The sequence below is a fragment of the Anolis carolinensis genome, chromosome 2, assembly GCF_035594765.1.
Source record: "Anolis carolinensis isolate JA03-04 chromosome 2, rAnoCar3.1.pri, whole genome shotgun sequence".
In the NCBI taxonomy this organism is placed as follows: domain Eukaryota; kingdom Metazoa; phylum Chordata; class Lepidosauria; order Squamata; family Dactyloidae; genus Anolis; species Anolis carolinensis.
In genome coordinates this window covers 185,733,167-185,786,380 of record NC_085842.1, presented here as the reverse complement: position 1 = coordinate 185,786,380, position 53,214 = coordinate 185,733,167, and the positions used below count along the sequence as shown (strand labels likewise).

At 40.3% G+C, this 53,214-nt stretch overlaps 1 protein-coding gene across 6 annotated transcripts; it reads right to left on the bottom strand.

Moving 5' to 3' along the window:
* Nucleotides 1-13,334: 13,334 nt before the first annotated feature.
* Nucleotides 13,335-52,450, bottom strand: spice1 (spindle and centriole associated protein 1). 6 transcript variants are annotated; one of them, XM_008120466.3, is made up of 18 exons: nucleotides 52,194-52,449; nucleotides 50,637-50,684; nucleotides 48,610-48,756; nucleotides 47,267-47,369; nucleotides 45,483-45,604; nucleotides 44,001-44,095; nucleotides 42,749-42,891; nucleotides 41,714-41,848; nucleotides 34,857-35,113; nucleotides 33,627-33,758; nucleotides 32,195-32,330; nucleotides 31,069-31,263; nucleotides 30,066-30,460; nucleotides 27,889-28,081; nucleotides 27,234-27,336; nucleotides 22,745-22,812; nucleotides 18,565-18,638; nucleotides 13,335-13,935 (listed from the first exon to the last, which is right to left on the bottom strand). In XM_008120466.3, exons 1-18 carry the CDS (start codon nucleotides 52,287-52,289, stop codon nucleotides 13,870-13,872), a joined length of 2,508 nt encoding a protein of 835 aa, XP_008118673.1. In that variant the 5' UTR covers nucleotides 52,290-52,449; the 3' UTR covers nucleotides 13,335-13,869. The 6 variants fall into 6 exon arrangements, 5 of the variants coding, with proteins under 5 accessions (XP_008118673.1, XP_008118674.1, XP_062827386.1 ...); XM_008120467.3 differs by having other exon boundaries at nucleotides 31,069-31,260; XM_062971316.1 differs by lacking the exon at nucleotides 22,745-22,812 and having other exon boundaries at nucleotides 52,194-52,450.
* Nucleotides 52,451-53,214: the final 764 nt, after the last annotated feature.

Below are 53,214 nucleotides of genomic sequence, written 5' to 3'. Positions count from 1 at the left end.
CATGACAAGGGAGAGGGTTCAACCTCCCCTAACATATTTGTTTTCCTTGTAGTGAATTAATAAGGAGGAGTTCTTCATCCATTCTACTGTGGTGCATCTTAGGTAGAAATTTTCCATTTCATTTGGCAAATAAAAACATAAGTTATATAGATATTGTAAGGATGTTATGAGTTAAAGGGAATTATTGATATTATTTTATTTGTTTATTAAAAGGAAAAAAGGGGGGTTATGTATTGATGAAGACAGGTCTCACATAGAAGCCTGTGGAAGCAGTTGCCATAGCAACGTAGCCTCTCCTTGGAGAAGAAGGGGGCGTGGCTTAGTTGGCAGTTGAAGCCTGTGCCTTTTGAAAAAAAACAGTTGCTGTTAGACTTCTGAGGAAGTTAGGAGCTGTGGGGAATCAGCAAAAGAAACGCTGCTCTTGGACAGTTTTAGGTAGTTAGGAAATAGAGGCTTGGTCACAAGCAGACAGCAGCTTATTGTCGCTCAGGGGAAAGGCTGAGAATATAAGTTGACCGGGAGTTTAGTCTACTGTTTTGAAGAGAAGTTATTTAAGAAATATCCATTCAAACAAGACGGCATTGTAACCTAAGATCCTGAAACGTTTACGTATTGCAACCACACGCTTACGTACAAATAAACTTTGAATTTTGTTGTTAATAAAGATCAGTCTCCTTGTGAGCCTGAGGGAAAGCCATTACCATTTGTCAAATACGTTAAAAAGACATTACCTCACGTTGGTGGCAGTTACCATACCTATCTATATAAGTTACCGTACTTCCTTATATAAGTTACCATATTTACTCATTTAAACCCATCAGTTCTGTTATCCTTCCTTATCCACCAAATCCTCCTGATATATATATATACTCCCAACATATCTTCCCTCCATATTTGAAAGGTTGTTCACAACTAGTGGCAAGAGGTGGGATAGAAAAGGATTCCTCCCTGTCACACATCCGTCTTCGCAATGTTGATTTCCATCTACACTAATTTTGGAATTCAACAGATGTAAGTTCAAATAAAAGCTTTCAGGGTTGTAACAGCAATGCTGCTGGAGATACAGCGGAAAGAAACCTTTAAAACATTTCTACTGTTTTTGACAAAACTATCTTTGTACTCATAGAAATTCAAAAAGCAACATCAGCATGGATTTTTATATGGGATGTGTCTTAGAATTCCAGCTGTATGTTATTCATTCTTTCTAGTGGTAGTGGTGGTACTTAAATTAGGGTGCATCTTACAATCAATGGTGTCTTACAATTGAAGAAATCAAGTATTCTGTTGTTAATATTCTGCAAGCACATGTACAAGCTCAAATGATGCAAAAAAAAAAAAACCCATGTGATTTCCATTCTAGTGTTATGTACTCATTACATGTCCTCCTGGAATTAAAGATGCTGCACCAGAGTATAGGGACAAAGAATCGTCAGCGATGCAGTTATTAGACTAATTCACTGGGAAGTCAAGTCTTTGGTGAGAGAAGCAGTTATTCGCTGGTTTAGTACTTTGGACCTTGATCCAAGGATCTTTCTCTTTTACTCTTTTTAAGGATGGTTTCCCTCATGATCCGTATTTATGGTTTATTATGTATATTACTTCTGTATCATGTAGGTAAGTAGATGAACACATTATTTTATTTTCTTGACTTCTGTAGCCAAAATTAGAGGATTTTTAAAGGACACTAGTCAAAACTGCATCTTTTATACTTTTTAAGTATTTCCCATTTTATTATTACGTATATTGCAGGTTTTGTAATCAAAGTTAGTTGGAACTCTCAATAGTTTAATAGTATGAAAGATGAGAAGGTCCAATTCAGTTCAAAATAATTTTGATTTCCACATAATTAAAGTTATGGTGGGGCAGGTTGTGCGCACCATCACCCGCCCCACCCACATTCCTTACTTTTCCTTTTTGGGGAGGGTAAACTCAGCCTGAGGATCACTGTATGTGAGGAAAGCCACGCACTTAAGATGGGAAACAAGCAGGCCCAGCAGATGTTTCTCAAAAGAAGCAAACTTTGTTAGGACAATATACAGCAATAATAAAATGGGATGTACTTAACATATGTTGTTTAATTCTTATTATTAGTAAAATGGATCAGTACCTATTCCACTTCTTCAGAAGGGTGCTGAGGAATTGGCGTAGGAAATGATTTTGTTTTAGCTCATGTTTTAGGAGAATATTCAGAATGAAAATAATTTGAGTTGGGATAGAACAAAACTGACAGGTTAGTCCACACAGGCTTTTTGTGAGTTGCTTCAAATCTGTGCATTCAGCCATGTTAAGTGCTGAATTAGTGTCATCACAATTTTTTTTTTTTGTGAGAGACTCCTTTGGGGTTGTTGTATGTTTGGCCATGTTCCAGACTCCTTTGGTTTTATCATATATTTTGCAGGTGGTACATGTCCTCTCCCATTGGGAATAGATGTAGGCATTGAATTTGGCCAGTCCAGATAGGCAAGATTATGTAACTTGAAAATTACAGAAAATTCATGATGGTTTTAAAAAGTGGGGGGGGAAAAGAATCAATAACTTCCTCGTTCCTAGTAATGAATGAAGAGTAGGGGTTGAGAGAACATGGCCAGTTGCTGAACTCATGGCAAAGTTCGGAGTCGAATGGGAGCTTGCTTGCTTCCTTCCTTCCACTACTGCACTGATAACTAACTCTCAATTTGCTGTTTCAATGTATAGGTGCGATGGATGAATTCAGGGTACGTCCATTCGACAATATTTCTCTGCCCTGCTATTTTTCCTTTGTGGACAGCATGGAAGGCTTGACCTTCACCTGGGAGAGGGAGGATATCAAGGAAGAACACGAAGTAGAAGATAAAGAGTTTTATAAATTTTTTGTTGGACTCCAGGATTTTTACCAGTTTTACCCAAAGTTGATATATAGCTTTAGCAACAACAAGGAAGAGCTAGGGGAACGTAATTCTCTATATGAGGGAAGGGTCTGGGTAGATGAGGAGGATATTCCTGAAGGCAGCCTGACACTTATATTGGAGCAAGTACAGTTTTCTGATGAGGCCATGTATATATGCAAGGCTGTAAATGCAAAGGGCAGGGGACAAAGGAAAATGAAACTCATTGTGGAAGGTAAGGAAATTTTCTTACTCACCAATTTTGTGCACCTGTGTTTATTTCTAGTATCTTTGTTCTCTTACCAATAAACACAGCATGGTAGCTCTTTTTTCCTTTACACATTGCTGAGAACTCCTTACGTCTTGCCGGTCACTGTAACAATTTATTCTGTAGTCATTTCTGCCTTTCTGCAGAGACTTCTGTAAAAACCTAATGATATTATGTACTTATTACAGAACTGGTGTAATACACACAGAGAGATACACTGGGCAATTAATATGACAAAGGATTTTGAAGCACCATAGAAACTGAAAAACAAGTTGCGTAATGTACATACATGATATGTGTGCACAACACATATTATAACATTAGTTAACACCTCGGCCTTGTGGCCTGTCTTAACCAGTACATCATACGGCTGTTCTGGTTCCCAACTAGCATCTCACTACTCATATGTATATCTACTCCTTCTGACTTTAGGCAACATCTTTCCTCATGCTTTTGTCCATCAACACTCAGCATTAAAACTTACGATGATATCACCTTATCAAGTTGTCATCATACCCACAAGTTTTGCACTTCTATGGCTATTTACACAGCTTGTCGATAAAGGTTTGTTCCCAGGCACTTTACTCTGTGTATCTGAGGAAATAGGCTATGAAAAATTATGCTACCAAACTTTCTCTCAAGACTTGATATTCCTATGAGATCACCTGCTTACTGATATTCTAAAATTATGTTTTTGAACACTTGACAATGTTGTTCTCTGGAACAATAATTAAGTCAAAGAAATGAACAGAAGAGAAGGAAGTGCAATGTGTCAATTTGTCTGTTGACTTATGAAGAATTCATTCATTTAATAGGGTTTCTTAGGCAAGGAATACTCAAAGATGATTTGTGAGTTTCTTCCTTTGAAATACTTGATATTCATAGTGATTTCCAACTCAAGTAAATCCATTTCGTCAATGGAATCTTCATAATCTTTTTCTTAGCATGTTCCCACAAGTCTAGTCTAGTTGGGATGCAAGGATTTAGGCCACTGTGTTTTTTGTAATACAGATGGAAATACTATAATAAAATTCTAGAGTGTATTTTTACCTATATCTCATTGGTATTGATAACTAAAATAGACTTGTGAAATAAATTGCTGAATGCGCAATCTACCCTTAGCAAAATTTCACTGTTTCAATGGTTCTGCATTAAGACTACTAATTGGATATAGGCTGTTCATGAGAAGTAAAGGTTTGGAAAAATGAAATTTTTTTAAAAAAAGGATAGAATCATAGCTGGAAAAGATCACAAATGCCATCCAGTCCAACCTCTTGTCATGCATGAATACACAATCCAAACAATCAAATCTCTATGTTACTATGTAAAATGTCACCATAGCAAATACATTTTTAAGTTCTACTTCTTCCTTAAGAGACTCCAGTGCAATTATTATCCCAGCTGTAATTAGTTCCTCTTTAATTGTCTTGTTTTTTCTTTCATCATCTCTAGATGCTGAAGAGCCTCAGGTGCAGTTCAGCACAGTCAACGATACACTTGTGGCCAAATGCATTTCAGTAGGTTGGTACCACATGCCAAAAGTAACCTGGCACAATCGCAAGCAAGAAGATTTGTCCAACTATTCCACAACAGAAATCCTTGAGGAGAAGCAAGATGGGTCCCATAGGGTAGTATCCATTTTGAAATTCCCTGTATTGCTCCATGAGATCTATACATGTCACATTGAAGAAGAAGATGTACTTAACAGACCTGTTAGATCCATCCACAAAATCCCAAGTAAGTGATGTGCTGTTTTAGATCCCAACTGGTTCAAAGTCAAGTCTGGTGGGACAAGCCCTCTGTTATCAAGGGAAGATGTGTTGCTTTCTCACACACATTTTAAAAACAAATTAAGACCTCTTTGCCTAATAGGAAAAAGGAAAAGGCTGCTTTCCATGTAACTAACTTGCTGGAAAGACGGATTGCTAACCTAAAAGTGCAATTCTTGGCATGGTCATCTGTGAAATCACATATATTGGATTACAGTATCCTACACCTGTGCAGAGTATAACTCAGACCTTCTAGACAGTGGTTCTTAACCTTTTGTCCTCTGTTTTGGACCTCAGTTCCCACAATTCCTAACAGCTGGCAAGATGGCTGGGATTTCTGGGAGTTGAAGCTGAAAACTGCTGGAGGACCACAGCTTGAAAATCACTGTTCTAGAGTTTCATAGAAGGCTGTTTGGCAGTAGCCTTGCTCACTCCCCTTCCCTATATATGTGCACTTATCACCTAAACCCTGAGTTCCCTGGCGCCAAGAAGCAGCAGATACAGGAGCCAAAGAAAGGCAAAACTCAAAGAGGGGAGGAAGGGCAGTCTTCTGTGATCACTAAGATGACCACCTGAAGAACTACAATTACAGATAAGCAATTTGTCCTTCTTCTTTATGGTTTCTGTGAATCATACAAATGGAAGACTAGCTAGCCCCCATAAAGAGTTATCATGCCACAAAGGAGAACAGCTCTGCCAAATGCAACCTCCCTTTCAGACCTGTAGTCCTACCAATAATGTGAAATAAAAGTCTAGGACTTAGACCAGTGGTTCTCAACCTGGGGTCCAGGGACCCCTGGGGGTCTGCAATGTTATGCAAAGGATTACATTATTAACTATTATTAGTGTTGATAGTATTATTTTAAATACTTATGAAATCATTATAATGAAATTATAATTAACGTATTATAATAGGAGTGTGTGAATTAACAGCTTAACTTATTTCAATAACAAACCAGGATGAGCTTGCAGTACTGCTTAGTTTGGATGACATCAGCAAAGCCATCAATCAACTAAAAAACTAACAAAGCCACTGGACCTGATAGGATCCCTGCTGAAATCTTTAAAGAAGGTGGGCTCGTGCTGAAACCATAACTCCACAAACTTATTGAAAAGATATGGGTGACTGAGAAAATCCCCGCAGACTTCAGGGATGCCATTATCATTAACCTTTTCAAAAAGGGAGAAAGACAGACAGTTGAAGCTAGCGAGGTATCCCCCTTTTAACCACTGCCAGAAATATCCTTACAAGAATAGCTTTCTACATATTTTCTGAAATATCCTCCCTGAATCCCAGAATGGCTTACACCCATCCAGAGGAGCTATGGATATGGTTTTCATTGCACTACAGCTCTAAGAAAAATGCAAGGAATAGAATAAACCTTTGTACATGGCATTCATCAATCTTACAAAGGCCTTTGACACCGTGAACCATAATGCTCTCTTGAAAATTGGATTTCCTGATAAATTTGTGAACATTATGACAACAGCCTTGGACAGCAAGGCTCCCAAAGTGACACATTTAAGGTAGGATCAAGTGTCAAACAGGGCTACGTTATTACTCCAACCTTATTTTCCATCTTTATAGCTATGATTTTACATCCCTTGTTGACTGGAAGCTTTCCACCTATGTGGAAATCACATATCAAACAGATGGCAACCTCAGCAAGCTGAAAGCCAAAACTAAGATCACAACTTCTGTTATAGAACTCCAATACAATGATGATAATGTAAGCTGTTCTCATTCAGAGGAAAACTTACAAGCCACTTTAAACACCTTTGTAGAAGCATATGAAAAGCTTGGCCTTTCACAGAACATCAAGAAAACCAACATGCCTTACAAGCAGGCACCAAGCTTAATGGTGTAACATTATATAATGTTGACCATTTCTGTTACATAGGCAGCCACCTCTCCACAAAAGTTTGAAGATCAGGACATCCATAAGGAAAGCCAAGATACTATTGTCCTCCCAACTCTGTTGTATGCCTGTGAAACATGGACTGTCTACAAACATCACTCTCAACTTCTGGAATGATTCTATCAGCATTGCATCCAAAAATGCTGCAAATCTCTTGAGAAAACATCAGACAAACATCAGCATTCTGGAAGAAGCAATGACAACCAGCACTGAAATGATGATCCTCCACCATCAACTTCACTGGACTAGCCACGTTGTCCGAATGCTCAATAACCATCTCCCAAAGCAGTTCCTCTACCGTCTGCTCAGTAACAGACCAGAATGTTGGTGGACAACATAAGAGATTTGCAAATGAGCTTAAAGCTAGCCTAAAATATGGAATAAACAGAGAACTGGGAAGCCCTGGCCCTCAAGTTTTCTAACTGGAAATCTGCTTCTACCAACAGTTCTATGGACTTTCAAGAGATACAAATAGAGGGCAAAAGGGATAAACATGCCATGAAGAAAGAGCATTAAAAACCTTTGTCAGAACCGCTTTTCATCTGGAAATCTATGTCCTTATTGTAACAGACTATGCAAATCCAGAATAGGTCTCTATGGTCACTTATGGATCCACTGTCAAGACACTACCCTTGGAAGACAATCATATGCTGCCATGAGTGATTGCCTGTGATGATATCCCCTTATTGAAATTATGGAAACATGTCTGCTCATAAATTCATTGATTTAAACTCAATGGCCACAAAAGGTAATGTACATTCCACTTCTCTTCTTTTTTTTTTCCAGAGAGGAAATATCATAATATGTACAATCACTATTAGGAAGACAAGCTACCTGCAAAGATCAGCTCATACTGATTTCATTGCCTGATCTCTTCAGCCTTTCATGTTATCTCATTGCAGCAGAAAGAGGATGAAAAAGACTAGATCAGTTTCTTAAACTTTTTCCACCCAAGGAATTTTTACACGACCCAGGGTATAAAATACAATAGGTATGCAAATCAAACATTTACTGATAAAGAAATGTATTTTAAAGCAATTATCTGGCATACATATAATTTTACTGTTTATTAAAGATGAAAGCAAATCTGCATACTAATGAGATGAATGTGTTTATTTTTAAAAGAACAAATCTTGGCTGAATATTTGATACTGCAGGATGTAGAGCATCCTCAAAATTTTTCATGCCATGCTGCCATACTTGGTTTGCAGCATGAAGTGGCAGAATGTATTCTGTTGGCTCTCCCTTTTTCTCCCAAATTGGGAAACCACAATGGGGGGTTTCTGGGGTCTGTACCTTCAATTTAAAGGTTCCAGGTTGCAGAGTGGGCCATGTGCTTGAAATGGACCCACACCCACCTTCTTCTTCTTCCCATTATGGTCTGTTCACATACATGCACACAATCCATATCCTTTCCTCCTTCCCCAAACAAATGGTATTAATCCTGGGTTGTTGTATGTCTTTGGGGCTGTGTGGCCATGTTCCAGAAGTATTCTCTCCTGACGTTTCGCCCACATCTATGGCAGGCATCCTCAGAGGCTGTGAGGCATGGTATTAATCCTTCCTTTCCTGCAGAGGTTGTAGGTAAATTCTTACAGAATTTTTAACGGCAGATGACTGACATTTTTTAATTTCAATTGAGTATGGTTTATGAACCCAACTTCAATTTTTAGAATGCAAATTTGAAGCATTTCTGAAAGTGGAAAGATCAAACAAAATCATCACTTGCTGAGAAAGCATGAGAACCTGCAAACCCTCTGAACAATAAATAAATCAAAACAAGGCCAAGAAAGCAGACTTCTAAATTTTCACATTAACATGGCCTACTGTGATCATATCAGAAATAAGCTGTCTTGTACTAGCTGAACACGAGCAAAACAACTCCTAGTCATAGTAGATACCAGAAGACTGGGTCCAAAAGAATATCCCAGCAATAAACCTGATATTTTGAAGGGAGAAGTCACAAGCTGATCAGTGACCTCCAACACTGTACTACTGATAGTTCTTCTGTTTTATTTGGATTTAAGTTTATTTACTCACTTGATTTTAATACAAGATATATTAACAAATTCATGTTTATCATATATTCTCTTCCCCAAATAAGAATGCTAAATACATCTTCTATAGCCACAAATGTATCAGACAAGCAGCGTTGATAGTAAAATCTATTCTACAATGAAAAATACTAGGTTTTGTCCAAACTCAATACCTAGGTCTGTATTTGGGGTGCTTTTGCCTTTTCAATTGTTATTTTTTAGCTTTTGATACTGCTGTTTCAACATGATTGTGATGTGTGGATGGATAAATGAAACATGATTATGCTGTGTGGATGGAATGAAAATAGTATGATTGGGTCTGGCAAAGACTGAATACACATTTTGGAATGAAGTCTGGAAAACTGCAAAAGGAAGTGAAGAATTAATGAACTGTGATAAAAAGAAAACATGGCCATACAGCCCAGAAAACTCACAGCAACCCAGTAATTCCGGCCATGAAAGCCTTTGACAACACATTCAAACACAATGGTTTATTATTATTATTACATATTATTTTATTGTATGACACAGCAAACAAGATAGATATGCTGGATTTCATATCACAAAATCACAAGTCGAACACTTCCCAAGTGTCTAGGATTGTGTGATGTATTTTCGGATGATGCGCGCAGATCCCAGTAGGGTGGCCTTTTGCAGTTGGCAGATCGTAATTTTGTCAATGTTTATTGTTTCCAAATGCAAACTGAGATCTTTTGGCACGGCACCCAATGTGCCGATCACCACTGGGACCACCTGCACTGGTTTCTGCCAGTCTTTGAAGTTCAATCTTGAGGTCCTGATAGCGGCTGAGTTTTTCCTGTTGTTTTTTGTCAATGCGACTGTCACCTGGGATGGCGACATCAATTATCCAAACCTTTTTATTTTCCACAACTGTGTTGTGTTCCAGAACTTTGTCAGTCTGGATTCGGAAGTCCCACAGTATCTTTGCGTGCTCATTTTCCAATACTTTTGCAGGTTTGTGATCCCACCAGTTCTTTTCTGCTGGGAGGTGGTACTTAAGGCATAAGTTCCAATGAATCATTTGGGCCACATAGTTGTGCCTCTGTTTGTAGTCTGTCTGTGCGATTTTCTTACAGCAGCTGAGGATATGATCAATGGTTTCGTCGGTTTCCTTGCACAGTCTGCATTTTGGGTCATCAGCTGATTTTTTGATCTTGGCCTTAATTCCATTTGTTCTGATGGCTTGCTCCTGGGCTGCAAGGATCAGGCCTTCTGTCTCCTTCTTCAGTGTCCCATTCGTGAGCCATAGTCAGGTCTTCTCCTTATTAGCTTTTCCTTCAATTTTGCCAAGGAACATTCCATGCAATGTTTTGTTGTGCCAGCTGTCAGCTCTAGATTGTAGTGCGGTTTTCTTGTACTGGTTTTTTGTCTGCTGTGCTTTGAGGAGTTTCTGATTTTTAACTTCAATCAAAGCAGGTTCTTCACTTTGCTTTACATATTCTGCCAGGGCATGTTTGTTGGCTCACCACAGCCACTCCTAAATGACAACACGAGACTCACTGTGTTATCACAAGAAACCTTACTGTAGGACACATCGACATGAAAAAGCCAAGAATGGGAAGCACCGGCCAACATTCCTTTATATACTGTCAGGTCCCTGGCTGCAGAGCACCAATAACCTTCACAGAGGCCAGTCTCTATCTAATATCTTTATTAAAGAAATATATAAAATCAATAAAAACAAGTGAAGAATATAGTTCAGAAGCAGACCTTTCAGATGAGATCAAATATAGTCCAGAAATGTATTGTCCAATATAAGATATTAGAGTTCAAAGTTTTAATCCACTTGACCGAAACACACACTTTGCCAAGCAATAGTGTGGGGAAATAACAGAGTCTTAGAGTCCAATGAAGCTTGACAACAAGGCTGGAAATAAACTTGATTCTTGACTAGATCCGTGACTGGAGACAAGACAAACATGAAGCATGAACAGAGTCCGTGGTAAAACCGTGAGACAGGGCAAGGCTTGAAGCTTGATCCGGGAAGCAAGGAACTGGGATTACGAAGTCCACACACGATCTCTCTCCTCAAGCTGATCAATTGACTCCGCAAAGAATCCCTCGCGCCAAACACCTATATTGGGTCTCGTTTTCCCGCCAACAGAACTCTTTCCCTAGAGAACGAGAAGCGAAACCCAACTCTGTCCAGATGCATGACTCCTTAGAATTTCCCAAGGGAAGCAGACCTAATCATCCATTTGTTTGGCAGCGATTCTCAGGCTTCTCCGATTAGCCTCCCTGACTCCCCTGTCTTTAGAATAATTTTCCCTCCTGGGAAACGGAGGGGAGTTCTGCCCAAGGCCTGTTTGGCTGAATTCTTGAGGGCAAACATCAACATCCTGCAGGTGAAGAGACTCCGGCTCTTGCTGAACCCCATGTTTTCCTCTTCGTCTGCCACAATAGTACTAGGAACAGGACTACAAGGCCCATGAGTCATCACATATACCCTTCCCCCTCATTCAAAGATACATTTCCCACCCAACAAAACCCCGCAAAGTTTCCCCGCCAAGTCCAGCAGCCGTTTCTTCTCAGGATCACAGGATGCAGGTGTCTTATCAGTTCATAATGTCAGTGACCCAGATTCTCAGTGCCATAATCCAGAACACATGTTCTTCTTCTTTGACTGCTTGTTTGACTTGTAAGAGTTCTCTGCCACCTGATCTTCTAGGCCACCTGATCTTCTGGTTCCATCTGCTACTGTTAAAAGCCTTGGTGTTGTGTTGGACTCATCTGTGACAATGGAGGCCCAGATCACTGCCATAAGTAAGCAGGCCTTTTTTCATCTTCGTCAGGCAAGGAAATTGGCATCCTACCTTCGTCAGGCAAGGAAATTGGCATCCTACATACCATATAGCTTCAGGTCATCCATGAACATCAGATGCGAAATTTTGTGAGATTTTTTAGATGATTGATAGCCGAGGTTTGTTTTTTGTAAGATTGTTGACAGAGGGATCATGGCAATAATGAAAAGCAGAGGGGACAATAAGTCTCTTTGGAAAATTCCTCTTCTGATGTTGACAAGTCCATAGCTTTCATTTTCAACAAACAGTTCAGTTTTCCAGTGCTCCGTCATGTTTTCAATAAAGGTGCCAATGTTTTTACAAATCCCGATAGCGTCCAGGCACTTGATGATCCAGCTGTGTGGGAGTGAGTCAAAGGCCTTTTTGTAGTCAATCCACGTCATGTGAAGATTAGCTTTATTATTATTATTATTATTATTATTATTATTATTATTTATACCCCGCTTTCTCTCTCTCAAAGGGTACTCAAAGAGGCTTAACATAAAAGCATTAGAACACAATTTAAAATATACAAATACACAAACATTAAAACAGCATTAAATATAATCAATATTTTAAAATCCACAGTTAAAAACCATTCAAATATATTCAATGCATGTTCAAAATTAAAACCACAGCACACCCTGAACTGGATCTTAAACACTTTAAAAGCCTGCCTGAATAAAAAGGTTTTAGCCTGCTGCAGGAAGAAAAAAGTTTTTCTTAAGGAAAAAACCAACATCTGTTTGAAACTGATGGAGTGTCGGCATGTTTTAGTTGGATAACAAGTTAATCAATTTAGAACAACAGCAAAAATGTTATATAAGAGAACTTATTTTCCAAAAGTGTGACAGACTGCAGGAACACAGGGTCTGCACACCTGCCTTTTTCTTCAAGAGACAGAGAACAGTGGTGTATCAGCAGAATGGCAGATTTGCAGGTAACGCGATCTGGCCCACGTGCAGGTCTCTTCTCCAGGTGCAGGAAGAAGGGATGGTAATGTATGTCTGTAATGAACGTGCATGTGTGAATGCTGAATAAAATGTAATATCCCCTTTGTGTAACCAATGTAGCTAGTCTGTGTGTCTACCTTCTTCCTCAGTACAGTGCCTGATATATTGTAATTGAAAACAGATTAAAGTAACATTTTAAATGTTGATAGCACATAGCCCAAAGCCTATGTCCAAAGCCATTAGGAACCACGGGACTGTATGCATCAGTCTCAGGTAGCAAGAAGGTAGTATACATATGGCTGTTATACACTGTCCTTCTTCCACATGCCAAATAGGTATGTTTAGACATCTTTATAGCAATTCATGTGTGATTATGTACTTTTATACAGATTACATTATACAACTGAGAAGTGGTGTGAGAAGTAGTGTGTGGCTGAAATTCTATCCTTCAAGTGTACTTTTACACATCTTCCTATTGCACAAATAAGCAAAAAGAGAAACAATACTTTTCTGATTAAACATTTCCCCCTCTAGAGCAGGGGATACTACTTGTGTGAATTCTTGAGATGAACAAATGTTTTAAGCCAGGATACATTTTTCAGACAAACTGAGAAAGTCACAATCCATGAGTTTACTAGATCCCCCACTCACCAAATTGTATGTCCAAGTCCAGGAATATGCTTTATGTGAGATAATATCTCTTCCATGATTGAATCACTACTACCACGGGGGAAAAATGGCTTTATTTCTCAAAAATATAGGGGCTAAAACATTGTCAGGTTTTTGTTAAACCAACATTTCAATGGCATACAAGATAATTTTACAACACAGTGCTAAACATTACAAAGAAGAGATATCCAGTAAATGCTAATTCAGATGGATGGCTAGCAATGTGAGCACTATTTAAACATGCAACAATGAACATGAAGCTGCACAGAGCAAGCTGCTTGTACCAGTGAGTCTCCTGTTCCTTTAATAATTGTGTAATTAAAGCTAAGGGAGCAGGAGATGCTGCACACAAGCCTGTTATGCACAATTCTTTTCACAGCTCTGTGGTTGTAAGGGAGCAAGAATCCTGGAGACATCATGCCTGAAAGTGGGTCCCAGCTGTGCTCCTTTGAGATGCACAACCACAGACATGAGAGGATACAGCATAATTAGCACAGCTGGAATTTCAAAGTTCTGGCACAAGGGGATCCAGAACTTTATATGAACAGCATAAACTCCATTTAAAACAAAATTAAATTATATCTACGTGGCTAGACTTGGTACTGCCTGAAGTGGGTTGACAAGGCAAACCAGCCTTCTTCTTTTTGATTTTCAGTCTACAAATGGAGAGAAAAAGATATAGTGAGTTACATTTCTTGAATGTGCGTTTTTCTTTTTTTTGCCATCCCCTCTTTATTGACCCATTCCAATTAATTTCTTGATGTAGAGAGATATCTGTGGAAACAGATGGAATGCTTTGGGACCCTAGTCATGATACAATTATTTGAATGTTGGACTAAGATTCCAGGATTAAACCCAGCCTGCTTAGTGAAAATCCACTGAAAGACCTGGGGAATGTCATGCTCATCCTTAGAGCAGCAGTTCCCAAACTTTTCCAGTCATGGAACCCTTCAGAATTCATTTATTTTCCATGGAACCCTAACTCTATTCCTGATTTGTTTAATCAAAAATATATTCTGGACAATTTAACACTAATTCAAACAGGTTTCCCAATTTTCTGTATAACATCTAATTTTTGAGTAAATTTAACTCTGATATTGTATGAATACTATTTCAATTCTCAACGCGTGCGTCTTTTATATCAAAAGCTGTACAAGAAATAAAAAAAATAAAAAAGAAACGTGGAATCAACCTGAAAAATTAATTAGTTATGAATCACTCTTGTAAAATGTTGAAATCTGCAGCCACTAACTACATATATTGAGCAGGAGTGTGGTGTTTTATGTAGTGTAACAGGATTTTAAATGGTTCAACTGGATTTAACTATTTATTTTTAATCAGTCCTGTGTTTAATTCATTTTTAATGTTTGTATGCTTTGGATTTTAATTTACATATTATATGTTTTTAGTGTTAGCTGCTTTCAACCTCCTTTGGAAGAGAAGTGGGATATGAATACATATAGTTACATACATACCAGCCCTGAGTCCTTGGGATGTCTAGTTTACCTGGGCCAGGTCACCACTTACTGAAGTCTCCTTTTTTTCTCTCTGGTGCCTGCCAGAGCACTAACCCAATGAAAGGCAAAGAGCACTCCTTAAGATGCCTTGCCATAGTCTTCCGCTGAATGTGATGTGCTATGATGTGCCATGACAACCAGGGGTAGATTACCCCTGGCCATGACTTACCGGGGTGCCTGGCTTGTTAAAGGTACTTTGGAAAACTATGTCTCTCATGTATATAATTTGCCCTAAACACTCCATGTTTTTTCCTATGTGTTCCTATTTGGCCTACAGTGGGGGAAAAGTATTTAGTCTGATACCAATTGTACAAGTTCTCCCACTTAAAAAGATGAGAGAGGCCTGTAATTGACATCATAGATAGACCTCAACTTCGAGAAAACACATTCAACATGAGAAAACACATTCAAACAATCACAATGTCTGATTTTTCATGAATTTATTTGCAAATTATGGTGGAAAATAAGTATTTGGTCAATAACAAATGTTCATCTCAATACTCTGTTATATATCCTTTATTGGCAATGACAGAGGTCAAACGTTTTCTGTAAGTCCTCACAAGGTTGGAACACACTGTTGCCTATTCCTCCATGCAGATCTCCTCAAGAGCAGTGATGTTTTGGGGTTGTCACTGGGCAACACGGACTTTCAACTTCCTCCAAAGGTTTTTTATAGGGTTGAGATCTGGAGACTGGCTAGGCCACTCCTTCGTTGCCCTGGCAGTGTGCTTGGGATCTTTGTCATGCTGAAAGACCCAGCCACGTTTCATCTTCAGTGCCCTTGCTGATGGAAGGTTTGCACTCCAAATCTCACGATACATGGCTCCATTCATTCTTTCATGCATACGGATCAGTAACCCTGGTCCCTTTGCAGAGAAAAAGCCCCAAAGCATGATGTTGCCACCACCATGCTTCACAGTAGGAATGGTGTTCTTTGGATGCAACTCAGCATTCTTTCTCCTCCAAACACGACTAGTTGTGTATCTGCCAAACAATTCTACTTTGTCTTCATCTGACCATATGACATTCTCCCAATACGCTTCTGGATCATCCAAATGCTCTCTAGCAAACTTCAGTCGGGCCCGAACATGTACTGGCTTAAGCAGGGGGACACGTCTGGCACTGCAGGATCTAAGTCCCTGGCAGCGTAGTGTGTTACTGATGGGAGCCTTTGCGACGTTGGTCCCAGCTCTCTGCAGGTCACTCACTAGGTTCCCCCGTGCTCAGTTCTTGTGATCATTTTGACCCCACGGGGTGAGATCTTGTGTGGAGCCCCAGATCAAGGGAGATTATCAGTGGTCTTGTATCTTCCATTTTCTAATTATTGCTCCCACCGTTGATTTCTTCACACCAAGCTGCTTGCCTATTGCAGATTCAGTCTTCCCAGTCTGGTGCAGGGCTACAATTTTGTTTCTGGTGTCCTACAACAACTCTTTGGTCTTCACCATAGTGGAGTTTGGAGTGTGACTGCTTGAGGTTGTGGACAGGTGTCTTTTAGACTGATAACAAGTTCAAATAGGTGCCATTACTACAGGTAAAAAAAAAAGGAAGAGAGGACGACCAAGGGCGAGATGGACGGTATCCTTGAAGTGACTGGCTTGACCTTGAAGGAACTGGGGGTGGCAACAGCCGACAGGGAGCTCTGGCATGGACTGGTCCATGAGGTCACAAAGAGTCGAAAACGACTGAACGAGTGAGACAGGTAATGAATGGAGGACAGAGGAGCCTCTTCAAGAAGAAGTTACAGGTCTGTGAGACCCAGAAATCTTGCTTGTTTTGTTGGTGACTGAATACTTATTTTCCACCATAATTTGCAAATAAATTCGTGAAAAATCAGACAATGTGATTTTCTGGATATGTTTTCTCATGTTGTCTCTCATAGTTGAGGTCTATCTATGATGTCAATTACAGGCCTCTCATCTTTTTAAGTGGGAGAACTTGTACAATTGGCATCTGACTAAATACTTTCCTCCCCCCACTGTATATGTTGTGTTAATTTAATGTTTTATGCTCCTGAGATCCCCATCCCTTCCCTTTGGGGGAAACAGTGTTCCTGAACCCAAAGAACCCCTGGGGGAGAAGAGAGGTATATAAATTCAATAAATAAAATGAATAAATAAAGATGTCTTGCATCCCACGCAATTGTACAGCCTGGGGAAAAGAAACTAAGCTGGGAACTTCCTCATCAAGTTCCTAGTTTCACCTATTTTTTTGGACTTTTTTTGGACATTGCAACACAATACTTCTATTCAGGCAGGGGAAATCATCTCCCTTGCCCCTTGCGGAAAGAGCAATTCACCACCCTGCACCTTTGATGAACAGGACCACTCGCATCGGAAGGAATCTGAATGTCTACAGCCAAACCCCAACCTCTGTCATTTTGCATGATTATGTCAGAATGTTTTTCTCTGGGATCTAGGACTGCCAGATCAGCCCCCTCAATGGGCCAGAATGATCATGTCCATCCCATAGAACAATAGCCTTCCTTCACTTTGTTATTTTTCCTGTTCAATAAAAGGAACTTCATTTATCAACGCTTAATCATCCCTTGTCCCAGCCCACGCCAGCCAGTGAGCCAAACCCCTCTCTGTAATTGTCAGAATTAGAGGCTTGGCTGCAGACTATGCCAGCTTGTGTATAAAAAGGGCTGTGAAACTGTATTCTGTATGCTATCTACTTTATGAATGAATCAATCACTAGCTAGCATCTTATCTGCAGAAAATAAAATCTTCCTTGGCTGAAAATCACCTCCTCTCCTTGCTTGCTAGCTGATTTTAATTGGGGCTAATCTGTATGCTCGCCACAGCAGAGACTCACAATGGGCAGCTCAGGCTGGTCTCACTTCCAGGGGTTGCCTCCTAAAATGCGGCCAACAATAGTTGACACGATAGTTGTAGCACAAAACAGCTATTACAGAGACTATAAATCAAGTAGTTGACTTCATGTGGGTTTTTTAATACTCCATTTTAAATTAGGTTTTAAAGAATTTTTTGCCTTATGTTGCCTAGTGTTCTGTGGAACATAGTCTGGAAACCACTGCCTTTGAGGAAGGCTATGGAAAACCTCCTGAAAATATATCTTGTCAAGAGACCTCTAAGTCAGGGCTGCCATAAATCTGAATCAAAGTACACAACAAGAACTTCTTGATTTCAGTCTGACAGGAGTTTTGAGGCATTCTAAGACTCTAGGAACCATGGAGGTATCAATGAAAAATGCCATACATTTCAAGTAGTGTCAGTTTATGTAGCTGTGCTATTGTGATCCCTTGTGACAATGATTTTATTCAGGAAGTATGGAGGTATTATTGAGTTTTACAGAACCGCTAGAAATACAATCGTCCACCTTCTCCGAGATGCTGAACTTCCATTTGTAGATTTTGATATCCCACAATCCTCTCCTTTCCCCTTGAATTCTGCTGTCTCAGGGATTGCCGTAACTATAATCAAACTCTTTTTTACTCAACCACAATTATGCCTGGAATCCTTTTTCAATCATTTACCACTTACAATCTTAAAACATTCCTTAAGATTTTGACTTTTATCATTTTCACTCATTTTTAGGCATGTTTGTACCAGTTCTTTGTACATGGTAAATTACATTCATTTGCATTCATTCCAATGAATGATTGCAGTCAATAGTTTATTCTGGTACTATTTATTTATTTAGCATTTGTGATGGTTTCCCCAAGCATACTGTGTGAATGGTGTTAATTTAACTTTATAAGGATTAGCATTTGCTCAACAGCACTGATAAACAAGTAATACAAACCTTTGTCCTGTGATTGTTGTTTCTCAAGTGTACATTTCCCAGTGATATACTCTGCGGTAGACAAGTATTTAGATCTGGAGGAATAAAAGAAGAGTGGGAGGGATCCTTAAGCAATTCTTCTGTAAATTCCCATTCAGTCTGAAAGTGGATTGTAAGAGTCAAGACTTTGGGGGTAGAATTTCAGGAGTTTGATGTGAAGGAGATGCAATTCCCAGAGAAAAGCTAATGTTGAGGCTTCCTGACTGGCAGAAAATTCCCTCTAGGTATAGAGAAATCAAGGATTATTCACAGGAGCCAGTATTTGTCAGTCTTTTGTAAATCCATAAGAGTGATCACAGAAAAGATAATGGCTCAAGGTAAGCCATTTTAGCCTCTCTGTGGAATTGCCTCAGCTATCAAGCTGGATGAACACCAAGAAAAGCGCTTTTTCATTGGAATAATAAATTGAGAAGATTGGGAATCTCCTCAATTTAAAGGCAAGTCTTTGTATCTCTCAAATTACTGTATATACTCGAATATAAGCCAAGTTTTTCAGCCCTTTTTTAAGGCTGAAAAACGCCTCCTTGGCTTATACTCGGGTGAGGGTGGTGGTGGAAGATGTGGAGCTGAAAGAAGGGCTTCCTTCAGTCCCACACCTTCTGTCCAGGACTCTCACCTCCCTGCTCAGCAACCTAGCTCTCCTTTCTTCTCCCCCGCCCCACGTGTGCCATTTTCTCCCTCTCCCTGCTGCTGCTGCCCGGGATCTGAAGTCTGGAGGCAGATCCCATCCTTGCCTGCTCTTTCCTTCCTTCCTGCCCGGGAGATCTGCTCCATTGCTTCCCTGCCTGGTCTGGCTTTCCCAGTCCTTGCTGGAAGATCTGCTCCATTGCTTCCCCTCTCTGGTCTAGCTTCCTCTAGCTCTCTCTCTCTCTTTCTCCCTCCCTCCTTGATTCCTGGCTTCTGTCCTGGCTGGGAGATATGCTCCGTTGCTTCTCTGTCTGGTCTGGCTCTCTCTCTCTCTCTCTATCTCTCCCCTTGATTCTTGGCTTTATTCTTGCTGGGAGATATGCTCCATTGCTTCTCTGTCTGGTCTGGCTTTTCCTCTCTCTCAATCTCTCCCTCCTTGATTCCTGGCTTCAGTTCTGACTGGGAGTTCTGCTTCCTTGTTTCCCTCTATGGTTTGGCGCTCTCTCTCCCTCCCCTCTCCTTCCTTATTTATTATTTATTTATTTCCATCATTTCTATCCCGCCCTTCTCACCCGAAGGGACTCAGGGCGGCTCACAATCTGGCAAAATTCAATGCCAATATACAATACAAAAAGATAAAACATAAGCAATTAAAACAATTTGATAATTTAACAAAATACAATAAATAGATTTAAAACCATCTATATATATAAAAGGGTAATGAAATTTCGGCCTAGGACAAAACAACAAAACTACACATCCCAGAAACACTAAACTTGGCAGCACAACCCCTCATCCATGCTTCTACGTTCATACAACAAATAGAAAAGAAAAATAAAGTCCTAATTAGAGGGAGATGAATAATTGTTTTCATCCATTTGCTGCCAGTTAAAAGGCTAAGCTCCGCCCACTTGGTCTCCTAGCAACCCACTCAGCCCAGGGGACAGGCAGAGTTAGGCCTCACTTAGGCCTATTCCCCACTGCCTATAAAATACAGATTATCAGATTTGAACAGGATTATATGGCAGGGTAGACTCAAGGCCCTTCCACACAGCTATATAACCCATTTATAATCTTATATTATCTGCTTTGAACTGGATTACCTTGACTCCACAATGCCATATAATCCACTTCAGTGTGCAGTCAGACACAACTGGACTTAATGTCAGGAGAAAACCGTTACCCTTTACCTTAACTACCATCAATTCCTCAATATTTTATTTCCCATACCACCATACTTCGCCACAGCAACGCGTGGCCGGGCACAGCTAGTACATTATAAAATACTTGAGCCACTGCTAAGTGGCTTCCCTCTTTGGTCTGGTCCCCCCCCCCTTCCTTCCTTTCTACCTTATTTTACTCTTATTATTATTATTATTATTATTATTATTATTATTATTATTATTAAAAAGGTAAAGTTTTCCCTGACGTTAAGTCCAGTCGTGACTGACTCTGGGGGTTGGTGCTCATCTCCATTTCTAAGCTAAAGAGCCGGCATTGTCCATAGACACCTCCAAGGTCATGTGGCCGACATGACTGCATGGAGCACCGTTACCTTCCTGCATGTTTTTGAACTGCTAGGTTGGCAGGAGCTGGGGCTAACAGCGAGCGCTCATTCCACTCCCGGGATTTGAACCTGGCACCTTTAGTCCGCAAGTTCAGCAGCTCAGCGCTTTAACACACTGTGCCACCAGAGGCCCCTATTATTATTATTATTACATTTATTATTTTATCATTATTATTACATGTATTATTTTACTCTATTATTTTATTACATTTATTATTTTACTCTATTATTACATTTATTATTTTACTCTATCATTATTATTATTACATTTATCATTTTACTCCATTATTGTTATTCTCACATTTATTATTTTACTCTATTATTATTGGAAGGATACGTAAGCACATTTACATTGAAGAAGGTTAGAATAATGATTTAATCAGAGTTGGACAGTTTTATCTTAAATTACAGTTTTATGTAAATATTTTAAAAAATTAACCTACTGATGCCTCAATTAATGTAATTTTATTGGTATCTATTTTTATTTTTGAAATTTACCAGTAGCTGCTGCATTTCCCACCCTTGTCTTATAACTCGAGTCAATAAGTTTTCCCAGTTTCTTGAGGTAAAATTAGGCGCATTGGCTTATATTCGGGTCGGCTTATACTCAAGTATATACGGTAACGCTGTGTAAATTTGACTAAAAGACTTATGAGCGTGTGAGGTGTGTGGGTTCCGGGCTGTGTGGTCGTGTTCTAGCAGAATTTTCTCCTGACCTTTTCCTGCATCTGTGGCTGACATCTTCAGAGGAGCCACAGATGCAGGCCAAATGTCAAGAGAAAATGCTACAAGAACACGGCCATACAGCCCAGAAACCACACAACGCCCCAGTGATTCTGGCCATGAAAGCCTACAATACATTATGAGCATATGTTTTAGCTAACAAAAACTCCCTCCTTTTTATGGATTTCATAAACCAGACTGCTTTTTGTTTGGCTGTTGGAGGAGGGGAAAGGTGAATCGTGAGCTAAAAAACATTTTATTAATAATTGCATGACTCTTCTCAACAACCCCCAAACTAACATTAATGTATTATCTTTTCTGGTGGAAAGTAAAATTGTCTTATTCCCTTAGTGTTTTCTTCTTACTTTGCAAATTATAAAAAATATGGAAAAATGTCAAAACTCCAGATTTTATCATTGTTATTGCAATTTAGGGAAGAGCTGACTCAAACTACAACCAGAATTAAGCAAGACTTTAAGAACATAATATAATCCAAGCAAATTTTAGGAATCACAAAACAGATTGCGCAGATTGAACAAGTAAAAGGAGTCACAGTACAGTAGAGTAGAAGGACATCTCCCTGCCTTACTAAATTATCACCAATGCCTCTCTGGATTGAAACCCTGGTGTGGCGTTTAGGAGGCCCAACTACATGTTATTTGATCCACATTGTGATTCCCAAACATAAATCTTGGATTGATTAAAAAGGTCTTCACATTTCTCCCACAGCAAAGACTTTCCCCAACACAAGTCTCTAAGCACTGGGATCCAAATCTGAACTGGTACTGTCCCAGGATGACAGCAATGTATAAAATCCCTCCATCATGCAAGGGGGCCCAATGTAGCTAAGGCATCCTCCTGGGTTAGTGTGCAAAGCCTCCAGTGGCTCAGTGTATTAAAGTGCTGAGCTGCTGAACTTGCAGACCAAAAGGTCCCAGGTTAAAATCTGAGGAGCCGCTGTTAGCCCCAGCTCCTGCCAACTTAGCAGTTCGAAAACATGCAAATGTGAGTAGATCAATAGGTACCGCTCCGGCAGGAAGGTAACGGCGCTCCATGCAGTCATGCCGCCCACATGACCTTGGAGGTGTCTACGGACAACACCAGCTCTTCGGCTTAGAAATGGAGATGAGCACCAACCCCCAGAGTCGGACACGACTGGACTTAACGTCAGGGGAAACCTTTACCTTTACCTTTAGTGTGCAAATATTGGTGTGTGAAACATACTTGTTGGTTCCTGCTTTCTTCTATTCTCTCTGGAGTCTTCTGTAATAGCTGCCTTGTTGTAAGCCTCTCTGGGTCAGAAAGCAATAGAAGGGTGGGAGGAAAGAAATCTAATAAACACTGAGTTACTGTTGGCATTATTCTTTTTCATAAACAAATAGCAGAGCTCTGACTGGATCTGGAGAACTGGTGGAAACAGGCACAGCAATCCTCCTAGATGCTCTTTCTTCCCCAAAATGTATGAGAAAGAAAAAGATCAGACACAGGATGGAGGGAGCCACTTACCACAGCCCAATCAAGGCCAGTAAATAAAGCTGCTGTTGTTGAGGCTGGGGGAGATGTCTCTCTAGGGCTAGGAATGAAACAGTGAATGGATGTTGCCTTTTACAAGCCTCTCATTGGGCAATAGAAAGAAAAGTCAGGGATTCAGAAACCAAAGACAAACAGTCTAATATATAAATCTTAAACACAACTCCCACCTCCATGCTTCTGGAAACTTCTTTAGGAACATACACAACTTGTGAGTCCTTTCTCCACAAGTACATTTATCCATGGAGACTGTTTACATGTAACCAAGTGTCACTTTGGACTGTACTCACTTTGGCTATGTACATAATGAATTCCAGGCTTATGCTACTAATATTCTCCTAAAGTTCAGGTCTGCACAACTTTGCAGTACTGAGGGGCCACACTAAAATAGGCTAAACCTCTTTGGGCTGCAGATAGGTTTTCATAGCCTCATTCAGGGTTTGTGCGAAGGCGCCTTTCACTCAGAGCAAACAGTAAAGTGGATTAGCCTCAAGTTCCCCACCTCCCTTCAGCTCTTTCTGTGGGAAAGAGGAAGTGTCTTATCTCTTGCCTCCACTGCTCTTCCTTTCCTTTTGCCTCTAGAATCATAGAATAGTAGAGTTGGAAGAGACCTCATGGGCCATCCAGTCAAACCCCCTGCCAAGAAGCAGGAAATCGCATTCAAAGCACCCCGGCAGATGGCCATCCAGCCTCTGCTTAAAAGTCTCCAAAGAAGGAGCCTCCCGAACAGCCCTCACAGTGAGGAAATTCTTCCTGATGTTCAGGTGGAATCTTCTTTCCTGTAGTTTGCTGGGTTGCCTCTGTCATTTCTTTCTCCTACAGAGGGAAATGCTGTCCTCTGCACCATTCATTTCCCTCATTGGTGAGGGAGAAACATCATGATGCACTCGAGTACTTGAGAGGGACTGGAGAGAAGATGTAAAAGAGTGTTCCTGTCCATTGCTGGAGAAAGACATCTCTGAGGCATCCGCGTGCTTCAACTGGCATCAATCTTGCACCATACTGTGGGAGGAAAGCATTAGTCTCGGAGGCAGAGAGGTCTATCTGCGGTCACCCCCATTAGTCAAAGAGGTGATATGACTGGTCTACGTTGAGCCTCCACTCGTGGGAGGTCGTTGAAGACCTGCTGAGTTTGACAGCGAGGTCATTTTGGGTCCTGGATGGGTGGAGGGCCGTTGGGGAGATCCCGTGTTCAATAAACCAGTCCCAGAAGTGAAGGGTGAGTGTGAGGAGCTTCCTAGATCCCGTGTCTCCCTGTTTGTTGATGTAGTATATTGAGATGGTCAGTATCTGAACCAGCTTGTGCAGGATCAGTACAGAAGGTACAGAGGGCCTTGAAGATCGCCAGTAGTTCAAGATAATTGAAATGGTTTTTGTTTTCTTCTGTGGACCGGAGGTCTTGGATCATTAGGTCTCTGTAGTGTACTCCCCATCTGTAGGTAGAGGAGTCCATTGTGATGGTGTCTTCTGGTTGTGGATTGTGGAAGGGGACCTCTCAGCAAACATCAAATCAAGTCCACCAATTCAGAGTTTGACATACCAGTCTCGGTATGGTAACAAACCAGGAGCTGTGATGTAGGAGAGGGTTGAACTGGTTGATAAATTATCTCTGCAATGGCCGGAGGCAAAGACGGGCATGGGGAATGACTACTACTATTGAAGGCATGTGGCCAAGAAGGACCTGGATGGCTCTGGCTCGAACTCGGCGTCGGTCCCGACAGTGGGCAATCTCTTTCTGGAGGGTACCGAGCCTCTCTTGACGAAGGAAAGCTCTTTGCATGGAGGAGTCAAACATTGTTCCAATGAACGTTACTGTTCTTACTGGGGCAAGGCTTGATTTCTTGGCGTTGAGCAGGGGACCTAACAATTCCAGGAAAGATAGGGTGAAGTCCATGTATGACTGCAGAGTTGTTGGTGACCAGCAGCCAGCTGTTAGGATATGGGAAGAGGACAATGCTAAGCTTATGAAGATACGCTGCCACTACTGCCATGCATTTTATGAAGTTACGTGGTACTGTGGCCAGACCAAAGGGGAGAACTGTGCACTGGTATGTCTGCTGACGTACCCTGAAGGCTAAGAATCGCTGGTGGGTGTGGCATACACCAATGTGGAAGTATGTGTCACGGAGGTCAATGGTGGCGAATCAATCTCCTTCCTCGAGCAGGAGCACAATGGAATATATTGTCACCATTCAAAATGTTTTGGGCATCAGGAAAGCATTCAGTGCCCAGAAGTCTGGGATTGACCGGAGGCTGGTGCCGAGTCCTCTGATGCTGGTGGATTTGCGTCGGTATCCTGCACTTTGCGACAAGAAGTTTGAAATCTTGGTGAGATTTCAACTTGTCATCAAAATCTGCATTGAACAAGCCTAAGGCTTAGAAGAGAAATTCTTCAATGACTTAATGGGAGGCCATGGACAGGCCAGAGGAGTGGAGACAGGAATGTTGACAGATGGCAACGGCATAGGCAATCATCTTCCCCGCTATGTCTGTGGTGTGTTTCGCCATCTGTATCTGGTGATGCATCAAGGAGGTAGCTTTCCTCCTCTGAGAGCTTAGCATGGAAAGACTGTGCCTTTTCCCAAAGTAGTCGCTGATATGCATCCATACAGGCACCATCGTTGGAAATTCTTGTCAGCAGGGAAGCTCCCAAGTAGAGTTTCTACTCAACAGAGTTGAACTTCTTTCCTTCCCTGTCTGTCAGGGTTAAGGTTTGTTTGCTTGAAGACTGGGAAGCCTTCACTACCACTGAATTTGGGTTGGGATGGTGAGCTAGCCAACTGTGACCTTTGTCGTCAGTTCGGTAACAGGCCTCAATCTTTTTTGAAGGTGGAAGTATGGAGGATGGAGTTGTTCAGAACGCCTGGATAATTTCCAGTTGATATGACAGAAAGAGAAGTAACGTGGCTGGTGGGGCTTTGGCCTGGACCCTCTTGAAGACCAAGTCATTGACGGTTTTTGAAGTTTGTTTGACTTCCATGCTGAGGGCCTTGGTCATGTACATTGTCAGTTGGGTAGCGCAGCTCCACACAGTAAGCCTCTGAGTTCGGTGAGAGGTCAAGGTCAAAGGACAATACTGACTCAGAGAGAATGGATTCGACAGCCTCAAGCTCAAGGTTGTCCTATTCAGAATGGCGGGGCTGGTGTGCCACCTAGGGGACTGTCGGAGGGGATGGTCTCTTTGTCGGTGCCACAGGAGCCTCTGGGACTCTAGATGGTGATGGTGCAACTGAACCTTACTTCAATGTTGCACCGCTCTGGCTAGGCAAGAAGTCTGGCGACCCTTTTCAGGAGATGTTTCCATCAATGGGAAAAGTTCTTGACGGGCTTGTACCAGTGGAACCAGGGGTGGTTGGGGGCAATAAAGGTTGATGGAGCCAGGACCAGCTGGTACAGCAGTGCCTTCAGTCTGGACACCTTGTTTTTGTGGGCCTGAGCTGTGAAGGCCTGACAATGCTGGCATGAGCCAACCATATGGCTCTCTCCAAGACCGAGAATGCACTTGGCATGGCTGTTGGAATCTGGTATGTTCTGGATACAGTGCTTGAAGCGAGTCGTTGACATCTTTGGAAAAGGCATGCAATTAATGCAAGTGAAGTTCCAGAGAGCTGCGGCAGCGGCAGAAAACAAGGAACTGAGGAGTGCGAGACCATGCCCTGGGGAGGAGTGGGCAGGGTTACCGCCAAAACTTGAAAATCAAAGCTTGAAAAGCTTTTTGTTAGAGCCTGTGTAGGTGCAGTCAACCCATGTGTATTCACAGACCACGAAGAAGAAAGTCAATTATTTAACGCTGTTTTTATAAATGATTTGCATATAGATTTTAAAGACTCTTATAATTTTAATGTTTAAACATTTTAACTTATAAACTGATTGTTTCTTAAATCTTATATTTACATTTTATATTGTTTTTAATTTCTATTGTTTTAATTATATTATTAGCTGCCTGAAATCCCATTATTCGAAGAAAGGCTGGACATAAATTAATATAATAACAATAATAATACTAACAATAATAAGGTATATGTTTACAATCAAGAATTGGAAGAGGACACAAGAGCCATCCAGTCCAACTCCCTGTATTTTGGAAAATGGTGTCATTTTAGCTACGTAATATTGATTGCAGGATTCTAAGTTCAAAAGCTCCTGGCCTACCTGTAAAAATATGAAGTCATCTTAATTTTACCTCCTAGCATTGGCACCATAGGCAGGAAAACGTATTTCTTCTTTTGAACTATCCAGAGTTTCTGATACTGGAACAGACACCTCAATTGTCCTCCTTCCCTTTTCTAGAAAACACATAAAGGGCAGTTTTTGATTACTGGAAGATCTCTAGATGATATGATTAAGCTATTTTAAGTATAAGTTTGCTCTTAAAAAGCCAGTGTGATACAGTGACTTGAGTGTCAGACAAGGACTCTGGGAGACCAGGATCCCTACTTAGCCATGGAAATCCACTAAGTCATCTTGGACAAGACAGTCTCTTAGCCACAGAAAAAGACTGGCCAGGGTGGCCTCAGAGTTACCATAAGTTAAAAATAACTTGAAGGGACATACCATATTTCTTCAATTGTAAGATGTCATTGATTTTAAGACACATCCTAATATTAGTATCACGTCACCAACAAAAATACATAAGATACATCTGCAATTCTAACCCCATTTTTAGATATATTTATAAGGGAAAAAGTGATTCTTAGAATTGAAGAAATACAGTAACAACAAACTTTGAGCACATAGTGAACAAAGGAGCAGCTAGGTTTTCTTAAGGTTATTTATAAAACATTCTGTTAGATAAAAACAGCTGCATGAATATGATAGGATATTATATTGGAACATACCAGTTAAGTTAACAAGTGGTGATGGAATTGGTGAAATTGGTGGAGACACAGAAATAGAGGTAGATAATCTCTGCTGATTGGTCAGCAGCAATAGTTTGTCACGTGCCTCTGCACTCTGGCGATTCAGCTCAGCTATTCGTTCATCCAAACTCCTTGGAAATTCCTTCACTCTGCTTTTGGCTTGGCTTTCTCCCTAGGTGAGCATTTAAGGGACACTTTACAAAGACATCTTACAAAGAAATTTTTAATTTCTTGCATTACTGAACATGGTTTATAAGATTTCACATAGAAGATCTATACAACTGCAATAGTAGTCATCATGCTCTCCTATAATTTACTTCTAGTAACATACTGCTGCTTGATATGACAAAAGGTAAGGTTCAGAAATACCATTCTCCAACAGAATTGTATCAGACAAATGACAATACAAGAGGCACAATTCTGAATTTGGATTTTCACAACTTGGACATTAATGAAGTGTTACCACTGCAAAAGAAATTACTACTCAAACTTAAAAGAAGTAAACTGAAAAGGAGTATATGTGTGTGTGTGTGTATATATATATATGGTATATATGTGTGTGTATATATATATATATGTGTGTGTTGTTGTGTAACAGCTGGAGTTACACTTAAAAATGTACCTGTTCCAACTTACAAATTCAATTCAGGAACAAACCTACATGGCTTTAGCCTATAAATGGTTCCGGCCCAGCTTACCTGCCCAAATGTATCTCTCCCTATGAACAATCTCAGAGATTAAGATCATCTGGGGAGGCCCTGCTCTCAGTCCTGCCTCCTTCACAGGCGCGACTAATGAGAACGAGACATGGCCTTCTCAGTGGTGGCCCCTCAGTTACGGAACTCCCTCCCCAGCAACATTAGATCAGCCCCCTCCCTCCTAGGTAAAAACTTGGCTGTGGGATCAGGCTTTTAGTGAATAGGGCAGTGCAATGACAGCTTTGGAATATATGGAACCACTATGGAAAGTAGACTACGACTATGGATAGAGTGATTTTTATGTAATGTAATGTTTTAAAATGTTTAATATGTCTGATTTTAATCTTATTTAATCTTAATTTTAAAATTGTATATGCTTTAAGACACTGAATAATTGCCTCTATGTAAGTCGTCTTGAATCCCCTGCGAGGTAGAGAAAAGTGGGGAATAAATAGAGCAAATAAATAAATAACCTATCTTGTTCATAACTTGGGGACTGCCTTGTATACAAAGTTTATTCATCTAGACCAGGTCTTCTCGCCACTTTCTATCCCTTTTGGACCAAGAAATTTTTATGTCACTCTGGGTAAATAGGTATTTAAAATAATTAGAAAATCAGCATTTGAAAGGCTTGCTAAACATACTGATTTTCCTTTTTATGAAGTACAGCTAAAGCATCTTCTGCAGTTCTTTGTAAACACTGTACACAGCAGTTAAATGTTTTGATTATTTTTCTCTTTAATTTTCATTTTCTTAAGTTTATTCCCCTTTATTTCCTCAATTCTCTTGGGTTTTCCTTGATGCTGAAACTGATTTTGAGCATGTCCTTCTTGACTTGCCTTCACTTGAAAGAAAATAAAAATATTTAAAGCACAATTTATGACTCCAGTTTAGTGGCCAGTGAATTTAAAAAATGTAAGAAACCAATTTCAGAATAATACCAGGAGTGCAAAAATATATCCTATATGTAAAGACTTCAGCTATGCTTATCTTTGAAGAAAACAAACTGAGTGAACAGGAGAGCATTTTATAAAATCTCAGAAATTGTAGTCCCCAGAAAACAGATGGAGTATTAAGTTTACGGAAATCGGGGTTACAGCATTTATTCATTTTCTTCTGATATCATGTGTCTATTGTCTCTATCTTTGTCTGGTTGCCACAAAAAGAAAGTAACATCTGACTTGGCATTCTGTACACACATTTTATTGTGTTTATGGGGATTCCTGTATCAGATACTACTTACACTGGGCTGTATTTGTCAACAAGCCAACTGATCCACAGTTGGTATTCACAAAAGAAAATGTAAAGGATCACTGAGGATCTCTTTTCTTATGAAGTGAATAATTATGTACATGAAAATGCAAAAGCATGCTTAAACTTTTCAGAGGTGGCTACAGCACAGAAGCTCTGAATTTAAATACTCGTTCATGGCATGCTAGACTGGTCTTTCATGCCTACCTGCTCTTCCATAGATCCATCCTGTTTTGTGTCTAGTTGTTGCAAATTGCTGCTGGTCTCCTGGCAACAATGTCTGAATTTGTTCAGCTGAGATTTAATAATTGAATTCTGGAGTATGAGCTCAACTATTTGCTTCTGGAAATCATCATTCTGTGTATATACCATGGGTGCACCAGGACAGAATTTCTCTAAAAAGTCACCCAAATCTTGTCCCACTTCTGCAGAGAAGGTTTCTACTGATAGGTGGTCATCTGAGCAATGATAATTCTGCAAGGATTTGGTTGCAACAGGACCACCACCTCTTTGAACAAAAGGACTGCCATTCTCCTGTACCACTGGTGACTCGTGTAAGGCAAAAGGCTTCTGCTCTTCATTTTGCTCTCTTGTAGCATATTCTATGGAAAAAAAATGATAAAATAAAACCAAATATTTATGCATTTAATCATAAATGAAGGATACTAACAAAGGCTATCCAAGGGTGAGAGTGAGGGAACAGAATTCTAGGAGGGGTGAATTCTAGGAGGGGTTGCAATGCTAGTTAGGAGTGCCAACCTTTTCCTCTCTCTCAAAAATATGATCTGAAATCACAATTAACATATCTGTAACCAATTCCAAATGACAATTTTTAATAATCTGAAGTAAATATTGTGCTTTTTAAATACATTTATTTGACACACAGGACCAAGAGTATTTTTCTGACATATTTTGGCTTGACATTTTTGTTACATGTATATTTGCTCCTTATGTTTTAAGTGCATATTACCCAAATACAATTGTAAAAGGAACAACTTTGTTTCTTTTCCTATCTGCTTAAGATAATGCTATATTTCTTTTTCAAACCAATCAGCTGGGAGAAGCAAACAAGATCATCTTGCCATCTGGATTGGCTAAGGCTAGCTGAAAGGCCAAATAAAGACTTTCTAGAGCTGGATCCAGTGTATTTAGGATTTTGCAAGAGTGATGGATATTGAGAATGGAGATGCAGGCAAAACGATCCTCTTACCTCCCTGAACAAGAGGCAAGGACTCGCTGCTCTTCTGCAGTGGTGGAGATAACATGACTGCTGGCTGGAATATACAAGCTGAAACTAAAGATGCTGGGTACGTTTTATCTGGAGGATGTAGCAGCACTGCATTTTTACTGGAACAATCAGACATCTCCATCTTTGCACCAGTACAGTCTGGGATGGGGTTCTCTGCTGAGACAAATTACATAAATTTGCTATATTAGAAAAAGTAAGTTTTGGGGGCGTGGGAGGCAGAGGAGGAGCAGGAAAGAGGAGGGAAAGCTTGGAGGGGGAGGAGTAGGAAGGAACCAAAGAGCCCCTCAGTATGCTTCCTGGAACCCTTGGGACTCCGCAGAGTACACTTTGAGAACTCTTGCTTTGGAGGATATATGACCAGAAATAAATTGTGCTATCCCACCACCTTATAGTTATTGATTCAGCTCTTATACAGGGTGGGGCATAAATATCTCCCACATTTTGAATGGGTATAAAAAATGAATAAAACTATCTAGAAAAAAAATATATTTCTGAAAACTACATTCAAAGTTTTGTTTTAATGGGGTTTAAAAATCATATTGGACAAATCATTTTGCAAGGATGCAGTTTTAAATCAGCATGCAGAATTCTCCTCAAACTCCTGCTTGATAGCACCAGTAACATGGCAAGTTTATGAGTGGAATCCTTTGGCGACTGCTGAGTGGATGCTCTCACTGCTTTCACCTTTTCTGGTGTTCTAACATTCTTAATTCTGCAAGGGATGTTCTTTTCAGTTTTAATCCAGTTGCCTGAAGATTAGAAATCTATAGGAAAATTGTTTTCCCATCTTGTACAGATGCATTTTGACCAAGCATGAAGTGTCTACAGAACACCCTGCATTGTTATCACAATATGATGGTTTTTACAATACAGATGAACAACCAAGTCCAGATGTTCACCAGTCCAACTCATGATGGGCACTGAAAACAGCAGAGCCTAACCTAATGAATCAGACATACCCCACCTCTCAACCCCCAACACAGTGCCCCCTTGAAATATGGAGATCTCTATGCCCCACCCTGTATTTTAAAACTGACATATCACACAGATTATTTGCATTTACTGCTATTGAGTGGAAGCCTCACACCTTTAGTGGCCTTTGAACTCCTGACTGAAAACTCCTTTGTCTTTCCATAATCTGCTATCCTGTGTGATTCTGTAGCATGAGGCACACCAGTGCGTGACTGTTCATCTTGTGCAGCAAGGTTACGCTGGAACGTACTCTAGAAGGAAAAAAGAAGAAATAAATATATTATTTGAGCATTTCCATTAGCTTATGGCTAGCAAACAAGCAGCATGACAAATGTACTTTCAGGCATTTTTCTGCCTTTTTTGTAGGGCAGTAAAAACATAATTACTTTATGTTGTGATAAGGATATACAATAAATAAAATAAATATTTCCATAGAGGTGTATCATTGTAACACAGAGGCAATAGCAGTCCCCAAACAAAGGCCTGAGGGCTGGATGTGGCCCTCCACGGTCATTTACCTGGCTCTCACCCTAAACTTTAGCTTTAGGGTAACCCAGAGCTGAAATAACTTGAAGACACACAACAACAGTCCTAATTAACTTGATTATTTCATCAGCCAAAGCAGGCCCATACTTCCCATGGAAATACTGGTAAGTCTATGTTGGTTAAAACTGTTCATTTTAAAAATTGTCTTGTTCTTTAATTTTGCAATACAAATAAGATATATGCAGTGTGCACAGGAATTTGTTCATATTTTTTTCAAACTATAGTCTTGCTTCCCAAAAAGTCTAAGAAAGTGGTTGTTAACCTTCCTAATGCCACGACCCCTTAATACAGTTCCTCATGTTGTGGTGACTCCCAACCATAACATTATTTTCATTGCTACTTCATAACTGTAATTTTTCTACTGTTATTAATTATAATGTAAATATCTGATATGTAGGATGTATTTTCATTCACTGGACCAAATTTGGCACAAATACTCGATATGCCCAAATTTGAATACTGGAGAGGGGGGGTTGGGGGATTATTGATTTTGTTATTTGGGAGTTTTAGTTGCTGAGACTTATAGTTAACCTACAATCAAAGTGCATTCTGAACTCCACCAATGATGGAATTAAACCAAACTTTGCACACAGAACTCCCATGACCAACAGAAAATACTGGAAGGGTTTGGTGGGCATTGACTTTGAGCTTTGGAGTTGTTGTTTATCTATGTCCAGCCTTCTCTGCTAAACTGGTTCCTAAGACCATCAGAAATATGTATTTACTGATGGTCTTTGACAACGCCTCTGAAAACGCCTTCTCGCGACCCCCCCCCGGGGGTCCCGACCCCCCCAGGTTGAGAAACGCTGATCTAAGGGACCATGAATTGGCCCTCTGCTTAAAAACTTAGAGGACCCCTGCTATAGAAGGTGCCATAACAATGCAAAATTAAATTATTGCAAAGATGAAATAACAAATGGCAGAAATTAATCTAATATAATTGGTTGTATGCTGCCATTAAATTCCAAGTATGAATCACGTATAGTAATTTTGGCCAGTACCTGCATAGCAAAGTTTTCTTCTCTCATCAAAAGGATTTCAGCAGTTAGAGCATCAATGAGGACTCTATGCTCACTTAGTTCCCTTTCAAGCTGCTGCCTATTTATTATTTCTTGGCGTACCTTTGTCTCCGTCTTTTGGGGAACAAGAGGTGGGTCGTTAATATAGCGATCACTAAAGTAATAATATGACAACACAAGTTATCAAATTTAAGCAGTATAGACAAACATTTAATAAAAGCCAGGCTTCAATTCCAGTTACTTTTTTCCCTGAGTCCAGTGCTTTTTTCCCTGCGTTTGTGGAGTTTGGGTCAAAATAATGAAGCAAAAAGAGTAAGCAGAACTATAGTAAAGTTTTATTGTAAGTTTGACACACCGCACCCTATGTATTTGAAATTTATATTGTTATCGCATTCACATAAAAGTCTGCTTTTAAAGCAGTATATAAAAGTGAAGTCGTCCTTTTATCAAGTACAATTACAGATTGGTGGAGATGAAACAGTTCTATCAATAGTTGAGATTCACCCATCATGAACACTATTTTAATTCTAAGAAAATCAATGAAAGGAAATAGTGATTGTGAATTAATCTCTCTTCCTCCCCAAAAAAAATAATGAATACAACATAAAACTTTTAGCCAACATTTGAACCAGGTAACTATTAGACAGATATTGAGGACTATCTTCTTGTCTCATTAAGAAGTAGCAGTGAGAACACTGACGAAGTCATTGAATTTAATTGGCTCCTTTGTTACAAATAGTCCACTTGAAGTTATCAAGGAAAACACAGTGCAATTCATTAAAAAAATCAAGCATCCCAATACTGGAGATTGTCATTTCAGCCAATGACTTTTTAGTCAAGTTTCATGAACAATTTTGCAAATATTTATATTTGTAAAATATATTAATACTATCCTTTGGTATTTTTGTGACCCCATTTTTACACTAGCTCTACTAGCACTCATCACTTGTATTTCAGTACACAATTAGAGCGAATGATGTCAACTTGAAAAACTAACAATGTCTAAATGCAGACAGTATGTATTTAACTGTAAGAAAATACAATGAAACAGCTGCCTTAAAGGAAATAAGCAATAGAAGTTTAAGTTCCAAATGAAACCTTTCCTTCTAAAACTGAAAAAAGCAACTGCAAACAAACTATGAGCTGCTATAGCTGTATAAGAAAAGACAAAGTTCTTACTATAGTTTGAAGCAATACAAATTATTTTCTCACCTGTTTCAAACAGTGCAACATTCGATTCAAGGCATGAACCAGAGAATGAGTAAATCCAGAGACCCCTTCACGACTGTGTACATATTGGACTTCATGCCCCATCCACCTCTCATATTCCTCAATATCATGCTCCAAATCATGCAACATTTGGTTTAGGTACTCTAAGCTAGAATTCTGGCCATTAACAGAAGCAGAAGTAGCATTCAAATTAATCCTTGTCTGTCCAGTAGGAGTCTGTGCAGTTTGTTTTTTCTTCACTGAAAAGGAAAACATTACGGGACTCAGCAGCAGCCTTCATTTGTGACAAACCAAATGCTGTTATGGAATCAAAACACTCAGAAAGTATTTAAAAATACACTAAAAATATGGAAACAGCACCATCATGTCAAACAATTAACACATTCTACAACTTTGTATAACGTTTACCCAGTCTTCATGCATCCATATTTTCTCTTAACCTTTCAAACTCATTCCTCTTCCCCAGTAGGCTGGAAGCAGAACTGCAGCTGCAATCTATGATATTTTACTAAGGCATTTAAAAAATATTCTAAACTACTGAATAACTCAGTGTTTTTTTCTTATTTCTGATGTCCAATCAATGTCTATCCACTTGACAGAACAATAAATACATACTTTGCATTCATATATTAAGCAATGATGCAGGGTGGGTTGATGTTTTTTTTTACTTTTAGAAATGCATTATTTCACACAATTAATTAATAAATAAATTAGTGAATATAATACCAGTCAAATTAGACAATTTGAATAGATATAATCAAATTTGCAGTTAACATTTATCACAATCCTATTTAATTTTTACTCATAAGAGTCTCCATTCCCCATGGCATGATGGAGGTATTGCATGCAGCTGTGAGGCGAGAGGCTATGTTTATAACAGCCCTCATGCTGGTAAAGTCCCACACATCTGTCTTTTGTTGAAGAGCCAGACTAAATGTAACAAAAAGTTACAGGGCACAGTATGACACTGCTGGAGGATGACACTGCTGGAGGATGTCATAGAGATAACGGCAGTGGTGTCATGATTAAATATAAATATATAGTTTGAATGGAACTGTATGGAAGGAAGGAAGGAATGAATGAGAGCTAATAACTTTGAAGACACCATTCTAAAATATTAAGGCCTGCAGTGACTAACTGCTTGCTTGCTGAACTGTAATTAAAAGTTGCTAATGAGAACCTGCTTGCTGTGATAAGAACTGTGACAGTGATAAGAGAAATGTTTACATCTGTCAACTTTTGCTGACTTGATGAACTTTTGGGGGGAAAAAACCAACCTGTTTTCATTAATCAGAGACAGTAGCTCTTTTAAGTTAGTGTTAAGAAGGAAGTCAACACAAGGCCAACACCAATCAAGAAGAGTCAACACCATCTGGCAAGGAAACTGAGATGGAACCAGGATGGAAGATGTCTATCATTAATTTACAACTTTGGGACAACATCGCGAAATATTGCTATATAAGTGACTTTATGACAATTCAGAAATTGTGACAGACAGAGGAGCTGTTCACCCGCCATGCTCTGCTCCCTTGGGAAGGAGAGAGATGGTGTACTCTGAAGAGTGTCAGATTTGCAAGGAAGCAATCTGGTCACTTTGGGTCTCTTTTTCTCAAGGGAAGAGGAAGGAGTGCATTTTGGAGTCATTTAACATTTTAAGGAATCAAGTTGAGCTGTATGGAAAACAGAGATCTGATCCTTGGCATTGTTCTCAGGGAAAGAGGATTTTGGTATTTTAGAAGAATTTTAGAAGTTTTGGAACTGTGTGGCTGGATGGAAAGCAGGGTCTGGCCTAGGCAGGTGCTTCTCCAAGGAAGGAGAAAAGTATATGGTAATACTTGGATGTATGCATGAAGATGAATGCATGTAAATGTGTGTGAATGCTGATTAAAAATGTAACCCTCCTTTGTTTGTTTGTTAGCCAATGTAACTAGTAGGCTGTTGTGAATCCAATGAATCTGTAAGGAATCTGTATGTCTAATGTCATTCTTTGTGTAAAAGTTCTGTAAAAAATCCCGGCCATGAAAGCCTTCGACAACACATTGAACATCTCTACAGGGAGAAATTGTTCCAAGACACACGGAGATTGGAAAAACTAAGGACCAGGAAAGCACATCTGCTGTGCTCCCTGACCTTCCTTCTATGCTGCAGAGACACAGATACCATCCCACAATTTCTCGCAGCCAAAAGGACTTTCAAAACACCACAGGCTCATCATATTTACAACCGCCTAGAACACAACCTCTTAAGAGAGAGAATCTACACCATCCGCAAAGAACTCGCAAACACAGACAAAGAACTGCAGCACCTCCATATCAACATCAGCCAAAAGATTTATCCAGGACTGGGATAAAATAGACAACCTCACCTACAGAAAAATGGAGAAAGACATGGTTCTCCACACCAAGAGACAAAAGCAAAAATTCAACAAATGCTGTAAGCAACAGCCAAAACCAGAACTGGATAAGTCACGGACCATAATCACCCTGACTGACAGACAACTCACTGAAGACCAAGTATCCATTCTAGCAAAAGGAGGAAATTTTGCAGTCACCACCACCAGGATCCCAGTGAAAACATCATTGCCAATGTCGAATCAGCAATTTACCGGCTCCCTGAGGAAGAAGTGGAGGAGGTAAGAATGGAAACAGCAAAGGATCCTGAGAAAGGCAAAACTTCCCCCAGCAACACAATGGGGAAAGAAAGACAGGCCATCAAAGATCTCAACTCAGATCCAGAAATCATCATTCTCCCAGCTGACAAGGGGAATGCCACAGTAATCATGGAAATAGAACAGTACAAAGAAAAAAATCAGACCACTTCTGGATCCCACAATATACAAGAAACTAAAACAAGAACCCACTGACAAAATCACCAGAAAAACTAACACTCTGATAAAGAACTCCTCCATTAACTTTGACATATGCCAACAGCTGTGCAAATCAGAAGCCCTCCCACCCAGGCTTTACGGACTCCCAAAAATCCACAAGGACTCCATCCCACTCAGACCCATTGTAAGTGCCATTGGATCACCGACTTACAACCTGGCAAAATTTCTGGCTACACAGCTACAAACCCACATTGGGCTCACTGCGCACTATATCAAGGACTCAACACACTTCATAGAAAAGATCAGCAACCTCAAGCTAAGCACCAAGGACATCCTGATCAGCTTCAATGTGGTGTCCCTATTTACCAAGATCCTGGTAGCTGACACCCTCACACTAATCAAACAAAACTTCCCAGAAGACATCACAGCCCTGTTTCACCATTGCCTCACCACTAGCTACTTTCAGTGGGACAATGGATTCTATGAACAGAAAGATGGAGTGGCCATGGGGAGCCCGCTCAGCCCAGTAGTAGCAAATTTCTATATGGAACACTTTGAAAAACAAGCCCTAGAAACATCACCAAAAAAGCCAACTGTATGGTTCAGATATGTTGATGACACCGTCACTATTTGGAGCCATGGAGAGGAAGAGCTCAGCAAGTTCCTGGACCACCTCAACAGCATCCACCCAAACATCCAATTCACCATGGAAAAAGAAAAGGAAGGAAAACTGCCATTTCTAGATGTTCTGGTCATCTGCAAACCCAATCAACAATTGGGCCACACAGTCTACAGAAAACCTACACATACAGATAGATACCTTCATAAAAACTCCAACCATCACCCAAGTAAAAAAAAAAAGCACAATCAAAGCCCTGACAGACCGTGCACAAAGAATCTGCGAACCTCACCTCCTCCAAGGTGAACTAAACCATCTAAACTGGGCTCTACAGGCCAATGGATACTCCACCAGACATCAGAAGAGCTTCAAGGCCAAGAACAAGCCATGAGAGTCAAGACAAAGATCCACCCAGAGGAAAGGTGTTCTTACCATACATCAAGGGAACCACTGACCGCATAGGCAAACTGATGAAGAAACACAACCTGCAAACTATCTACAGACCCACTAAGAGAATCCAACAAATGCTATGGTCAGCGAAGGACAAGACGGATCCTCTCACCTCTGCAGGAGTCTACCGTATACCATGCAGCTGTGGACAAGTCTACATAGGGGCCACCAAATGCAGTGCCCAAACACGAGTCAAAGAACATGAAAGGCACTGCAGACTAACTCAACCAGAGAAATCAGCCATAGCAGAGCACTTGATGAACCAACCTGGACACAGTATATTATTTGAGAACACAGAAATGCTTGACCACTCCAACAACTATCATGTCAGACTACACAGAGAAGCCATTGAAATTCACCAGCATGTGGACAACTTCAACAGAAAAGAGGAAACCATGAAAATGAACAAAATCTAGCTACCAGTATTAAAAAACTCAAAAATCAGAACAGTAAATAAGAAGCAACACTCTGAAAACAGAAGAGTTCCAAGGGCAGCTAATGACTCTGAACAAAGGATGCCCCCAGGCAGAAATAGCCAGGAGATGAACCTTTCCAATGCTAATTAAGGTGATTAACTGCAACATTCACACTAGCTTTCCAACTGACAAAGGGTTCTTCTCACACCCTGGACTTTCCACAGATATATATAAACCTTCCTTGCTTAGTTTCTCCATACCTCACAACCTCTGAAGATGCCTGCCATAGATGTGGGCGAAACGTCAGGAGAGAATACTTCTGGAACATGGCCATACAGCCCAGAAAACTTTCAACAACCTTCTGTAAAAATCCTGATATGCCCTCTCACACTGAAAATTGCAATAAAAGAACCTATTTTTTAAAGTTATTAAAGTGTTATTCATAACAGTGGCACCAAAGGAAGCATCAGTAAACTACTTCTGAATGTGTCTTTCCATAAAAATGAAACAATCGCAGCAACACCACCTAATCAAGTTTAAAAAATAAACACAAAATTAAACAACTGTGTATACTCAGTGTATAAGTTGATGAAAAAATTGACCCCAAAATCTGGGCCGATTTATTTATAACCTGGGAAGCACTGTCACCTCTGTTCTGACTGCAGTACAAGTCTGCCCAAGGCAGGAAAATAGAGGTAGCACCAGCTCTTTGACATTTTCACACCACAGGAGGAGAGTAGTGGGGTATTGTGCTTCTTTTAGCTTCTCTCAAGATGGACTATCAATAAGCTCTTGCCTAAGTCCATCCCTGGAGAACCTTAAAAAACCATCAACCCCCTTACTTTTGCTGCATCAAACACACTTTGGTGTTTCCCTGGTGATTAGAGAGGATAAGTAGAAAATGATAGAAACACTCTCTTTTCTTCACCACAGCAGCATCTCTAGCCCAGGTGGGAAAATAGTTATTACAATCCCATTTGAGGTCCCAATGCATAGTTTAAGAGGCTATGCTCTAGAGCAGTGGTTCTCAACCCGGGGTCCCCAGATGTTTATTGGCCTTCAACTCCCAGAAATCTTAACAGCTGGTAAACTGGCTGGGATTTCTAGGAGTTGCAGGCCAAAAACATCTGAGGACTCCAGTTTAAGAACCACTGTTCTAGAGACTAGGACACAGGGCAATGGATTCAAACTCCAGGTAAAGAGATTCCACCTAAACACTAGGAAGAATTTGCTGATAGTAAGAGCTATTTGACAATCCAGTGAAATCTTCTGGACTCTCCTTCTTTGGAGATTTTTAAGACTGAATGACTATCTGTTTTGCTTTGACCCAGTTTTTCTGAATGGCCTTTGTGGTCTCTTCCAATTCAATAACTCTATGATTTTATCGGGATCCTCTCTCCTCTGCAGGAGTCTACCGGATACCATGCAGCTGTGGACAAGTATACATAGGGACCACCAAACGCAGCGCCCAAACAAGAGTCAAAGAACATGAAAGGCACTGCAGACTAATTCAACCAGAGAAATCAGCCATAGCAGAGCATTTGATGAACCAGCCTGGACACAGAATACTATTTGAGAACACAAAAATGCTGGACCATTCTAACAACTATCATGTCAGACTACACAGAGAAGCCATTGAAATCCACAAGCATGCGGACAACTTCAACAGAAAGGAAGAAACCATGAAAATGAACAAAATCTGGCTACTAGTATTACAAAACTCCAAAATCAAAACAGTAGATGGGAACCAACACAATAATGACTTGACTGAACAAAGGATGCCCCCAGGCAAGGGACAAAACATTTCCAATGCCAATTAGGGTGATTAACTGAAACATTAATGCTGGCTCCCAGTGACAAAGAACTCTTGCCACACCTTGGACTATACACAGATATATATTCTTTGCTTTCCTTACTTAATTTATCCATACCTCACAACCTCTGAGGATGCCTGCCATAGATGTGGGCGAAACGTCAGGAGAGAATACTTCTGGAACATGGCCACACAGCCCGAAAGACATACAACAACCCTCTATGATTTTAGTTTGACCAAGTATTCTTGGCACAGATCTTGATGCAAGTTTTCCATCTCTGCTACTTCACACACAATGTCCATATCCACACTGTCAGCAACATCTTTTCACTCGGGCCCCTTCCACACAGCTGAATAAAATCCTAAATTTCTGCTTCAAACTGCAATATATGGCAGTGTGGAGTCAGATAAACCAGCTCAACGCAGATATTGTGGGATTTTCTGCCTTGATATTCTGGGTTATATGACTGTGTGGAAGGGCCCTCATATCAACTGTTCTGTAGTCCACTTGAATATCTGAGAATTGATAGTTGAAGATGCTTTAAAGACTCATCTTTGTTGCTGTTGTGTCAGCAAAACATGTCCTTATGAAAATATCAATTCTCAACTTTTGTTCTTATCCTTTTTTAAAGTTACATTTCAAGTGGGTAAAAACAAGCATTAAACATATGTGCTATTTTCAGCCCTGGCATTACTTCTAATCCCTCATTTTACCTTTTGTTGATGTATGCTTTTGTTTCTTTACTTTGGCGTTTAGTACTTGTTGTATAGTACATGGGGTATCTGCGGTCTGTTCTTCATTTTGAAATCTTGAGTGGACTTTTTTCACTACATGAGTAGCATTAAGGGCTAAACATAAGGAAAATGAGATACAGTATATTTTAATAAGGCTAAAGTACTCTGATAACACCCTATCTATCCGTCAAAGTATGTTAGTTTGTTGGTTGGTTGAACTGTTCATTTGTTTGATCCACAAAGGCTCCTACATGGCTTGAGGGATCTAGACCAAACATGGCTCACATAACCATAATGAACCAAATTAAAATACTGATGAGATATAAGGGTGACTGACAGAGGATGTTGGGAGTTGTAGACCTGATTGTTTCCTATCCATGAACAAAGGAGCAGCTCTCCTCCGAACTGTTGGATGGCTCAGCCTATTTGCCAGGCTGCATCTCCCAACATCCTTACATATCTTTGCTATGCAGGCTGGAGATAATGGAGAGTTGAAGTCCAACAAGGAGGAGGAGAGCTTTACATTGCAGCCCAGCCAGATTTGGGTCTGATGGGAGCTGAAATCCAGCCAGATGCAAGCCTGAATGGAATTAATCAGCCAGGTTGAGCCACTCAGATCTGGGGCTGATAGCAGTTGCAGCAAACCAGATGTGAGGCTGAGAGGAACTACTGTCTGCAAGATCTGGGGTTGATGAGAGCTGCTGGCCAGATCTGGGGCTGATGCGAGTTGCAACCTGACTAGGTCTGGGCCGATGGGATTTGCAGACCATCGTCTATACAATTTTATTAAAGGTCTCATTACACAGGTATCCATTTTTAAATGGAGAATTCATACAATTGAAAAGCAAACAATTACTACAGTATTTCTAATAAATAGCACTACAAAATCCCTAACCCAGACAATGCCAGATATATGTGCTAGTATTTATATAATTTTTTAAAGTTCTACAACACACCAAAGAAATCTTTCACATACTGCTTTCTTTTGCTTTTTTCAAAGAGAGTAAGGTGAACCTGTATGTTCCAGTGACTGAAAACTGGCTGCTGGAGTCAAAAGTATATCTACTTCTTCTGTTGAGACAGTAGAAATGTGTTGCTTAGAGGCCTCTGGCTGGCAATTGGCTACAGAGTTGTCTTCTTTTAGAAGGTTAAGTACCCTAAAAGGAAAGATGCCAAACATATTTAGATATCTCTCTTCAAAATACTACCTGATTCAGCTCTGTTACTGGAGCCCCATGGCAAAGTCGGATAGAGAGGCTCCATGACACAGAGCGACATCCTGGCAATTTCTTGTTTGGACTACTGTAATTACAACAATGTGTTTTGCATAGAGCTGTCCTTGAAATTAGAAATGGAACAAACTGGGATTGCAAGGATACTACAAATTACACAGACTTAAAAAATAATTCACAGTTCTATTTAGACTGAAATAATATTCCATTAATATATTTTGAAAAATTAATGTTGCTGTTTATATCACTTGACCATTTCAAATTCATCCAATTTAGGGTATAAGAGTGAGTGATAATGACAAAATAAAACATAGGATAAAAGCACTATGACAACCGCTTTGAGTCCCCCCAGGGGTGAAAAAAGCGGTATATAAATGCAATAAATAAATAAATAAATAAATTTCTTAACAGTTTCTATAACCAAGGACTTGAAAAGCGCAATGCTTTAAGATGTCCCTTGTCTAAAATCTGGAAATCCCAGTAAGCCACCCACCAGTGTGAAAAATTCAAGAGATGTTACACCGTTTCAGCATCATAAACTCAACTATAGGCCCTGAATCTGTTCACATGTAAGACCAAATGTCCCATTAATCAGGGCGGGAAAACTGAAATGCTGAGGCCACATTAGCTCCATAGGATACCTTGGACCTCTCAAATGTCCAATAGAAGGCTTGGGGGGGGGATCACTGTATTTACATTCAATCTGGACTGTTTTAGTAGAAACCACATCTTCTTTTTAAAGAAGGCATCTCCTGGGTCTAAAATGTCCCAGAATAGGCAAAAACATGGCAAAAATGCCCCATATCCCCTAGAAATCAGTGAGTGCAAAACATATTGTTGCAAATAGACACACACATGCAAACACACAATCTCTGGAGGGATCTGGGGACCAGAAAAATTATCCTAATAGTTGAATATTGCCCACTCTGACACATAAAAGGATAGCAGTAAAAAGATTACCAGATGATGTGCTATCTCAGACTATTTAGACAAGGTATAAGAGACATATGGAGATAGATAAGAGATAGACTAACCTTTTTGTGTCAATATTGGATCTTGTATTCAAATACACACCACCCTCACTATTTGTGTTGCACACAAAAGAACATTCTTCTTTTTCATTGAGAGCCTTCCAGGAGAAGGGGGAGGAGGGAGAAGTAGAGGGAGATAATAGACATTGTAAGGAGCCAATTTCAACCAATATACTTTTATGCTTTCCAAATTGAAAAAATGCTCTGAACTGACAACTAGGGAACACATATGGTGCAAGCACAGCTAAAGGAAGCACTGTTTTCTACTTCTGGTCATTGGGCAACAGGGGAAAAATTCCCAATTGCCCAATACTGGAAAGAGAAAGTTCTCCTGAGTGCCAGAGCTTTTTAAAACATCCAATTTGCTCTGTGGCTTAACAAAATAACAACTTTACAACAAAAATTATTTCTTGTGACATTATAGGAGAAAATTCATTCCGATTAGCCTCAAAATGGTCTAAATTTGCCAAAGCATATTCTGTGTTGGGGACAGGATGGGGAGGTGAAGCAGCAGGTGGAGATTTTTTCCTCTCTGCTCACAACCAGAAATCTAATACACCTATTTATCTTTCCTTTGGAGTTTGAACCTAAGAAACAGAATCATGTCATAATTCTCCATTGTATCTGCCAAAGACCAAAACTATCCATCTTGGGATCGCTCTCTGGAATGAAATTTGTAGCAGATCCAAGGAAAAAGATGTCTATTATTAAGCCAGAAGCCATAATGATTTACAGTAGAATCTCACTTATCCAACACTCGCTTATCCAACGTTCTGGATTATCCAACACATTTTTGTAGTCAATGTTTTCAATATATCATGATATTTTGGTGCTAAATTCGTAAATATAGTAATTACTACATAGCATTACTGTGTATTGAACTACTTTTTCTGTCAAATTTGTTGTATAACATGATGTTTTGGTGCTTAATTTGTAAAATCATAACCTAATTTGGTGTTTAATAGGCTTTTCCTTAATCTCTTCTTATTATCCAACATATTCACTTATCCAACGTTCTGCCGGCCCGTTTACGTTGGATAAGTGAGACTCTACTGTACTTAGAGAAGTCAACAAGACATTGTCATAGCTTTTTAGAAACCAATACTGAGCTAATTCATTATATTAAACTGGAATACAATTTCATCACGCACAGGGGCTAAAGGATTACACGCAATTTTAGATAATCGTAGACATTTTTGATTATGCATCATAACAACCTTGAGTAACCCATTTATTATCTAAAAGAATCTGACAGTACCAGCTGTCCCTTTTGATTTGTCACTGATGAAGTCAGAATTATAGGACAGTGTAGTTCCAGCCTTTGTCTGCACACATCCTCTTTCTACGGGCATATGTGCTGCCATTTCAGTCACACTTCCCTAGCATTGCTGACATTCTATAACACCATCGAAGAACACACACTGTAGAACACAAACTTTTGATCTATTTTTGTTTAATGAATACTTAATACAGAAAACAGATTACCTGGGGATCCATGACAGACTCACTAAGGATGGAGAGCTGCGTGGGAAGATCACACTTTTGTACGATAAGATCTTCTGAGGATTCCACATCATGATCAGGCGCTACTGTCACATTGGGAAAACCTAGAGTAGGATTATAGAAGACCAGAAGGCTGCATAACAACAGGCAAAAGAAAGAACCATTCAAATTTTGTAAGTCAGAGCTTCTTAAGCTTCTTCAACTGGCAACCTCTTTTTACCTGAGAAATGTTTATGCTCGGGCTGTGGCGCAGACTGGAGAGCAGCTGCAATCAATCACTGCAATGAATCACTCTGACCAGGAGGTCATGAGTTCGAGGCCCGGCTCGGAGCCTATGTTTGTTTGTCTTTGTTCTATGTTAAAAGGCATTGAATGTTTGCCTATATGTGTAATGTGATCTGCCCTGAGTCCCCTTCGGGGTGAGAAGGGCGGAATATAAATGCTGTAAATAAATAAATAAATAAACCCCAATGGATGGAGAGGGGAAGGAAAAAGAGGCATGTGAAAAAGAAAGAATGGCAAAGAAAAGAGAGAGAAAAAAATGGCAGAAAGAGATGAGGGGGAGAGAAAGAAAGGAAAGCAGAGATGTGTATGACAGAGAGAGAAAGGAAGGCAACCCCAACATACAGTTATGGCAACCCCATTTGGGATCACGTCCCAGAGTCCCCAAGTCACAGAAACAGTAACGGATGTTATTCCTATTCTGTTGTATCAGGATAACAGAAAAGCAGCTCTTGGCTGTGTGATACTCAACACAAGAGAGGCCTGTTGGACAGAAAGAAGTAACATCATTGTGACACCTCAAAGACTAACAATTAAGTAGTGACCTCTAAACACAAACAGCATTTATCAAGAAGAATTGTGGTATAAGGTGGGAGAGAAAGAAAAGCACATCACACAGATAGAGATCCATAAAGGCAAGATGATGTTATATGTATACATGAGAGAAGCAGATAATAGATACAGATTGGCAAAATTAGAATCTTCATATAATCACTGCTGGGAGGAGCTCCATGACATGCAGGAATAAACAACTCTTCCTAAAGATGGCAGCCTAACCTGTTTAAAGACCTCCACAGGGGAATGCATCACCCTTTTAAGCAGTCTATTTCACTGCTGAACAACCTGTTGCCTAGCATTCTGTTTCTTGGAAGCCTGAAAGCAGGATACAAAGGCAACAACAGCATAATGACTCTGAACCTGTACATTAAATACGACCACCATGCTAGCGGTAACCACTAACAGATAATTTCCATGATTTTATCCTTGCTCCTTTGAAAGTCATATGTTGTGGCAGCAAACTCTATATAATAATAATACCAGATGTTCAGAAATACTCTATTTTGTCTATTCTGAATATCTCTTCAATAACATTTAGATGAACTTGTGCTGCAAATTAATGAAAAAAAGTTTTTGTTCATTTTTCTTTATCATTTTATAAGCCTCATGGTCATATCTCCCACTGTCATCTTTTTCATAATACTACAGCTTTTCTCCATAGGGAAAGTGTACTGCTCCAAGATTTGCTCACTGAATTGTGCATGCAGGAGAAGTAGTTTGGTGCATAAGAACGTATAAACCAGAGATTTCTGGTACAGTCCTAGGACCACAGTTATATCATCTGATTGCTTTCAAAGCTTTGCCCCATTATCATCACATTAAGAGACACAAACCTAGTGTTTTTAAGTATAATTTCCATGTTCCAATTCCCAAATAAAATCAACAGTGTGAGTTCTAATTCACTTTATCACGTAGTAAAAATTCACCTAAATGCCAGTGAGGGGCATCTCCAAACAGGTCTTTCACCACAGCCATGGCTTGATCAGATCCCTCCAAGACATCATGAAGCTGGTACTGATCAGAGATAATCTAAAATAGATTACAGAAACCAAACATATTGCAGGCTTTATGCACTGTGATCTCAGTAAAAAACAGAAAAAATTGCAACTATAATTAATATAAATACAGATACTCACATACCTGCAAAAGTTCTCTTCCTACCATCACTACTGGTAGCAAAGACAATTTGCAAGCATCAGTAAAATGCTCCTTTTCTACCATTTTCTTCCTATTACTTTAGCAACTGTGTTCAGCATGCACAGATAGTACCCAGAAGCAGATTATGATATCTCCTTTACAGGTGGAACCTGTAAAGAGGTGAATGGGTTGCATCAACCCTTGTGGATGGCCACATTCTCCGCCACACACACACCCAACCAAAAAAGAAATCGCGTTTTGGTTCCCAAATGCCCTCTAAGCAGAAATTTTGCCAATTTGGGGAAAGGGAAGACATTTTCGCTGCAAGAAACACTCCTTCTACACCTGGACATAACTGGAAAGAGACTTCCAAGATGTTTAGGGACAAAAAAAGACTTTTGCAATTTCAAGGCAGAGAAAAAAATGCAGTTCTCCAGGAAGGTTTGCACAGGGAAATTGCAAACAGGAACAACTGTGAAAGCATAGCTTCTACCACCTTTTAATATAGGTGGGCAGTTGCGAGAGGGTGGGAGCTGCCTTATCCCTCCTAGAGAATTTGGAACCCACCCCCCACCCCCAGCAAACACATACACAGTTTGCCTCCAAATGCCCTCTAGGGACAAGAGAGGGCACTTTCACCATTTTTAACAGAAAGTATACGCTTTTTCCTGGGGATGAGTTGTTTTTTTAATACCTTTCTTAAGCCTAAATTGTTTCAGAGTGGGCCCACTCTGTGGTGGCAATGTCCCCACAAATCCTAGAGGCTATCTGGGGGAAAAACATTTCCCCCCTCAACATTAGGGACTGCACTTGCCCACTGCTGTTCTAGAAGCCATTGAGGTGTAGTTCTCATCAGACCTAGCAAGCATAGCTAACGGCAGAAATGTTAGAAGTTGTATGCTAATAACATCTGGAGGAAAAACACTTCATCCACACATGATTGATGAGCACTATTCATGATATTCTATTACTGGCCTAGAGAGAGTGATACCATCAAGCATAGGTTACCATGGCATAGGTTGCATTTTTGGAGAAATGCTGATAGGAAAAAAGATATGCGTAAATTAAAACAAAATATATTGTATATATTTGTGAATTATGATATGGGGAAACTTCTAAAACTGTTTCTTACTGCTCTCATCAAATCCAACTTCTTTTTCTCTACAGATTGTGGTGCTCTTGGCCGTAGCTTGTTCCGTGTGTTCTCCAAAGATTTTTCTTGAAGTTCTAAGTGGGCGAGGGCTCTGTTCTTTGACTTGTGCATCTCATGTCTTATTGCCTGGATAAAAAAGGAAGTTTTTTCCTTAGACTTTAATGAACAAATAAACGTAATAGATGTGTTCCTGTCGGTATAAATGTCATATACCAGATATTACAATACAACCAAGCATAAGGGTCACTAGCCTTGTGGAATCCACTAAGGCAAAAGTTCTATTCAGGTTTGCCATCCATAAATATAAGAGTTAATTTACCTCTTTCTGGCATTACTGAAAAATAAATGTAGTTTTTAATAAAAGTGAAGGGCATCCCAACAATGAACTTATGCTTATGAAATACATAGCATACCTACAGTGTATATCAGGCCTTCACAACCACAGCCCTCCAGCTGTTTTGACTCCAACTCCCAGAAGCTCGAGCCAGCTTGTCCAGTGGCTAGGAATTCTGGGAATTGGAGGCCAAAACAGCTGTAGGGCCACAGGTTGTGTAGACCTGGTCTAGAGGAAGGCCATTCATGATCATAAAAGGTACCGTAAGCTAGGATTTGCTTTGATTGATTCCCAACATGAATTACATCATAATTGTAACATGCCTGCTTTGCTACCAACTCTGACAATATTAATGATGGACTGAAATGTGATGGGGTGGTGAGCATATGGCTGTGGGTGCTAATCTAAATATACTTGCCGTTTACTTTATCCTTCCTGATTCTTTTAATCAGTCAAATTCCAGTGTGTGGCAGAAAAGGTAAGGGGTGGGAGTACAGGTTCCTCCACTTACATATTCCTTTAGTTTAAAAGCTGGATCCCACCGTCTATCTATACACATAATAAAAGTGAAAATCTATATGTGTATATGTGGCACAGGTGTCAGCTCACATAGACAGCCTCCAGTCTCCACAAATAGACTATAGTTCCCAGTGCTGAGGAGCCACCAAGTCACTCTCTCCCAGGACATTGCAGGTTACAGTGAGCACATCCCAGTGTTCCTTTCTCTTGCCATTTGCATGACCCTACCCACTGCCTCTCCCTTAACCCTTTCCTACCCTTTCCTATGGCATACAGCAAACAGAGGAATTGATCAGCAACTGAACATATTAGAAAGACATGTTTGGGGAGAATTCACCATGATTTATAGGAATTGTAGGGACTGGGATGTATAGTTCACCTGCAAGCTAAGAGCACTCTGAATCTCATCAACAATGGACCTGGAACTTTCTTGGCGCACAGAGCCAACATGGCCAGATTTGCACACTGGTGAGGTTTGGGGGTGATTGACCTTGAAATCAAGAAGTTATAGTTCACCCATATTCAGAGAACACTGAACCCATCTGATGACGGATCTGGACCAAACTTGGCACACAAATTCAACATGGCCAACTGGGAATACTGGAAGAGTTTTCGGACGATTGACCCATAATTTCAGGAATTGTATTTCACCCACATCCATTGCATTTTCTAATGGGAGCATTCATTAAGAACAACATGAAAGGTTGAGGTTTTTTTTACTAAGATATAGCCTAACATATGACCAAACTGATATTACCTAACATCCAAAAACAAAGTAGGCCCTTTTCAAATAACCTGGGCATCACCAGGTATCCAAGCTAGTATTTTATATAAGTGAACCAGATCCAGAACTAAACAATATAGAATCTGTATTGGCCTTTGGGCAATACAAATATAGAGTTAGTTGCCAAAAAAATTGAAAAATGAGTTATAGGTGGCAGCACACTGTTGGCTTGGAGTAGAATATTATGTACAGGTCAAAACTATCAAAATGTATCAAATTATGTCGGTAGAGGGATGGTAAAATTGCATTTATAGCAAAAGAATGCATATTCTCAGCAAGTTTTTTTAAATTCCTGTAACATTTGTTCAAATTAATTTGGTACCACAAATTGCCTCATTATAGTACATCAAAGATAAACTGCCATCTTACAATGTCCTCAGGAGTTGCCCGAAGTACACTGAGATCATGGATAGTGCTCTGCAATAAAATATATCAAGTGTAAGAACAGAAAGTGAAAATGATTCGAACAAACATCTTTTTTAATCAACTATATTTCTCTGATTCTAAGACAGACATTTCCCCCCTCCATATCAACATCTTTAAAAATGAGGTGCATCTTACAATCAGTTTTGAATGTATCTGCACTTTGCAAATGGCACTACAATTTATGTTTTATGCAGAAATCCTGGGTCCAAGTTTTACCATTATCACACCAGTCTGCACTCACTATTCCACTGCTGAAGTGTGCAGCTACTGTAATATCATAATAGTGGAACTCATTCAGAAATACATTGCTGGTGGTTGTTGCTCATCACATGCAGTGATGCTGACCTGTGCACTAAGCAATGTGGGAGAGGGGGAAAGAGAAATTGTCACCCCCTGTCCCCCTCCCTACCTCAATTGATCCCAATGGTCACCACTAATGCACCCAGTGTCTTGTTGACTTCTCTAAGTACAGTAGAGTCTCACTTATCCAACGTAAACGGGCCGGCAGAATGTTGGATAAGTGAATATGTTGGATAATAAGAAGAGATTAAGGAAAAGCCTATTAAACATCAAATTAGGTTATGATTTTACAAATTAAGCACCAAAACATCATGTTATACAACAAATTTGACAGAAAAAGTAATTCAATATGCAGTAATGTTATGTTGTAATTACTGTATTTACAAATTTAGCACCAAAATATCACGATATATTAAAGCATTGACTACAAAAATGGCTTGGATAATCCAGAGGCTTGGATAAGCGAGGCTTGGATAAGTGAGACTCTACTGTATATACTTTACATGTTTTAATTGGTCCCTACCAGTTGTTAGGAATTGTGGAAGTTGAAGTCCAAAACACCTGGAGTGCCAAAGTTTGCCCATGCCTGATCCAGACACTATATTCCTATTTAAGCAGCCCAAAATCTCATTAGCTTTTTTAGCCGCTGCATCACATTGTTGGCTCGTGTTTAACTTGCACTCTTGTAGTTTAGTGAGACCCAAGACCCCTCTGGCTGAACATTTTAGAAGCCCCTTCCTCTAGACCAGTGGTTCTCACCCTTTGGGTCCCCAGATGTTTTTGGCCTATGACTCCCAGAAATTCTAGACAGCTATTAGAATTTCTGGGAGTTGAAGGCCAAAACACAGGGTGAGAACCACTGCTCTAAAATAATGTTTCTCAAACTCTGCTCCAGGTATTTTGGACTTCAGCTCCCAGAAATCCCAGCTAGATTTCCGGCTGTTAGGAATTGTGGGAGCTGAAGTCCAAAACACCTGGAGGAGCATTTTGAGAAACTCTGCTCTAAACTCCATGTCCCAGGATTCTGCAGGAAGGAGGCAGCCACGGGGTGTCCGATGGGATGCATACTCTTCAAGCTCTAGTGTAGAGGTTCCCAAAGCAAGGCCCTCCCGTGTCATTTACCCGTCCCTCGCCCTAAACTTAGACTTAGGATCGCCCTCAGTCATGGAAAGAAAGGAGTGAATGAGGCCCGGCGCTTACATCCCACTCCTGCCTGGGCGCGGGCTTCCTTCGCTCGGCCTTGGACGGTTTCCGAGCGCTTCCCGCTGGGAAGCGGCTTCTCCTCCGCAGAGACATGGCGCTCCGGTTCCGCAGAGCAGAGCAAAAGAAGGCGGCTGCCTCTGGACTCGAAAGTGCCGCCGCGCCGCCCGGCTGCCAATCTCTGGCGGCCGCGCGCGCGCGTTGCCACGGAAACCCCGCCTCGCGAAGGGGGCAGGGCTAAGACTCGAAATGAGCGTGCCCCGCCTCGCGGGCGGAAGGAAAGAGGAGCGGTGTGGCCAGGTCTCGCGGGGAGACAGATGGGAGGGCGTGACATTGTCTTTCCACACACATTTTTAGCCGCGTGACACGGGAGGAGGCTGTGTGTAATGTGCAGCTTCCCATGTTTGCACCATTCCTTAGAAGCATTGGAACACCTTCTAATATTAAGACAGTAAATAAAGAACAACACTCAGAAGACAGGGGAATTCCAGACAGGAAACAATCAGGGCAAGCTAACACCTCCGAACAGAAGATCCCCCAGGCAGGAAGCAGCCACGCTTTGAAGCTGGAAGGCTATTCAATACTAATCAAGGTTGCCAATTGCAACATTCACACTTTCCTCCAACAGACAAGAGTTCTTTCTCCCACCCTGGACATTCCACAGATATATAAACCCCACTTGCCTACTTTCCAACAGACCCCACAACCTCTAAGGATGCCTGCCATAGATGTGGGCTAAACATCAGGAAAGAATGCTTCTGGAACATTGCACACAGCCCAGAAAACTCACAGCAACCCAGTGATTCTGGCCATGAAAGTCTTCAACACATTGAACACCTTCCTCCCCTCTTACTCGGTAGTTAGGTAATACAGTAGAGTCTCACTTATCCAAGCTAAACGGGCCGGCAGAAGCTTGGATAAGCGAATATCTTGGATAATAAGGAGGGATTAAGGAAAAGCCTATTAAACGTCAAATTAGGTTATGATTTTACAAATTAAGCACCAAAACATCATGTTATAC

Bases quoted from the DNA above. Each gene is read 5' to 3' on its own strand.
- spice1 (XM_008120466.3), bottom strand. From the start codon at position 52,289: ATGTCTCTGCGGAGGAGAAGCCGCTTCCCAGCGGGAAGCGCTCGGAAA. The intron at 48,757-50,636 runs GTAAGATGGCAG...TTTTTTATCCAG, and splicing joins GGGCAACTCCTGAGGACATT to GCAATAAGACATGAGATGCA. The intron at 32,331-33,626 runs GTACTGGCCAAA...TTTTCCTTCTAG, and splicing joins AAGAAAACTTTGCTATGCAG to AGTACGTTCCAGCGTAACCT.